Genomic DNA, 72,089 nt, shown 5'->3' with positions numbered 1-72,089 from the left:
TCATCCTCCCTTCTCATTGTGTGTCCACCTCTCTTCATTCTCCCTTCCTTCCCATCGTGTGTCCACCTCTCTTCACCCTTCCTTCCCATCGTGTGTCCACCTCTCTTCATCCACCCTTCTATCCGTGTGTCCACCTCTCTTCATCCCCCCTTCCTTCCCATCGTGTGTCCACCTCTCTTCATCCACCCTTCTCATTGTGTGTCCACCTCTCTTCACCCTTCCTTTTCATCGTGTGTCCACCTCTCTTCATCCTCCCTTCCTTCCCATCGTGTGTCCACCTCTCTTCATCCTCCCTTCCTTCCCATCGTGTGTCCACCTCTCTTCATCCACCCTTCTGTCCGTGTGTCCACTCTTCATCCTCCCTTCCTTCTCATCGTGTGTCCACCTCTCTTCATCCACCCTTCTCATCGTGTGTCAACCTCTCTTCATCAACCCTTCTATCCGTGTGTCCACCTCTCTTCATCCTCCCTTCCTTCCCATCGTGTGTCCACCTCTCTTCATCCTCCCTTCTCACAGTGTGTCCACCTTTCTTCACCCTTCCTTCTCATCGTGTGTCCACCTTTCTTCACCCTGCCTTTTCATCGTGTGTCCACCTTTCTTCACCCTTCCTTCTCATCGTGTGTCCACCTTTCTTCACCCTGCCTTTTCATCGTTTGTCCACCTCTCTTCATCCTCCCTTCCTTCTAACAGTGTGTCCACCTCTCTTCACCCTTCCTTCTCATCGTGTGTCCACCTGTCTTCATCCTTCCTTCTCATCGTGTGTCCACCTCTCTTCACCCTTTCTTCTCATCGTGTTTCCACCTCTCTTCATCCTTCCTTCTCATCGTGTGTCCACCTCTCTTCATTCAAGGGGCGGTCGGGTAGGCTAGTGGTTAAAGCGTTCGCTCGTCACGCCGAAGACCCGGGTTCGATTCCCGACATGGGTACAATATGTGAAGCCCATTTCTTGTGTCCCCCGCCGTTATATTGCTGGAATATGTGTAAAAGCGGCGTAAAACCATACTCACTCTCTCACTCACTCTCTTCATCCACCCTTCCTTCTCATCGTCTGTCCACCTTTTTTAATTCTTCCTTCTTATGGTGGGTCCACCTCACTTCATCCTTCCTTCTCACTGTGTGTCCACCTCTCTTCATCCTTCCTTCTCATTGTGTGTCCACCTCTCTTCATCCTTCCTTCTCATTGTGTGTCCACCACTCTTCATCCTTCCTTCTCATTGTGTGTCCACCTCTCTTCATCCTTCCTTCTCATAGTGTGTCCACCTCTCTTCATCCTTCCTTCCTCCTCATCGTGTCCCCTTTATCCATCCTTCCTTCTCATCGTGTCCCCACCTTCTTCATCCACCCTTCCTTCTCATCGTGTGACCACATCTCTCTTCATCCACCATTCCACTGATTACTTCATCTACCGACCCCACACCTATTATCCACCAACAAAGATGGAGAAGTGCGATAATTACAACATCCCTTTCATCCCAGGGAACGAAATCGACAACCCTAACTCATTATATGAACCCAAGCCACTATTCACCCTTTACATGTATACGTGAATCTACCTTGATGTCACCTCCTTGTATCAGTAAGTCATGTAGGCTCTACTTACTGAACAATTCGTTATCACGTACGCACATGTCCAATTGATTTATTATCAGACATACTTATTCTCCAAATCGATATAGAACTGTTACATTGTGACAACCATATTTGCAGCGCCCTCCATTTCCATCCTTCAGACACAGAAGCACATTTCAAAGATAAGAGCGTTCAAACACTCATTGTATTGGTCAATTCTCGTAAGCTTGTGGAAGAGCAATTACCGGTCAACCGGAATCAGCTGTTGCAGTCCCTCACATTGCAGTTGGATACTACGTTTCCGACACCTGTCCAATTATATCTCTGCTCATGTCTATTACCAAACAGTTGCAAATAATCAATACCTAGCACGTGATAGAACCGAGACAGAGGGACGCATTATTTGCAGAACAAAGGCCGAGATATTAATCTCTGTAAAGGTTTGTAGGTTGCGAACCGATTAGAAAAAAATGTCCATTTGTAAGAAACCATTATCTGGCAAATCATGCGGTTGTTGCATGTGATGAAACGATAATACCCTTCAATCAGGAATGTGGGTCACGCAGAAGGGTCAGCATTCCTCACGTCATTAACAGGGGAGATGCATTACAGACTGCTTGTATGTAATATGTCAGAAATGTTCATGTATACTCATTGCGTTGACATGTATTGTATAACTTTACCTATTTATCATTTTGTGTACACAATTAGCAGCTTGACAAGATGCAGATCGCTTCATACCGCTGATATGTATGTCGGGATTAAAGGAAAGTCGGGGCGGTGGGGTAGCCTAGTGGATTAAACGTTCGCCCTTCACGCCGAAGACCCGGGTTCGGTTCCCGCCGTGGGTACAACGTGTGAAGCCCATTTCTGGTGTCCCTCGTCGTTATATTGCTAACAGCAGCGTGAAACCATACTCACTCACTCACTCACTAAAAGGAAAGCCGCTCTCTAGCGACTGGTAGAATATATCAACAAGATATTTTCCCATGACGTGTGTTAAGAACAAAAGAACATGGCACGTCTGAATTCGCTCTCCTTACACCTCAACATTAGACTGGCTGTGCCAGGTGTTGATTTGTGTGCAGTTTCTGTTCAGGTGGGAAACGTGGGTGGCCTAGTCGTCTTCGGCGCCATTATCGTAGGTCAGAATCACAGGTTAAATTCACAGATTGGTGTTTGGATATGATCCTTGTTTTGTCTACACCATATTTGTATTCGTGACTTTCACATCACGTCTGAGACATGCATCACTTGGTGCTTTGCATCCGCATTAAACTGACATTCAATATTATTTTACACCGCAACCTGGGAACTCGCAACGACCTGTAAAACGATTGGTGTGGGCATGACAAACTAGTGGTTGAGAATATTAGCAACGATCTACACTGTCGGAGTCTGATGGCACACACACGGTCAGATCAGATACTGTGTCCGCCCCGCTAGCAAGGATGCGGGGGGACGTGGTCCGCACAGCATCCGCCAACTCAGGGCCAGACAGACCAACTCATCCACATTCCAGTTTTCTCACAAGCTGCATTGAACCACTCGGGAAGATCAATGGAATTTTGTTCAGTTAGATCATATTTAGTTTAATATATATTTTGGATATATTTTATAAGTTCTCAATTAATCATATTGCAATTATATGTAAGGCGTTAAACAGTTAAAAACTCAATTGACTTTCCTTGTCAGTTTCAGGTCTCTGCTCAACTGGAATCACAATGTCGTACGTAAATGACATTGAGAACCTCTCAGAATCGGATGGAACAGCAAGCCATGGCACCGCGAGCAATGATACAGAGAGATCAGGGGGGTCAATTAACTGTGCACTTCCGGATTTTGTTCCTAATCAGCCCCTAACAGGGGGAGACATTGTGAAAAGATCATACACTAAAACTCCGCATTATCTCCCTTTGGCTATTCTTGTTGCTTTCCTCAACCCGCCGTTAGGCGTTGTAGCTGTTCTGTTTTCTCTGCTTTCCAAAAGGAGCACCCAGAAGGATGACGTGGAGCGCGCGCGCAAGAGAGCGGCTGTGGCCATGTGGATGAGTATTATTGGACTTGCGTTGTCAATGGTTATAATTATTTTCATCTTGGTGTATATTTTTGTCATAACACCAAACATAATCGGGTCAATTGATGAGCTGAGAACATAGTATCGTCAGTTGCCATGGTTATTTACGCACAATTATTTTTATACTCTGTTACCTTCTGTATGACGTATGTCTTGAACTTTGAGATGTAACGTAGGTGTAGAAAGTCCTTCATGTGTATTGTTAAACTGTGTCGGGAAAGTGTAATGCAGGTGTTAAGGCAGGATGCTGTGTCCAATCTAAAGGGGACGCAGGTGGACTAATCGCCTAGGGAGCTAGATTTGCAGATTGCCTTCCTATAGGCGTGCAGAATCGTGTGATCGTCGAGTCACCCTGATGTTCCCTTGTAGTTTGTTAACACATTACCCGCGCTCGTGGGTGTACCCAAAGTGACTTGCATCACTCCAGATTCTCTCCCCACATTTAGCTGACACCCCATGATACAACCCAGCTACTGTTCCACAGACAGACTTTAGCCCCTCCCTGCAACTGCTAATTATTGGACATTTCTTGTGCTAACCTCGGAATAGGTTTCATTTCACAGGTAGACGATTAAAAGGAAAGGGGAGTAGATTGTTGAATTTGCAAAGAAAATAGTAGTAAATACTAGGATTGCTTAGTCGTCTCCGTGTCGTCGAGTTCGCCTCGACGAATACCAACATGAATGACAAACAAATGGTGATGATACGAGGTGTTCGTGTTCGTAAACCACTTTGTCACCATCTGAACGTTTCGTTCATGGCACGAAACAGAATGCTTGATCGCCATGATTAATTTGATATACTAAAGTGCCATATTATGTTGAATCCATTGATTATTGCCTATTGTGAACGAATGGAAACTGATTAAAGAAAAGAAAAGATAATTAAATCAAAACTACCCCCAGGAACAAAGTCGCTATTAACCCAAAGGAAGAGGTATTTCTGGAGCGCCAGTACAGTCCATGCGTTTCGTGATACTGAAATGATGAAGTCTAGCTATTCTACATCATTGACAATAAAAACTAGGAAGCGCTTCGGACACAAATCCATATGACGGTGAAACTGTATTGAGCAAGAAATAAATAATCTTAACACGGTTTTCAGCCTATCCTCACACATGACATGTTATTGCCTTGAGCTCGTGGTATATAACTCATAGATTATGAAGTTACATACCTGTTGATAGATTGTCCATAATAGACAGGCATATGTCCTCATCCTCAGCTGACACTGGCCGTTGTGGTTGCACGAATCACCAGTGTGCGGAGAGAGTTCATATGTACCGAGAGAACCTACTCATCTCTTTCGCGGATAATCGGATTTCGGGACTTGCAACATTGTCATAAATGGCCGAAGAACCCGAAAGAGCATAGTTGGCTACACCAGTTAGGCTTGGAGAGACACGACAGACTCACCATGACCGTTTAATGCAGCGATGTACTCGTATTTGACAGATGTACCTGGATAACTGTCATGAATATACTAATGCCTGAAAAGAACAAGAGGTAACTTTAAATTGACTATCCACGGTCGAATTATTAGTTTCTCAAGTATAGTATGTATCACACATACAACTATAGGAATGTCAGATACTGTTATCATACATTGATAGTAAATATGAACTATGAAATCTTTCCATCCGAGCTCATTGAAATCTAACATTGGTAAAACTATAAGAACGTGATGCCGAAGGAAAGAAATGGAATCAACTATTGTGAACCCCATGTGTATCACATTAACAGTGGAATTGATTGTGTATAGCTTATACCACTGTATACTCGCTCAATGATAGACATGGACACAGCTATGTGTCGGAATGGCAGCTGACAATCTCAAAGGAATACTATTGATTGAAGGCTCACTCTTTCCACGGACGTGATGGTTTTTTTACTCGCATTTCTTCGCTGTGTTCGGCTTTTCACAGCTAAATCCGACTAGAAAAACTTTGACTTAGGTTTCAGGAAGACGACAGCTATTGTTAACACACAAGCGGAAAGAACGAGATGCAGGTGTGCAAATGAGGGACTGTGTAAGAATGTTTCAAATACACTGGACGTTTTAGAATTATCGAGATTTTATTCGTAATAACGCTTTAATATACCGACATGTGTAGAATGGTTATAATTATAATCATATGATTATTAGAGCTTTCATTGTAAAAAAAATGTGTTCCCCAAAATTTTGGAAATTATGTGGTCTTTCAGTTTTTACAAAAAGATTCAATGGACATGCTGGACGCTCTATAAATAATGTGGGTCTCCCAGAATTAGCTCCTTGTCTCACATAAAAGGATCGTATGTTTGAAAGCTCATACTGAAGAAATAAATAGAAAAGTCCAGGATATTTAATGGACTGTTCCTAAATGCCCTGCGATAAGCTATCTTTGGTTTGAAACATATGTTTTTGTCATTAACCTCTGCCATATATATATACAAATATATAGGAATGTTCTGTACATTGTTTTTCATAGGGAGTCGAGAGGAATGTCTGCTTAAAGATATTCATTCCCAAGCCTTCCATGGAATTGGTATATTTTGGAATTGTGTATAGTAAACCCTTTAGTTCCGTGGCTGTACATTTAAATACATGTATATTTATACGTTGAAGGTGAACATTGTAATTTGTGTCAGTCAGATTGAGTTTTCATCGTGAAGCTTTTGTATCCAACACTTTTTGTAATAAATAATTTTGAGTAGCGAGTGTTCAACGTCTGTGTCTCAGTGAATTGAGGGCAACGGGATGGCCTAATGGTTAAAGCGTTCTCTCGACACAACCAGGGTTCGATTCCCCACATGCGTACATCACGTGAAGCCTAATCCTGGCGTCACTCGCCGTGACATGCTGATTGTTGCTAAGAGTGGCGTAAAATCCAACTGACTCATTCCAGTGATTTAAAGCGCAGTGTATGAAATTAGATCGCCTTAACGTTTATGGATATCAGCTAGGTTCATCGATTTGGCGTTCGGGCACAGTTAACTTAGGGCATTGGATAATAAGTGTCCAAATGATCAGAATATTTCACATTAGTGGCAGAAGATTGATTTTTACTTTGTCAAAATGCCACTTGAAACAAAGTAAAAGTTCAGAGGAGGTTCTACGCCTCCTTTAACGCTTCAAATAAAAGCGACAAATACCTTTTCCACAACCAAAAGAAATCTCTGCTTAAAGCAGAGACCAATGTCCGCCTCCGTCTGTTCCATAAAGATGTGAACATTTAAGTATTTAATGACGAACCAATACATCAATGGGAGCTATAATTCACCGAGGCAAAACGGTAGAGGTGGCCATGTCCCCATCACGTCACATCATTACTCCAGGTTGCACACTCACGGTACATTAACATATATTTAATTAGTGGGGATGGTTTAATTATCTCTTTAGTTCCGGTCCATTATGGTTTGAATCGACCATGGGGTTCGATAATGTGTATCGCTGACGGGCATATAAAGTCTGCGTGTATTCGTATTACTACACAAGAGGCTCCGGTGATCATGGACCCGAATCCAAGGTTCTCTCCGATTATGAATCTTGGTCTGTCAACACAAGAATCAGGCTCGTGAAGTCCACATACGTTTATGCCTGTTTTCACTGTATCGCCATCACAACCAGGGTGCTGTCAAAAACATATTTTATCTAAAACGTTATTTGGTATATTGAACCTACAGGTATGCTGTTCCGATATCAACGATAAATGGCTACAGTATAAATCATTGTGACGAAAATAACACATCAAGGAGTTTCACCTGCACCCTGAGGATCTAATGGCGCTGTCCAGAAGCAAAGGAGCAGATATTCCACCAACTTTTACAAAGGACAATCCAATACCCTTGATGTATGGCTGATATTGACATTCATGGCAGCACACTGTTGATATGTCAACACAGGCATAGATCGCTTCAGACGGTTGTTTTGTATGATGTTTCTGTTAATAGTTACGATGATTGTATAAGGTTGTACGCACTAGTGGCCTAAAATAAACTCTATCCCTCCCAGAGACCTACATGTCATAGTAATGGGGAGGATGGGAGATAAAGAGGGCCCGGGGTGTTTTCTATGAACCGAAGAGTCGTTTTCTAATCTCAGCACAGTAATGATTTAGGACATCCACACACCATACACTGGGGGCTACAACCAGAGGACAAAGTAGTCTTTTTTTCTGAAACAGATTACCGCAATATGTTCTGTTAGGTGGTGTGAGTGTTGTGATACCTTTGTTCCAAGGCCATAGTCAGCTATTCACATTTCAGCTATTTTCCCATGTGTCAGATACTACTATTTTCTCAAGAGAAAGAATTGTTGTTATAAGACCTGAATAGTATGAACTAGTATATTTTTCCTTTGACGAGTCCAAACTATTACGCATATTTAGATTAAAACGTCTTTTGACTACTAAGCAGTGTTCTGATTACAATACAGTGTTTAATGCCAAATGCTATGAATATGCCGCCATGCGCAAGCTCAGATCGGTGATGTGAACACGGCATCACACATCCATGGCAATATTCTTTCATCAAAATAGATTAAAGATTTTTAAACATGCCCTGAAAGGAAGACGTGCTCCCACTAATGTATAATATACCTTTTTCTAGCCGCACCACAATAAACAAATGACAATAACACTCATTGGATACTGATGCTGTGCACCATAATGTTTTGCAACAATAAAATATATTGCCAAACGTTTGGTACAAGCGACGACAAGCCATGAAACAAACACCGAAATATTTGATCAAGAAAGCTGTCTGCTCGGCTGTGTAGCCATCTGATTATAGTATAGCATACAATACGGGAGAATACCATTGTAGATTGTGCACGCTACTATCTTCGCTGTCTGGGATCCTTGTCTGGACATACTCTCTCGCGGATGTCGTGGCAGTGGCCTGGTGGTAAAAGCGTTAGCTCGTCACACAGAAGACCCGGGTTCGATTCCCCACATATGTGAAGCCCATTTCTGGTGTCCCCTGCCGTTATATTGCTGGGATATTGCTCACTCACTCACTCTACCGCAGATGTAGACGCGTACTTCCCTGGCACTTCATGTATGAGAGGAATGTGAGTGAGCAGTATTTCAGTTCTATCTGGGCGTGTCTGTGTAATGAGAGAAGAAGACGCGAACTGATGCAGGTGATAAGACGTTTCCTGATTTGGTGAAACCCAGGAACATTGGTATGGTATTGAACATGAGCACTGCTGCGATGAGACCTGCACTCATGGACAATATCTACACAACAGTTCGCAAAACAACGTTCTAACATTATACCTGCACGTTATCTTAGTTTGTTACATAACTTTACATAGCCTCCTTTGTCCCTTGATAACGAGAACAGCGTGGTAGAGAGCACCCATTTCCAAACTAAGAAAAAACAGTGTCAGGCAACGTGTCATGATGAAAGGGAGATAACTCGTGTGGATAATTTTGCGTGTATTCATAGAAACGTATGTAAAATCCAATTTTAGCGATTTACACACCTCGGTGCCTCATGAAGTATTTGTATCAGGGAGATAATGCATGGAGTCGTTCAACGATCCCCACTTCAAATGATGAGTAGCTTGGTTGAGTGACTTAACAGGGAGCGGTTGAACACACTATTGAATCTGAAACCTCACATTTAAGATATCGTTGAGGTGCTGTGAGGTGATATGGGGCTTAACGTCACGTTCAAGATTATTGCACCTATATGCTTATATAGAGACGTGCACAACTTCTCGTGTGTGTGTGTGACTGCTTGTACAAGACCGGCTGATTCCGGCTTAATAGTGATATCCACCGAGATACCATGACATGTAGCATGGATACTCCACTCAAACACAACACACTGACTCCGACCCGACCAGTTCTTGTTGTATCCCCCTAATACCGATTACAAGGCAAGGTAACAAGGGGTACCATCTTGTAACGTCTTTTGGGTCTCTTTTCTTGTATTTTAACACCTCACTCAGCGATATTCGGTCTTTCTGGCGGAGTTCTGTAAGTAATCGTGTGTGGAGCCGACAATTCAGTGACTGACATCATGACCATCGATCCACGCAATTGGGATACGATGACATGCTTCAACTATGTCAGCGAGCCTGACCACCCGATTCCGGTAGTCGCCTCTTACGACAAGCATAGTTGCCTTTTACGGCAAGCATTGGTTGCTGAAGATCTGTTCTACCTCGGATCTTCACGGGTAAGTAATGGCTGTGTCATTAGGGATACCTCGGTATCTGTGCATCAAGAAATTGTATTCAATCTTCCTAATAATCGTTTCCCTCAAGTATTTGGGACCTCTTGTTAATCGGTGTAAGGTGCAATGGCTGGAGCTGTCGTAGTCGGTGTGGCCACTTTTGGGGTGCGTAGAAAGCTGTGCTTTGGCAGATAACTTTAGACAAGAGTTAAGTTCAAGATATTCGTACTTCCACGTTGAAGATTGGAATCTTAGCTACGACCGATCTATATTCCAATCCGTCTTACAATCGCTGAGAACGATTTGTGTAAGTGGAATAAGACCTGAGTACGGCGATTGTAAAGTTGATTGTATGCGCTTTAGATCGATTGTAACTGAGGTTGTTTTGTGCAAGTTGCCCTGGTCGATTAAATGTGTGAAATGAGACCAGAGATCACCACGAAATGAATCCCAGACGGCGATGTAATACATGTGTCATCCCAGGCTAAGGCTAGTCCCGATGTATGGTCAGGATGCTATATAGTCTTCGTCCATTGTTCTTCAAAATCAAGTCAAAGCCCTCGGTGCGAGATCTACCTCAGACTTACACAGTGGCTATCTTTATGTCATACCTTTACTCGGCCGTTACTGACTCACAGTGACACACATTGAGTGTATGGCTAAGTGCCACTTTTAACGTGAGTTTAGGTGTATTACCGCGGGACAGACTAACATAGAATGAAAGCCATAACGACGCCCAAACAGGGTTGTGGAGGGTTATCACGCATGGTTATCACGTTTCGGCATTTCTGTCATCATAATGGAGTTAAACGAGGTCATCATCAGGTTAAGCATCCTTCTTGTTTTATATATTCTGAAATTCAGAAGAGAGTGGTGGAGTTTGCGTATTACAGTCATATGCTGTCAGCTGACTCCGTCATGGAATCATTGTCATGGTAACCTGGCACAATTAACGAATGCAGCACTACACCACAGAGGCGCCTTATCAGACGAATGGGCCACCCTTGTCAATTGGCATAACATGCCAAACACTTTAAAGTGTTATTCAAATGTCCAAAAAATTATTATTTCCTGCAAATTTGATTTCTGTCTTCAATGAAGAAGACAATATTGTGCAAAGTTAAGAGTTGCATGACAGCATGACAGTTGAAGTCTTTGATAGGCAGTCAGATGTTAAATACTATGAATACATGACACTTTTTATGGATAACAACTTCTTTTATTTTTTGTAACTACGTTCCAGAGCTATTTCTTGCTCCTTCATCAGGTGGATACCGAGTAAGCACAAAGATGTTATATGTAAATTCATAATGGTATGTTTTCATAAACAGACCAGTGAAGAATTGGTCTTCAGCAACACATAATTGTCGTCGAAACAGGTAGGCTAAGTGGACAAATATAAACGTAACAACATCAAAGTGTTTTCACTTATTCTATTACTATAAGGGACATCCTGAAAGATGTGTGAGTGAGTTGGGTGTAACGCCGCTTTGAACAGTATTTCAGTTATATCACGGCGTGTCAGTTTGATGTGGGAGTATTTCAGTTATATCACGGCGTGTCAGCTTGATGTGGGAGTATTTCAGTTATATCACGGCGTGTCAGCTTGATGTGGGAGTAACACCCGACGTTATGCAGGTCTCAGACGTTTACTACTTTGGTGACATTTACGAGACAATTGGGTCACGAACCAAACGGGTGATACGAGACGATTATGGTGTCCTTTGATTGACAAATATGTATGCCTCTTCTCCGTTTTTCGTTATGGCGGAAGATCTTTGTCGGTCATTGATCAACTTACAGTTACATTTCTTTATGAGTGAGTGAGTGAGTTAAAATTTTAAGTCACATCGGCAATATTTCAGCCACATCGTGACTATCAATGGTTAAATATAATACATATATTGAAGCTTATATAAAAAACCTGCCAACGAGGGACAGTAAAATAACTAGACTTATCAGAGAATTAAATTTAAAAATTAGTATGTAATCATAAAATCAATGGCACTGTACAAAACATGACATTATAAAAACGGGCTATAGATACATTTCTTTACGTTTCAAAACCCTTTGTTAAGTTTTAGATCTGGGCGATGGGTTAGCCGCATGGGTGAGCGTTCGCCAATTATTTATACAGGTGCAATAAGTGAAGCCCATTCCTTGTGTCCCCCGTTGTGATAGTGTGACACATTCTGTATTTACCCTAGTTTAACTAGTATTTGAAGCATGTCGTGACCGATCGTAGCCCTTGATCGTGTCGTTGGGTTGTAGTCAAAACGGTCAAAACAAAGAACGGCCATGGTCCAAATTGGTCCAAAGACCATATTAGTCAAATCGGCCAAAATGTGTACACGGCCAAAGAAAAAAGACAACGGCCAAATAAATCATGTTATATAACGAGTGACGATTATTATATGATATGAAGAGTGTACATTCATGATCGGAATGGTGTCTCTTCAATTTATTGTTTATTCCATATTGAATGATGCGATCTCAATGTCGCATGTCCCTTCACAAACCATGTTGTTTTTAACAACCCATCCAGAAGTGGCCAGAAGTAAATACATTTGTTGACAATGCGCTATTATCCTTAATCCATAAGTAAGTCAAGTCACTTTGGACTTTGAACCGATGTTGTTTTTGTTAACTCTTGATATAGATGTAACTTACATGTATTAAATATACCATTGCGTTAATTGATTGGACTCAGTGTCTCTTTTGAAGGTTTACAGACCACCATGGATGTGTGAGCAACAATGAAATGTTACCAGTCACAATTGAGTAGAGGATGGCGCGCAAGGCGTCAGTAATTGAGTGCAGAGAGACACCCACATGGTGCTGTTGTACAAAACGATGTTAGTGCTAAGGTGATCGTAACTCCCATACGTTAACATAGACTTACGACTGTCGTAGCACTAAGGTTGTTCTGTACAATGCACCCGGGTGAGTAACGTTTGCTGTCAAAACTAATTAACACTATTCGGCGATTACAAAAAGATGAATTGGTCATCAAGCAAGCCTGTGTGATATGTACACTACCGCAAGGCAGTAATCGACAACAGTTAATTGGCTAGTAGGAGTCTTTCAGAGGAAGACATTTGTGAAAGACGGCCAGAGTTTAGCCGAGGAAACGACTACCATCACCAGCATCTAAAATCCGAGACGACCTGATGAAGACGTCAACTGAGGATCAAAATTAAATCTTCGCCGCCTACAACGTATACAGAAACATCGGACGCTTTCAGTTGCCGAACATGGGCGCCAAAGTATACGAGCCATGGTTAGATGTATAGAACAGTGTGCTTGTCAATGTGCTGGACAAAATATTGTTGAATGTGCGTGTTCTAAACCAATATGAATAATTTTTATTGTTGGTTTGCCAAATCTGCCAATAAAGATGAGTGTGCTTCTTGTTATGTAGATAAACACAATATGATATACTCTATGATTGTATTTGACATTTCATTGACCGTTTTTAAATATTTTCCCCCGTTTGACTGTTACATCCATTTCCGTTCCTCCCTGTGCCCGTGTCTTTAGTATTTATTGGCATCATTCATCACGATGTATTGGGTAACCATTGGGTTCACTGATATCCTGTTGCACGATGGTACTTGAGTGGATATATAATAAATACAGTTTTAGTTCTATAGTGTGAAACAATAATTCGTGTGACCTTTTCACAAGGGCTTAGCCAGTTTCCAGACACTACCAGTTTAAGAAATAGATGGTGACAACAAGAAAGGTGAAGCCTGAAAGCTGACTTGTTTTCTCATTTCCCTCCGACTTTAAAGGTGACATTGGTGGGATGAATGTTGTGGATGTAGGCGATGAAACGTTTCCGTATGACGCATCTGCATCGTTTGTTGTCATGGAAACCGTGGGCGCGGACTGTGTTTTCGGTAAGTCAGTGCTGCTGACGGATGCATCACAGCAACTAGCTGCGAATGATATTGAAAAATAACAATTTAACTGTATGTCATTTAGATATGTTTAGATATAACACCCCACTCAGCAATATTCCAGCTATGTCACGACCTGTAAATCATCAAGTCTGGACAAGACAAACCAGTGAGTTGATATTATCAGACCAGCAGTTGCACGGAAAATTCAACACTAGTGGAACCAGTGTTAAACAGAGTATAAGCCTAAATATATATATCTTCCTGTTATTTTGACTTCTTTATCTTCATAAAAAGAATCGTAAGTTTTGCTCTTCATATCACTAATAAAATAATAATCACGTAGAAAACAACATACCAAACTTCCACTCCGCCTCACCCTCGGATGAAAACATTATTGTTTTAATGGTGAAAGTGCCGACTGGAGCTACACCTAAGGCAATCCGTTCACCAACGTTTGGTCCGGTACCGACTTCCAGTTTGCTTTCTTCCAATCGCACCCACAGCGACTGCAGGCAGTTGAGGCCGGAGGACGGGACACTGTCCCAGAAATCACAGGCACCAGCAATGCATACACCCAATATAATTGTATTGTTTGCCGGATCAGTATCGAGCTTATAACAGATGTTGTTATCACCCCACAAGGTTACCAGGGAGGGTTCGCAGCCTCTGACCTCAAAGACGATGATCCTAGACAACTTATAAGGGATACCAGTCAGTTCGACTTCCGTGTCTGGTCCACTGGACATGGCGGTTATTTCAGCAGCTCTACCTGGAAAATGTCAAATCGTCAAGTCATTTACTGCAAAATGTAAACGTTAAAAAACATAAATGAATAGCAGATGTTTGTTGTATGAAATGTAGGTGCTAACACATATATACACGGTGTGAGACTCATATCCTCACATGTGCGTTTCTTTACATTCTGTAAATGGCTCAACTGACCGATATGTATTTTCAACATTATCACTGAATAAACAATACAAGATGCCCGTGTCTTATATTATAAGTATTACCAATGCATACTGAATACTGAATACAAGGTGCCCGTGTCTTGCATAAGTAAGTATTATCAAAGAATACTGAATACAAGGTACCCGTGCCTCATATATCTAAGTATTACTACTGAATACTGAAAACAAGGTGCCCGTGACTTGCGTATGTAAGTATTACTACTAAATGCTAAAAAAAGTGTCCCTGTCTTATGTCTTGGTCAAATTGACAATCCGAGCAGAAATTCCAACTCATGTGCATAAGAAATGAAAATCAGCAAGTAGAAGAGTCCCTTTTGATGCCCACGAGGATGCCCACTTTTTGCCTCAATTTCTCATCCCCAAATTGCACATATATTGAAAAACTCAAGTCACACCTGCTTGGTAATTATTTTAACAGAAACGCCGAGGCTAAGAAGAAAACATTTTCTAAGCGAGGCCACGAACTCTTCAATTTACCTTCGTACATACAGAATACAATAGCTTTTAATTCATGATACAATTTAGCACCCGACTTAAACGTCAAACAAAAGAATTAACGAACGAATGAAATTATTCAAATGTTTACCATATGACTCTACAAAGTTGACTAAATATAGAGTACACTATGGGAAATAAGAAGACGATAAACCCATAGAGCTCAAGATTGCTGATATCGATGTACAAGGTGTGAGTATTGGATGCGGGCTGACAAAGAGTTTTCTAAAAAAAGTGGAGCCAGTGTCGCCTCCTTATATTTTATGTCCTTATGTCACACAATGTCTTAAAGTGACACAGGGCACTCGCTAAACTAATAGTCAATGGCTTACAATGACACCAATCATTCATCACTGCACGATACTGTTTCAATATCCAACTAGTCACTTACCATCATGGCTGAACAACGTATACACATGACACAAAGGATTCATAATCGCTAGACAATGGCTAATATCCAACAGGACACTCATAACGGCTTGATAATACCTCAATATCACACAGGGTTATGGCTAGACGATACCTCAGTATCACACTGGGGAAGCATCATAATGGCGAGACGATACCTTAATATAGCACCGGGAACTCGTCATAATGGCAAGACAATACCTCAATATCACACATGGGAAGCATCATAATGGCTAGAGGATACCTCAATATCACACATGGGAAGCATCATAATGGCTAGACGATACCTCAATATCACACATGGGAAGCATCATAATGTCGAGACGATACCTTAATATAGCACCAGGAACTCGTCATAATGGCTAGACAATACCTCAATATCACACTGGGGAAGCATCATAATGGCTTGACAATACCTCAATATCACACATGGGAAGCATCATAATGGCTAGACAATACCTCAATACCACACTTGGGAAGCATCATAATGGCGAGACAATACCTCCATATCACACATGGGAGGCATCATAATGGCTAGACAATACCTCAATATCACACATGGGAAGCATCATAATGGCTAGACAATACCTTGAAATCACACTGCGACTCAAAATAATGGATAGATAACATCTCAATATCATAGCGGAGACTCATCATAATGGCAAGATAATACCTCGATATCACACGGAGATCTCATGGTAATGAACAGACAATAACTCAGTATTACACGTACACCCATCACAGTAACTAGACCAATATGTCTGTTGTAATGGCTGCATGCAATGTGGTCTTCCCAATGTTAATACGACTACATGACTACAATATATTCGGTGAATTTCGTGACATGGAAGAAAATATTAATTGTTCATATGAAAGGAAAACTAAAACATGTTTTACCGGGAACGCAGTGGTATGTACACACGATCAGCAAAACGAAAGCCTTGTGTGACAGAGTGCAGCTCATCCTCATGTGTTGACAGGCCTCCCGAACAACGACTGATGTCACATACCTACTATATACATGCAGGACCTATGACGGCTGGAAGGCCAGAACAAAGTTATTATTTGTTCTTCAGAGCAATCTTTCTCAAATTACAAATGGGTTTTTAGAAGGAGCAAGCTCCTTTAGTACTAGTAGTACATACATGACATATAATAAAATGTAGTAGTAGTAGTAGTAGTAGTAGTAGTAGTAGTAGTAGAAGTAGTAGTAGCAGTATTAGTAGTACATACATGACCTAAAATTACAAACGGGTTTTTAAAAGGAGCAAGCCTCTTTCGTAGTACTAGTAGTAATAGTAGTGGTTGTAGTAGTGGTAGTGGAAGTGGTAATGGGTGTAGGGGTATTAGTAGTAGTGGTATTAGTAGTAGTAATAGTAGTAGTAATAGTAGTAGTAGTAGTAGTAGTAGTTGTAGTAGTGGAAATGGTAATAGTAGTAGTGGTATTAGTAGTAGTAATAGTAGTAGTAATAGTAGTAGTAGTAGTAGTAGTAGTAGTTGTAGTAGTGGAAATGGTAATAGTAGTAGTGGTAGTAGTAGTAGTAGTAGTAGTAGTGGTAGTAGTAGTAGTAATAGTAGTAGTAGTGGTAGTAGTAGTAGTAGTGGTAGTAGTATTAGTAGTAGTAGTAGTAGTAGTAGTAGTAGTAGTAGTAGCAGTACATACGTGACATATAATATAATGGCTGTGAGGCCAGAACAAAGTTATTATTTGTCCTTCAGAGCAATCTTTCTCAAATTATAAATTTTTTTTAGAAGGATCAAGCTCCTCTAGTAGTAGTGGTAGTGGCAGTGGCAGTGGTAGTAGTGGTAGTATAGGTTGCATCTGTAGTAGTTAGTAGTAGTAGTAACAGTGGTAGTAGTAGTAGTAGTAGTAGTATTGATAGTAGTGGTAGTGGTGGCAGTAGTAGTAGTAGTAGTAGTAGTAGTAGTAGTAGTAGTGGTAGTGGTAGTAGTGGTTGTAGTACTAGTAATCATCGGAGTGAGTTTTGTAAAAGTGATAAACAGAAATACATGAATTGGGTCTGGAATGTACTGCTCTTTTCTGTTTTCTGTAAATGTATGAAGAGAATGTCGATTTTCCAAACCTAAAAGCTATATTTTGTTACTGGGGCAAGACACCGAAACACACAAAGGGGTTCAAAATACAGTTGCGAATGACCTTCAAACATTGACACATTGTTGTTTTTTTTGTATTTGTACAGGTACAAGTCGAGGAAACAGACAGTTGGTTGGTGTAGACTTGTCACTAAATGTGAGCTCTTCTCAGTACGAAGAGGCGTGAGAAGGAGAAGTTTGTACTCTTTGATGGGCATACATATCAACACACAACCGAGGTGTATGACGACAACTGGAGACAACTGAAGGAGTTGTGCTTTCATGTCACAACAAAGGTCAGTCAAATGTGCAGCATAATGTAGATTGAATGATTAAGTGCATTCATCCTTGCACGAAGGTTATTTCCTTTGAAATGTGATATGATCTTGTAAAGCCCTCCACATAAGGAGTAAATTAATCTTAAATAGATGATATTCCAATATACATCATGTCGAAAATAGTCTGACCACAGTAGTTAATACACATGTACTGACTGGATCAACATTGTTTGGAATCAGTGAGTATGGATTTACGTCGCGTTTGATATTACAGGCATGCCGTGGAGGCTAACACCAGGCATTAGCTACACACGTACCCGTTGGGTGAAATGAGTGCAATAACGCATCACTTCCTTTTGTAAAGATAATCAGGAGTGATCTGAACTTGTGAAGGTGAGAACCAGGTAAAACCAGGTGGTCTGTTGTAAAATCGTTTATGGCTCATTATAAAAAAACAGTGCTTGTTACGTCAATAATCTTTATATTTCATGAAGTTCAAGATAGTCCTTAACTTTCATCCCTTATATTTCAGTGGTCAACCAAATGAAAATATGTTATCAAACATTGGCTTTGTAAGTACTTTTAATACACTGAATGTATGGACAATGAACAATTTTCAATATAAAGTATATATTACTATAATACATCAAATGCACCAATGATAGAATGAGTGAGTATGGTTTTACGCCGCTTTTAGCAATATTACTGCAAGATCCCGGCCGGAGACAGAAGAAATGGGCTTCACATATTGAACCTGTGGGGAATCAACTCGGAATGAAGAGCGAACGGTTTCACCACCGCCATTTGTGTTACAACGAGTCAGCAAATACTGTCCTTGTCAGTATGCAACTGCAAGTGCAGTGCATCATTTCCTCCTGGTCGGTTGTTGGGAAATGAAGGAACAGTGCTGATGATAAAGTCCTTGGTGTAACCGTTTTGTCGTTTATGTAACCGTTTTGTCGTTTATGTAACCATAATGTTAAGGAACGTGTTGCAGAACGTGTTGTTTGTTTGTTGTTGAACGCCGCACTCGGCATTATGCCATGGCGGCGGTCTGTAAATAATCGAGCCTAAACCAGATAATCCAGTGACTGACGTAATGAGTGAGTGGGTGAGTTGGGTTGAACACCGCTTTTAACAGTATTCCAGTTACATCACGGCGTGTCAGCTTAATGTAGGAGGAAAGCCCAAAGTGATGCAGGTCTCAGACGTTTACCACTTCGGTGAAACCCACGTGCACGGGTATGGTGCTGACAAACCTAGATACATAATCGGGGCGAACCGGGATTCGAACCCACAATCATAGGTTTCTGGCGTGCCCAAGGGACGCAACTCTGCACGGCGAATCGCGGCGCCTCGACGACTGGGCCACCCTTGCCCCCGACTGACGTCATGAGCATCGATCTGCACAATTGGGATACGATGACACGCATCAACTCAACGAGTCCGACCACCTGATACCGTTTGTCGTTTCTTTATGATTTATGAAGCAGGACTTCGGCTCGGATTGGCAAAATCAACACAAGCGAATTTGGCCAAGAGGTTTAACTTATGTTTCAGTTATCTCTGATCTTACGAGCAGACAAATAATGTCGTCCAATGGGTGGTCACTAGTTTGGTGAGGTAGAGCACGTTTACATGTAGATAAAGTACTGTAAAATATATAGTTGAAAGAGGCGTGAAACTCTCGAACTTCGCGAAACTTGTAAATATCAGGTCGACAAACAACAAACACTTGACTGTACGAACCGTACAGGGTGTATGACATCGTGCAATGTTGGAGTTTGTACGATCCGCAGGTTACAGTGCGTGTAACTCGAGCACATGTAAAGCGGGAGAACTTTTGCCAGCACTTTATCGGGATATATAAGATGGTTATCCGATAAATCGCAAAGAGCAATGAAGAACGAAGCGTGGTTTATTTCACAATGAAACATTGTTCGATCATGGCGTCATTTCTGGAGATCCGAACATGCGCTCGCAACTTGATGACGTCGAAATTGGAGCACGTTATTATTTAAAGGGCAGTGTCTGGTGATTTGTTCCTCATAGATGTAGCTGGGCAACGTAGATAAACGCAATGACCGAACGATCGCTTCCAAAAGTGGGAGAGATATGACAATCAGTATTAAGAGAAAAAGTACAGATAATCGACGTGAAAATAGTAAGAATATACGGGAAAGATCAAATTTAACCCCCCTCCACCACCACCTGTTCATAAAATGGACGTGTCCGATATTGCCGTGGTCGGATTCTATTCTGTACAAAAAAAACCATTGAGATATTTTGTAGTGAAACAATACAGAAGTCGCGGTAAAAAACGAATTCGAACACAAAGGGTGAGAGAAAGACCACGTGCAGCATGCAAACAATTGACCTCAGTAAGATTGACCATCCTTTCATGACCTGCCCCGGTGGCTCAGTGGGAAACATTGGCTTACAAGACTGAGACGATATGTGAGGTTGAAGGTCTGTTTCACGAAATGGAATTGCCATGTAAAAACATGTTCTGTAATCTTTGGTTATGTAACACTTTTCAGTTAAATTAGAACGTCGAGGGCGGTCTGACAGAATGCTTTGCTTGTGTTTTGTTTAACGCCGCACTCAGCAATATTCAAGCTATAACGTAACACGGGACACATACAACCCCATGTAACGGGAGTCGTTTGTTGAAGGAAACACAAACACAAGTTCTAGATAAAGATTGATAAAAGGAATAAATACTTGCAACATACCTATAAAACGTTACTATGATCAGTATTAATTACTAGTAACTAGTTAACTTTAATATCAATCATTTTAATTATGAAAAAAAACAATTGGATTGGATTAGATTGTTTGTTGTTTAACGCCGCACTCAGCAATATTCCAGCAATATGAAGTCTAAAACACCAATTGACATGATCCATTTACAAAGAGCCACACAACAAGAAATCACCCTCACCTTGTTCATGGCACTGAACCCGATAACGTCAGTTTGTTTGCTGTTAAACGCCGCACGCAGCAATATTCCAGCTATATGACGGCTGTCTGTAACTATTCGACAGTCCAGTGATTGACATCATGATCATCGATCTACACAGTTGGGATACGATGACATGCATCAGCCAAGTCACCGAATCTGACCACCCTCGTAGCAGCGTCTTTCGACAAGCATTATCGCCTTTTACATGGGTTGCTGAAGATCTATCCTAACCCGAATTTTCATGCTCTGGGTATGGACGCTAGCACCTGGGTTTGCGAGCTCACCACTATGTGAAGAAGCCTTGAGAACAATACTAGGATGACGTCCCGATAAAGTACTGGTATTGTTACTTTAAACAAGTACAATCACAATTTAGTGAGGTCCGTAAACGCAACATGTTTAATGTCCTGATGTGATGGGAAATCGGCTTTTGACAAATTGAAGACGGTAATCCTTTGTGACAATTTTGTGCAGAAATCTCAATAAAGTCTGTGAAAACGTCACATTCCAGCGGAGTGATGACTTGGCATTACAACACTGCAAATAACATGACCGGGCTATTCTCATGTTTGTAAACAAATGCCCTTATTCAGAAGTCTGATCAGAGTGGCCTAATGCAAGAGCTTTCCATATTGTTTTTCTTAATTGTTGAGATATACTACTACTTTATGGTATCACCCACTTGACTGTCAGGTCCAGACCCGATTAGTTACAGACGGCTGTCTTACCAATGTAGCTTGAACATTCCTAAGTGCGGCGTTAAACAACAAAGAAAACTTACTGTGAAACATTATTCATCAGCACTGTAAGAACTTGATTTTGAGATGTATGAATAACGTTGAGGTGAAATGTGAAGAGTTCGGCTTTGAACTTCATTTACTCACCTTTGTCCTTTCCCGTTAACGGGTAAACACGTGATTCATGTGCAGACCTTTGCAGTTCTTCCAATTTCCACCATTTGAAGATGTTAGAACGTTTTTCTAGACGTTGGAGTGTTTGTCAACCAAAACAGAGATTGCAGCCGGCGTAGGAACATTTCCCGATTTTTGTCTCGGCGAATCAAAAGACCTCTCATTTCTATAGGTTACCATTTATAATTCAACAAGAAGTAGAAACTAAAGGTTCATAAAGAAATGCATACCTTAATTTATCGTAGACAATGAATGTACGCCAAATGTTTTAATGAATAATAACGTTTCTTTTGCATCAACTTGCACCATCGACTGGAGAAACATGAGTGGCCCATTTCATCTATATTTGGTTGAAATCATCACATCCAGTACAGTGATAATAATCGATGTTAATTTTACGACAGTCGGATTGATCAAGCAGATGCACATCATCTTTGAATGGCCGTGGTGCACTTTAAATAATAAAGGAAATGAAATTATTCAGAAATTCTTTCGCAGTTGTAAGCCACAAAAAAACGTAATGGCTATACACAAATAAAGTATAGTGTACTTTTCAGAAAAAATGATGCGGGAGGAACACTCCTTTGTTTCCCACCACGAATACCAACATACACAACTGGACACACCATTAACTCAACCTGTGGTCACCGTTAGTGTGATACAATACCAATGCCACACATTTCATTGTTGTGTGCATTGCGTAAAGCCGGAATGTTGAGACACAGGAACTCGTAGGTGTACATAATAAGTAAACAATATTGCTTTATTAGGGCTCAGTCACGACAACAATCAGATATTGTCAGGAAGCGTCCGATTCAACCGTTTCCAGCCGAATTCGTCCAGATTCTCCGGTTCTCAATCCGAATCTGATCCGATTTGTATCTTCCGCATGGTTAAAAACGACCGAATCTCCCGAATGCGATCCGACAGAGATCAGACAGTGATCGGACAGTGAACCGACAAAAAACCGGTTCGCATTAAGCAAGATTGGGACGCAATCTGGACAACAATCGACAAGAAACGGCAATGAACAAATCAGGCCCGTTCATCACGACAAGGTCCCGATCCACAGGACACCGTCCAGACAACACAGGACGTTGTTACGATTTTGATCCGATACAGCAGAATCTGTCACGACATAGTCACGATCGTAATCCGACCAAACGAAATCGGCTGAGTTTCCCGAATGTTAAGGGACGCACCATACTGTCGGGAGTGATCAGCTGACCTCCATGGACCTTTCCCGATCCGTAGGACTCTGTTACGAACGTATACGACTGGGTTCAGACAATTTTAGAATATTCCAGATCATTGAGGATAGTAATTCGACTTTTTCACTTTTCGTGTCGTAGCGTTGTCTGATCTCAAAAGGGAGCCATAATGGGCACGGTGTGAACCTGGCTTAAGGCCGAAAAGGAATGAAACCGAAGGTCCCAGTCGTAAATTGTGGTTTGTGTTTTATTCACATCTCGACTAACCTTAACCTCAACATTAAGAAGCCTATATATACCAAACAATAGACAGCTTCTCTCCGAAGCTAGTTTTTCTGAGATGGCCGGAAAGTTGACCGGAAGAGATTGCGACCAATTATCAAATACGATAATTGACTCAACTCAGTATCATGTCATGTGTGGACAAAATTGCAAAGGACACTGACGCAATCAAGCGAGGTTGGAAGAAGGCAGGATTACTGTGAGGTAACAGTGACACTAACTGGTCTGTTTACACTGTCATTTGTGATGTATATATTGTGTGACCATTCTGCATTCATTTGTGTTTTTAACTTATTGAGTAACTTGTAGTTCTGGTTGATGATTTCAACATTTGATGACGTGTTGCAATGAATAAAGTATGTATGTATTATTTATACTTATTTTTGCGTTTTGAATTTTTGCGATTGAGTCTCGTTCGCAAAACTCGCAATAATAAAACGGTCGCAAACAAATCGCTGTTTACAGTATCTACTACAACCCAAAGGGTTGTTATCGTGTTCTGCAGTTAAATTGCGAATATTCCGCGCATCAGTAGCAAATAATTCGCGAAAAATCCGCTTCCTGCATGATTTCCGGCAGGATTTATGCCATCACTTTGGTCACCACTGGTTGTATGTAATGCTAAACAATATTAAACAAATAGAAGCACAATCAATACATTAAATCACTAGTTGACACTGTCAGGGGGACAATAATTTTACACTACTTTAACCCCCTGAGTGGCACAGCCTTCAATAATCTTAGTTTTAAATGACATCACACTAATTTAAAACAACTATTTCTTTTAAAACATCGAGAATTAAACGAGCATTGACACTTATAAAAAGACCCTTTAAAGACGTTGAATGAAAATTGGTATCCCTTGTGAGAAAAACGTCTCTGCAGTCACGCAAAATATGCTTGACTGTAATTCTCTCACTCCAAGGGACACAAAACGGAGGATCCTCACCTTTCAAAGCATATTCATGGGTTCACAGAACAACTTCGTCATGTCTGGACTGGCAACCCAAGTAGGTGTAACCAATTTGGATTTACATTCATGAAGTTCATTTCTACCAACCTGGATGTCCCATCTTTTCTGTATCAAACTACGAATTATTCCTTGATGCATTGAACCATACTTCTTGCTGTCCATGAACTGAACAATAACACTGTGAAGAAAACACCTTCATTCTGTCTTGACAATCCCAACAATGTGATGTTGAAAATTGTTCCTGTATCATTACATGGCATATGGGACATTGAAACTTCTGCCTAGCTGGATGATGGGTCCATGTGAATCATGATCTTGTCATCTGCGGTGAATGACCTTGACCTGTCAATGAAACCTGACTCCATTTTGTTGACAACGATGCAATCTGAACCTTTTCCTTGCGATGGTCATAGAGTGGACCTGTCTATTTCATCACCCTTTGATCCAGACACAAAGTATGAATAATGTGTTCACCTTTGAACAAATGAACCTACCCAACTATACATATCCTGTCAAAGACATTCAGGAAATGTATCCGCACCTACAGAACCTGCCTCTACTAGACATCAGTGATGCCAAGCCTCTTATCTTGATAGGATCAGATAATGCTTGCTTGATATTGCTCTTGCGACCAGTCACAGCTGGACCTCAAGGAACCTCAGTGGCCATATACACACGACTAGGGTGGCCACTGCAGAGACCATGTGCCTTTGAACCTAACAGAAAGCAACACTGGTTCCTGACTCGAACTTTAAACTAACCTCAACTCCAGATCACTGATGATGTTGAGAGGCTATGGAAGATCGATATCTTGCCATACACCACAAAACAGCTGGCTCGATCCAAGCTAGACAATTTTGCCTTCGAAACCCTTGAGGACAAAACCGTCAAAATGACAGTTGATAGTGAGATCCACTTTGCCACACCTCTTCTCAGAAAACCTGACAAGACTGTACTCAAAGCAGGTAAAGGGTATTTGTGAGAGAACATGAGAAGAACTGAGAGAAGACTCAGTAAGCATCCTGACACAGCTACCATACACAATGAGAACATTCAAGAACTCGTTGTCAAGGGATATGTCAAAGTGATAAATGAAGAAGAAGCATCTTCAACACCAGAGTCCTGTTATATCCCAAATCATGTTATCCCACAACATGGTAAACACAGACTGGAATTCAATTGCTCACACGAATATCAGAAACTTTCACTGAACAAGCAATTGCTTCCTGAACCGACACGAGGTGCATCCTTACTTGGGGTGTTTTGTTGAACCATGTCTCACTTCAAAGATGCATTGGTCCACCTGAACCAGTCAATCAGAGACAGTTACATATTTTCTGTGATGCATCAGAAAAGATAAATGGTTCTTTTGCATACCTCAAGTCGGAGACCAAAGATGGATCATCTCATGTCTCCTTTGTTGCAGCACGAAGCGGAGTAGCTCCTAAGGAAGCCCTCTCAATATTAGCTGCTCTAACAGGAGCACAGCTTGCCAACACGCGCACCAGTGAAATGACCACTGACATTCGCAAAGTGATCATGTGGAGTGACTCAACGACTGTCCTAGCATGGTTGACGTCCCAGTCATGTCGCTACAAAGTATTTGTGGGAACTCTAGTAGCTGAAATTCAAACACTTACTGAGTGCCATACAACTCTACATCAATCATAGGAAAAACTCCTTGATGCCACAATCAATAGTATCAATATACCGATTTTGAGAAAGCTGAACTATAACTGTATCGCCATGTTCAGGAAGACTGCTTTCCAGATAAAATGAAAGCATTATCCAAAGGTATGAGAATAACATCTAACAGCGGGCTCTCGCAACTGAGTCCACAGTATGATAAAGACCATCACGGCATACGTGTTGGTGGTAGACTGAGAAGATGTGATGAACTGTCAATCAATGTGAAACATCCCATCGTGCTAGATCCAAGTCATAATGTTACAAAGCTCCTCATAAAGAAAAATGTCCCGACCTCCATCAGTGCTGAAAGACTTGACGGTGAAATCAGAAGGAAATTCTGTATTCTTCGAGGCCGTGAAGCTGTTGATAAAACACCAGAGATAATTCAATGATTGTCAGAAATGGAGAGCAAATCAAGCGATCCCCTTGATTGCCGACCTGCCAGAGACACGACTAAGACCGTTCAAATCGCCCTTCTATTCGACTGGAATATATTGCTTTGGGCCTTTGTACATAACGATTGGCCGACGCAGAGAGAAAAGGTTTGGAATCATCTTCAAATGCATGACAACCCGAGGCGTCCACATTGACAGTCTGGACACGGACGCATTCCTAATGGCCCTTCGCAGATTCGTCTCCAGGAAGGATTGTCCCTATGAACTGTTGCCAGATTGTGGCACAAACTTCAAAGGTGGCTAAAATGAACTCTGAACTGAAAGAAAAACTCACAAAGAACCATATCCGATTCCAATTCCCTTCACTGGAAATTCAATCAATCAAGTATGGCCAACGCAGTACACCAGGAACTGAATCCATTTGTGAATCCATCCTGAGAACTGTCATGACTGAGGTAGAATCTATCCTGAACTCCAAACCTCTGGGATACACCTCATCTGACATCTCCGATACCGATCCTGTAACTCCATACAACTTGCTGATCGGGAGATCAGATCCAGCACTTCCTCGGGTTGTCTACCTGAAGGAAGACAGACTAACAAAGAAACGATTTCGTCAAAGTCAAGTACTAGCAGATCACTTCTGGAGGAAACTCTTCCAGGAGTACTTGCCAAATCTCCAGCCACGTGTGAAATGGACGGACGAACGACGTTATGTACAAACTGACGATGTTGTGCTAATTATTGACCCTCCTCACACTTGCAGTGACAAGTGATAGAGACCTATGCAGGTTCCAACGGTAGAGTTTGATCAGCAAAAGTGAAAACCAATGACGATAAGATTCTCCGACCTATGACAAAACTCATCAAGTTGCCAAAATATGAATATGATAATGTGCCTGAACCAATTGACAATTTTTGACATTATTGACATTTTGACTGATCTATTTTTTCCATGTCTTGTTTCAAATGTGTTTCTTTCAAGTTGAAGAAATCGTGAACTTTGATTTATTGTGAAACATTAACCTTATCCTTATTTAGTTTAAAATTTAGTTCCTAAATTTGGGGCGGCTGTCAAGTGATAGCTGTTTAAGTGGCCTCCGTGGGCAGTTTGGAGATAGTTTACCAGGGCTTCAATTACTAATTCATGCTATTCCTTGTTTTAGTATTAACCCATTCTAAATCCATTTTTTATTTAATTCCACTTTGTATAGATCCAATAAGTCAGCTCGTCTTGACATGCTTCACAAGAGGATCATCAGACAAATACCTGTGTACTAAAGTGCAAAATACAATTCTATCATGAAGAGCCTCCACGTTAATCAAACCACGCCCTCCCATTATAACTTGTGAATGTAAGCGATATGATTCTTTGTGCTGGGGTGTCAACACCCTGAATTTCTTGTTTCATCCAATTAGCAACATCAGATAAAGCTTCTGTTGCTTACAGTTGCTGGGTATAGACCACGTCTGTTTCCAAAACCTTTCTCTCTTTTTTTTCATTACTTCCATTGGTTGCATTTAATTGCATGTAAAACTGTTTTTATTAATTTTGAACACTTTTATTATTACAGTTTATTAAATGAAATTATTTTTCTTATCCCACTTAACAAAGTTTGAGTTTGAAATTTCTCTTTTGTTGCCTTATACTTTTACTGATACAATTTTTCCCAATAGATTTTGAACGTTTTGACAATGATTGCCCTGAGGAACGTAATTTCAAGCAAACCTCTATCCAGGATATATATTTCCTTGTTTCATTTAGCTTTACAGTAAACTACGGTTATAACGTACTCAAAGGGACCACTGATTTTAGTTCGTTATAAGCGTGTTCGTTATAAACGTAGTTTACTGTATTTTGAACCGGGTTTTCTCTTGGTGATTTTGTTTATATCCCCTTGTTTGGTTCATTGACTTTGGAAACTGTATGGAGTTCTTTCCTTCCGGTGTTCGAGCAGCAGCATACACGGTACGGTTATTGTTATGTAAAGAACAGTCCGCATTGAGAGCCTTATTATTATTGTTGGTATAATCTATATACAAAAGACCATCTGTTTTGAAGGGTTACCACCAAATTAAACAAATTATAATGTTACAGAACCTATGTTAAAAATGATGACCGCTTATGTCCTCATTGAGCTAAGGTTTAATCACAACTTCAGCAAAGATACTCCAAAAATGTGAAGACTTTTCACCAAAACGTTTTTCATACCCTTTTAATTAGGGCGAAAAAATTATTTCCATATTCGTTAGAAATCTGTCAATAGCAGAGTCGACTGTACGATTCCAACTATATCATGAGCATGTATTATGAACCACCATCAAATAGTAATGCTACCAGGTCCATGGTGAGATTCCGACTGTATGATAAGGCTTCCCTTTGAAGTTGTAGTTGTGTCCCATGTATAAAACGTTTTAAACTTTTTAAAACATGTTGCTTTCAGAAAGGTGTGATGACGCCCCGTTATCTAACAGATCAGTTATAGTTTACCTCCAACATAGAGGATTATTCAATGTTATTTCAGATACGTGACAGTCAGCTCCCAGCACACACCAAGAATATATTTCTATAAACTACTATGAAGTATTGTCAAATGTGGTGCGTATCGGTAAATCACATAACATGACTTTGACATGACTCTGTAGTTCACTCAGAGCTGTCCCTTCCTCATGGGGAAAAGGGCGGAGCTGTCACCACATATCAAACACAAAACAGTTTTCATATTGCTAACATACATAATATATGGAGTTAACAGGAAACATTGGGTTTTACTCACTTCCCTTTAAACCCGACATGGCGGCCTCCTGTGGGTTGTGTTGTGCAGCACTGGCATTAGCTTGCTGTGTTTGTCTTATACTGAGTGAGTATGTTTAACTATGAAGTACCCCTCGAGATCGGTTGACAACTGATAATGACACCATACGTACATTTATTACATAGACCCTTTGGGGATTCTTGGCACACCAGGTCCTCAATATTACACGACTCTCCGACTTGTACTGAGTGAGTATGTTTAACAATGAAACTGTATTTTCCTATCTAACAGATATTCTACCCAAAACCGTTGCTGCAAAAAACTCATAGTCTCAGAAACTCTGAAAACATCAGTGTTCCTCTCACAAGACTAAGACATTCGTGTGAATCCTATTACCCATCGTCTATCCGAATGTGGAACTCTATTCCGTTATCAGATCGAAATTCTACGATTTCTTGTTTTAAAACTTCGTTACAAAAGCACCACCCCACGTGCCCTGCATACGTCGCTTATGGAAAAAGAAAATATAATATCTTACACACAAAACTGAGATACATGTGCAGTCAGTTGAATTATGATTTATATAGAATTGGTATAAAAGATCACCCGAACTGTACATGTTCGAATACATGTGAAAATGCATATCATTATCTCATGGAATGTCCATTGTTTAGTCATCAGCGTGAAATTATGTTAACAGCCTTAAAAATATTGTTCATAACATACCTATTGATGTACACTTACTGTTATACGGCAATGCAGATCACGTTGTTACAGAAAATGAAGCTATATTTAAGGCAGTACAACATTATATATGCACAACTAAAAGATTTGTGTAAAGAACTGTTCATTCAACAATGCATATATATATATATATATATATATAAATATATATATATATATATCGCTCTCTTTCTCTCTCTCTCTCTCTCTCTCTCTCTCTCTCTCTCTCTCTCTCTCTCTCTCTCTCCCTCTCTCTCCATCTCTTTCTCATCTATAGTGTTGTATGCATTTATATTGAATTCAAAATTGACATTTTTTGTAAATACCAGGGAGAGGGCATTCTAAGTTGGAAGAACTTGTCCCCCAATCCCGTTCACTCCTTGTGAATAAATAATTATGATTAAATCAAACTGTTTTCTCAGTTGATCAATGTACCTCTATGCACATCAGAAAACTACCGCAACATCCCTGTGAGACTCTCTCACTTTGACAGAGAGCGGAAGGGGACCAGAATGGAATTGGAGTGTTATATATAAAGAATATCATCAGCTACCTTTGTACGAAACGATTGAATTTTCTATGGAATGAGACCCTGCGAAAGTTCAAGTTTATTTTTTTTAAACATGGTATCTTACAAGAATGAGGGTGGTGTTTCATTCATTACCCATATATGTATTCCGTGAAAAAAAAAACAGCAGTTTTCTTTCATTACGCTCAGGAATGGGTTAAGGACACCCTGGGACACCTCGGCACTAGCACATTTCGTAGCGGCGATGTCTCAAAAGCGATGCCTAACTTTTGACGGCGCTGGTAAAAGTAAACCATTTGTGTATTGGAACATGGTCGAGGTATGAAATGGATTTAGAACATGAACACCCTGGGACACTCCGGCACTCGCAAGTTTCGTATCGGCGATGTGCACCAAACGGTGCCTTTCTGTTGACGGCGTTGGTATAAGCAATGCATTTGAGGAGTCGAACATGGACGACGTCGAAAATGGTTTTCAAACAATGGGACACTCCGGCATACGCCAGTTTCGTTGCGGCGATGTCCCCCCGTCTCAACCAAAGCCGAGTCGGCGCGTCCGCCCTCAGCGGAGCTGGGATTATAGTCTTGCACCGTGCGCTACCCAAGCTGAGTCTGTGCGCCCGTCTCATGTCAGGTGTTCCTGACTCGGGCTCGCCTGTCCCGACCCAAGCTGAGTCTGTGCGCCCGTCTCATGAGTCTGTGCGTCCGTCTCATGTCAGGTGTTCCCAACCCAAGCTGAGTCTGTGCGTCCGTCTCATGCGTCTGTGCGCCCGTCTCGTGTCAGGAACACCTCGCCTGTCCCAACCCAAGCTGAGTCGGCGCCCCCGGATTCCTGTCTTTGGCTGCGTTTGAGGTTTCGGCAGGTACGACAGTAAAGTCTACTCATTCATTCATTCAAGTAATTGAAGCTCATTCGCTTAGCGCTAGTGGTATGTGAAACTGTCGGTTTTTTGTGTCTACGGCCACGCCATTGTGAAAGCACCGCTTCTCGTCCGCTCAGTAGTCCGATTATTATCAAACTTTGTATGCGTATGTGGATAGTTCCACAAAATTTCCAAGGCCGTCCGAGCGTTTGTTTCGTACGTTTGTGCGTTATTATTATTTATGTACAGATTACCTTTTGTTTAAAAGGATAACCACCAAACAACTCAATCTTAATGTTACAGAACCTATGTTAAATATGATAACAGCTTATGTCCTCACTGAGCTAAAGTTTAATCACAATTTCAGCAAACATTGTGCAAAGATGTGATGACTTTTCAGCAAACGTTTTTTTTACACCCATAAATTAGAGCGACAAAATGATTTCCATGATCGTAAGAAATCGTTTCTAAATAAAAGCGACAAAATCCGTTCTATATTCATAAGAAATCTAAAAAAGGCAGAGTCGATTGTCATGAGCATGTGTTTATGACATGACCATCAAATAGTGATGATACCAGGTATACTGTGCGATTCCGACTTACGATTAGGTTACTTTTCTAACTTGTAGTTGTGTCCCTGTGATAAAACATTTTAAACTTTTTCAACAATACGCAGCTTTCAGAAAGGTGTGATGACGCCCCTTTATCTAACGGGTCAGTTATTGTTTAGCACCGACATAGAGGATCATTCAATGTTATTTCCGATACAGTCAGCTTGACAGTACATCAGCTTGACAGTATATCGGCTTGACAGTACATCAGCTTGTCAGTACATCGGCTTGACAGTACATCAGCTTGACAGTACAACAGCTTGAGAGTACATCAGCTTGTCAGTACATCGGCTTGACAGTACATCAGCTTGACAGTACATCGGCTTGACAGTACATCGGCTTGACAGTACATCAGCTTGACAGTACATCAGCTTGACAGTACATCGGCTTGACAGTATATCAGCTTGACAGTACATCAGCTTGACAGTACATCGGCTTGACAGTACATCGGCTTGACAGTACATCAGCTTGACAGTACATCGGCTTGACAGTACATCGGCTTGACAGTACATCAGCTTGACAGTACATCAGCTTGACAGTACATCGGCTTGACAGTACATCGGCTTGACAGTACATCGGCTGATCTACGGATGATGTGTCCCTGGTGAATGTGTCCTGTAGGTCCCTCGTTCAAGGCTCAGGATTCACACCATTCGATATCTGAGTATGTAAACAAACAAATGGTGTCTTACCAAGATATGAATAAGTGATTAGTGTTATTGCGTAACAGTAATATTTTCAAACGAGACTGCCATCGCGTTGTCCGTCTTCCGGTCGGTACAGTACTTTGAGAATTTGTACTGGATTGGGTAGAAATATATCATTCCCATACAGACTTTCCCACTGTGATTCTGTTCAAATTTACTAGATCTGAGATTGTACTGGGACAGACACGGGCTGTTGTTGTGGTTTACTGAATACAGCGGTTTGAGGGATGATGAAGCTGCTGACCCCATCACCATCTTCCTCCTTGGTTGAAACATATTCATTTCCGTAAATTGTGCACGGACTAGATTGGTAAACAAGTAGTTCGACTTACATAAATACCGCTCCAATAACACATATAATCTAAAACTTAAATACGGTAAAGGTATAAAAAACTTGTATAGATAATACCTGTAGATATGATTGAGGTTGTCGGATGCGAGTAATAAGCTGTATAAACTGTAGAGTGATCAATTTTAGCCCTTGTTAAAAATATTCATGAACAGATGCCAAAACCGTTTGCGGTTTCTTAGAAATTGCCCCTAGAGTACGGAACTGAGGTTATATCCCATGGTACAGAAGCATTAGTTTTTTCTTATAGTACTATAATTTGGACATAAGAAGACACAATGAGCTGTGCCCTCGCATATCGAACCACAGGAACAAGAATGGTCTTCAGAGATGTGTCTTCACACTTTGGGCATTCATGTCTATACATCCAAATCTGAGTCACGGGTGATAGATTTGACATAGTCCAAGTCAAAATGCTGTGTGTAATCATCGAGTTTATTATTGATTGGTTTAAAAGATCCCATGAAACCTGCGTTGCTCACATATGACGATAAATCGTTCCATAAGTTCGCGTTAGAGGGAATAAATGAATTTGCACAGTTTTCAGTTCTGCATTTAATTACTTGTAAGTTGAAACTATTCCTTATCGAGTAATTACTCAAAGTGGAAAAGAAAGATTCTCGGGAGTTAATTCATGTACCATAGTTATAGTAGAGCATAATTTTAAAAATATTTCGCCTTTGTTTCGACATATATTTTTTCATGACTGGTGCCTCTTGGAACCCCGCAAATTGTTCTTAAAACATCCAGGTGAATTTTTTTCTAGTATTTGTCCCTGATCTATGGTATACTTATTCCATATATTACTACAACGATAAATGGTTTGTAAGATAATTGGGTTGTACATAGTCTCAAGAGTTTTTCGCCATAAACGGTATTTAAAACAATGTATCATAGGGCACACTTTCTTCACAATTTCCTCGATATGTTTATTCCAAAGACAGTCTTCTTGCAAGATGTAACTAAGATGTTAGTGGTATTGAACTACTGTTATATAAGTGCTTTTACATTTAGTAGTGTCCTCTTTGACCTTGAGGATCCTCATTTACTTAGGTATTGATCAGAATCTTGTAGCCTTGATACGGGTACGATTTTGAGTGAGTGAGTTTGAGTTTAATGCCGCTTTGAACATATTTTAAGTAATATCACGTCAGCTTAATGTGTGAGGGGAGCCTGAAGTGATGCAGGTCTGAGACGTAAACCACTTTAGTGAAATCCACAAGCACGGATATGGTCGGGGCGAACCGGGAATCGAACCCACGATCATATGTTTCTGGCGTGCCCAAGGGAGGCAACTCTTCAGGGATTTGCGGAGCCTCAGACGACTTGGCCACCCATGTCCAGCCGCCATCTCCCCTCATGATTTTGAAGTAGCAGACATTTGTCGTGTGAATGTAAGCTACATGTATCAATGTAGATAATATTCTATGTGTTATTCACAATTATGAAGCATGTATTGCTATTGTTGATCTGTGTACATATCTGTCATAACGTTTTCCTGTTCCACTTGATACAAAATGGCTATTGTGTCTGGTCACTGATATATGAGGCCGATTTTCTCCATTGCAACCTTTCAATGCATACTTTGCATTAGATGTATATGAGAGGTCACAATCATATCAGGCATTTTCAATGCAAAATACCCTTTGACACAATATCATCTGTTGTCACTTGTTGAATGTGCATCACGTGCATGATTCTCTCTTGTCAGTGGCGGTAGCTAGTTTCCTCTTTCGTATAACGGCTACACAGTCATTTCATGACTATTTTAGATACATTCGCACAGGGATTCTGCTCGGTTTCTATCTGTGATTCACCTGATTGTCTTATTGTTCTAATTGCAGCATCTTCCCTAGGCAAGGGAGTTAACTGGCTACAAAAGTCCCGTTTCCACCCTTGCCGAACTTTTTTCAGTTAAGTGGCTCGATCATAGCGCCACCAGTGTCTATTACAAGTAATGGCCAATATATGTCACTCCTATTGACCAATCAGATTCCACCTCACATATCGCTTGCATTTGCTTCCAGCAAAGAAGATCTAACTGTTTAAAAAAACGAGTCTTACCTCAAAAGGTGCATCAAATCACTTCAGCACCTTGATAAAAACATTAAAAAAATTTGGAAAATATCTGTTAACGCCAAGTTGACGGTGCACATACTTTGCAAATCCTGCAATCGACCGAAATCTGCACGGCAGTCGTGTTGTTTATGAACCGATTGATTTATTAATTAAACTGAAAACTGTCAATAGCGATGTTAACATTGTTCACTCAGTACAAAAGCTTGTTTTACAATGAGCTATACACAGCTATACATTGCGAGCTCCACACAGATGGATAAAATGGTATTGCGACTGTTAACCTTTACGGGCAGCTTCGATTGTATATTCCCCAGGGAGCTGAGAATGCACACTGGCCCATTGACTGGAGTGATAATAGTTTTTTTTGCGGCATGAGCATTCACTTGGTAAATGGAATCTGGAGCATCATAAACGCTGTAGAGATGTGATGTGATGCGATGACATTTCACCAACTCAACACCTACAAGGCTTCTTTGAAAATTTGGACGGTCTGGTAGCCTAGTGGTGAAAGCGTTCGCTCGCCACGCCGAAGACCTGGGTTCGATTTCCGACATGGGTACAATGTGTGGAGCCCATTTCTGGTGTCCCCTGTCCTAATATTGCTGGAATATTGCTAAAAGCGGCGTAAAACCATACTCACTCACTCACTTTGAAAAGTATCACGACATATAAAGTAGTTGATGTCGTAGTTGTGTCCCATGTATGGAACATTGTAAACATTTTCACCAAAATATAGATTTCAGAAAGGTGTGATTACGCACGAGGATCCATACCGCGTATCTGAAAATTGACCTGTTGTGTATCGAGCCGTGTTCTTTCAGATACTTCACAGACAGTTCTTAGTAAACATATAACAAATTTCTTTGAACTATTATGTGGTATTGATAAATGTGATGCGTATCAGCGACGTTACACAACATGACTCGTATACATATTGTAGTATCCTCAGTGTTGTCCCCGCCGGAAAGGGACAAAAGCCCAGCAATCATCAACATTTTCAGTTTGATATAAAAAAGTTTGGGGTGATTTACATCCTCTTTAACCCAACATGGCGGCCTCCCGTGGGTTGTGTTGTGCAGTACTGGGAGTAGCTTGCTGTGTGTGTCTTACACTGAGTGAGTATGTTCAACTATGAAGTTGGGTGTTTTTTTCATACGGTGAATATGAGCTCTTTATACATCAAAATGTTTTTATCAAAATGGCTGAATCAAACGTTTTGCTCTGAGAAACTTCGGCCACATACTACGGGTCTGTGAATGAATGTCTATGTGAATTATTCGTTGCCAACCGGGCATATGGTGTACTGTACCCAGTGTGGGAGCCTATGTACCCCTAACCTCACACCGAACACCCTCGAGATCGGTTGACAACTTATAATGATACCATACGTACATTTATTACATAGACCCTCTGGGGATTCTTGGCACACTGGGTCCTCCATATCACACGACTCTCCGACTATTGAGGTTTGGGTGGTTACAACTTTAAAAGGGGCGTGTGGAGACATTTGATCTCTAGGGTGTATGGGATGGGTGGATGTATTGCCCCCGATAAGCAAAATGTGCCTTTCCGTGAAATTTGAATGAAATATACATGCGCTGTAGTGCCTAAGCTAAGAAAAGTACCACATGATCACACCCAACAATCTAGCAAACCATGTTTGTCGTTAGAGGCGACTAACGGGATCGAGTGGTCTCGCTCGCTGACTTAGTTGATGCATGTCATGACATTCCAGTTTCATGGATCGATGTTCATGACGTCAGTCACTGGATTGTCTGGTCCAGACTCGATTATTTACAGTCCGCCGTCATATAGCTGGAATATTGCTGTGTGAGGCGTTAAACATTAATTAAACAAACAGACAAACCAACAAACAAACAATCAATCAAACAAACAAACCCTACTAAACAATCCAATGGATTTCTACACGAAACTCATGCATTGTGATTTGACAGTAACATGTGTACAATAACCTTTACACTCATCAGTGTCACAGTTCAACATTGCCTGACATAGTGTATGATAATATATATCACTTAAGAAAACAAGGGTGTAGCATCCCCAGCGCAAGTGTCATTCAAAATATGAATGGGTTGTTATTCTACTTGTATGACAACATTTCGTTTTTACTAGTACGCCTCAAAAGCAGTATTATATTTTCTCACCAGGTACCTCCACTCAAGGACAGTTCGGAGACTCCTGTAGCTATTCCTGTCACTGTGAAGGAGGGGCCGTGTGTAACTCCACCACAGGAGAATGTCCTGGGGCCTGTGCACTACAGTGGAGGTATGGGAGGAACGGCATTTGCCAAAGAGGCAAGTAATCGTATTTCGTTCCCTTTATGTCAAGCAATATTCCTGCAGCTCAAGCTTTTGGTGTTTACATTTAATTTATAAAATTTTGAGATACAATCGACATACTCTTTCTACCAAGATTTCAAGAGCGTCATACATGTACTAGTCTTCCCCAAATGTTGTTTGATCAAGGTTAAACATTCAAGGCCTCAGTAAAGCTTTCAAAACGTTTTATTGGAGACATGACATTTCCGAATTTGATGCATCAATGACAAAAATGATGTCCGATGCAATTTCCTATTTTGTTTAGGTGAACATTTGACTTGCCATGCATGTGTTTGTGACGGGTGTCACCGGTTGGATAGGATACGCTCACCTTTTCGCGAACACCTGTTGTACAATCGAGATTTCGTATGAATATGTGAAGGGTTATGTCGCTTTTATTTTCTTGACTTTGTTGATTTCTCCTTCGCAAGGGATGAATGACCTCTTTATCACAAGGGATCTCATTTATTATAATTACTTTTTAAAGTTAATGGCAATAACAGATACATGTTTATTAAATATAATATATATAATTAGTAGAATAGAGTTATTAACTGACATTTTCAGTCTCTGTTCCCTCAAAAAAATATGGTAGACGTAGCATAAACACTTTTATTACCCACGTGGTGAAGGTACAGGTGGTAAGATACTAAATCCGTACGTCGTACAAGTTTGACCTTGTTTTATTCGTTTTCAATGGATAAGAGGGACCTCTGTCACACCGGGACTACTATTTTCATTCATAAAATATCGCGAGACGTCATTCATTTTGCAACTACAAGGCAGAACTGAAACAATCTCATGTGAGCGAGAGATATTACGAACACTTTATTATACCAAACAAGAAAGTCAGACGCATCAAATTCGGTTTGCATCCTATATAAGTTATGCATTGAGCTTCCACAGACATTATAATTATAATCGAGTCATATATCCATTTACAATGTACGACTACCGTTCAATAGATCGAGGGTCCCAATGAGCGTGACGCACCCGACTACTTTCGCAACTTACAATTTGATTTAACGTAAAAGGATAAGCGTGGTGAAATGAAGCCAGTTTAAACTATCTTGACAGATATCAAGACTTACTTGGGATAATCCAGTTGTGCCATCAGTGTCCTCTTCAAAGCGTATTTTGTGGCACTGTTTCGGGAGTTGTTTGTTTACGACTGCACAACCAGATCACTCAAAGTGAACTTTTTCGATACAAATCATTCGAAAACTCCGTAGAAGTGTGTTTGATTTCTGATTATGTTGCCCAAAATATCCCAAAGGTGAACAATAACATTCCCTATCTCTAGCGTAAAACGCTGAGTAGATCACGGTTGTCTTTTCTTATTCCGGTGGTGACCTTGCCTTTCGTTCGAAGCTGTGACTGACTTGCAAGCATACTTGAGCGTGTTGATTTTCACGTCTTCACATAGGGTGGTACAGTAAACATAAATGTCTTTGGCGAACACTCTTATTTCCCTCTTCCCAAATGGTACGGACATGATATAAATTCAGCTGATAGATCAAGGAAACCGAACCATTTTGAATGCACAGACGGGACCCCGGCAGTGCGAGTGACCGACTGTTGGTCCGATATTCAAAGCGCGACGCGAATGTGAATTTTCAATTTGTCTTATTGGTGTCCTGCGTACTAACAACATGGCGCTGGAATTCTCATAAGTTGAAGAAATTCTTCCAATAGGATCTTCAGCGTAGGTGCTGTTATGTTTGCAAACACAGCTGCAGGCGCGTGTTGGTAATGCGCATGCATAGGAATGTCAACAATGCCCATATTTGGGCATATATCAATATTCATGAACAACCTGATTTTGCAACCGTTTTCATTTTGGTCTGTCAACGAACAAAAGTTGTTATGTATTTACACTTACATACATATTTATGGTGGGTAATAAAATAATACCACACTCATTCTCGTTAGATACCATTTTTACAAAACTCGTGAACTTTCTATGGTATCTGGCTTTCGCTCGGTCAGATAGCTTAGAAAGTCCACTCGTTTTGTAAAGATGGTATCAAACGAGAATGAGTGTGGTATTCTCTATGTCGCCCGGAGAGGATACGTAAGACCACACCATTCAAAGTATTTTCTGTTTGGCCATAGTTTAAATCGTTGTGTACTTGTTGATTATGAATTCATAAATGGTGGTGCAAAATTATATGGCAACTCAAAGTCTTCTCGAAAAGCTCATGAAACCACCAGGCTCTTTGCGGTCCATTCTCGGACCTAGTTTCCTGTAAAGATATGATCGAAACTGTAAATTGATAATTATTTTATTTATGACATGGACGAATATGGGATGTTCATTTCTTGAGTTGGTGGGTGTGTTGACTCAAATAATAGGTGGATAGGTGAGAGTGACGTAGTTACTTCTCGGCCAACGTAAAACACAGTATCAATATGTGTATTGCAGTAATGTGTATTGCTTCTTAAACTTGGAGATGATATAGTGAGAAGTAGAACAAATATTAAACTTTGTCATGTTTTACGTTCTTCTGCTACGCCACAATCCTTTTTTAGAATTTGGATACGAACACGATACAATGTTTCCAAACCATGTAATCCCAATCAAAGAAATGGTCCAGACACGAATGCATCTGAATTCCCTGCCTTTGTTCACTGTAAATTGACTGGTTGAGCTTAAATTGGAGGAAATGTACGTGCAGCATGATTACAGGACGCATATGAGTACAAAAAGGCGCCAAGGACTCCAATAATCGACAGTAACATGCCACGCTTACTGGCAGGACAGAGATAAGGGTTCCCTGGCATGTTGCAGTTGGGAGTCACACATGACACCGTCACACGACACTTTGGATACACTCATTCAACAATCGCCAGTAATGATAATATGTCGTCAGGAAAAGGTGCGATAAAATGGTGTTTGACGTCTCGTTTTATATGATTTCACCTGTATAGAGACATGTGTTTGTGTGCTTGTACTAATCCATGCTAATGCCGGTTTGATAGTGCTAGTCCATTGAGATACAAGTTAACACGAATACCCCGCTCAGACACAGAATACTGACTCCGAACCGACCAGTCCTGGTTTAATCGTTTCAATGTCGAGTTATACAACCAGTATAACACGGCCGGGTTTCAACTACCAACCTTCCATACTCGTTCTTCGTGCGTTGAACCCTAATCGCACGAGGTTTTACAACAACTTCTACCTACCTTCACCAATAGAATCCAACGCATGACCACATAAAGCGCGTATCATCCTCCAACGTCTAGCTTTGGCCGGCTTGCCTTATTGCCATCTCGCCAATTGAACACCTAAACCTCTGGCAAACATACGTGACATACAGGCGTTCAAGTTAGAGCAGCACCGAATACGAATGGCGTAATACGACGTCTAATGCTCTCTGCAAGACGTTGTGTTCTGGCGTTCTGTCTTTACATACGCAAAATAACTGATTATTAAAATTCATCCCGTTCCGAGTGACTGTAATTTGAACCGGATGGTGTTTACATTTACTGCAAACTGACAACATACCTCTATGTCCTTGTTGTCCCCTTGGGTCCAATATTTTCGCTACCATTACAACTATTAGCTATGTATCGCTGCTGTCTGTTTTAGCTATAACCTCATTTCAAACACTACATTTGGAAAAATAGTCTTGACTATTTTTTGTCAATACCTTTGTATATATCGTGGTATTGTTCTTTTGCTCCCCAGTGTACACATAACCAAATGTGTGGTAACTGACATAAACTCGATTGTTTACTGGGGAGTTTTTATCCTCATAAAAATCTCTTACGTATTAATTGAAAATGGTGAAATCACGTAGCCAGCGTTTGAACATTAATAATTTTTACATCAGGTCTTAGGACACTTCAGAATTATAGAATATCAATCCATGGTAGGTTAGACCGTACGATAACTGCTTAATTCGTTTAAGAGGACAATTTCAACAAAGATCATTTGGGACTCCCGACATTATTTCCTCACACTTGTACAAAGTGTTAATGACACGTTGGAGTCTATGTTAAGTAAATCAACCTTTATAATGGAATGATAACTATTCACAAGCAGTGAGTGAGCGTGTATGGCTTTACGCTTCTTTTAGAAATAATCGAGCAATATCATGGGGCTTCACACGTAGTAGACATCAGGGGAATCGAACACGGATCTTCGGCGTGACGAACAAACGCTTACCCACTAGGCAACCCCTGACCGCCCCTGTTCACAAGTAGGTTTGCTATCATATTAAGTTTCACCGAAACAGCGATAACACAATACTGGTGAGATAGCGAGGGGAGCGAGCCGGCCCGGGGATGACATTCACCTTGTTTTGTTGTAGAGAATCCTGAACAAGTCGAGCAATATGAGGCCGGGCGTTGTCATGTTGAAAGGCAATGCCTGGGCCATGACGACGCAAAAACAGTAGAACAACAGGGCCGATGATCTGTCCATTGAGATTTCCCTCTACCACTATCAAACGGGTCCTCTGTCTTGCTGTAATCCCACCCCATACCATACTCGTGACTCGTTAGTGAATAGAACTTGTCCCCACTGCATGATCGTCCAGCATAGACAGTGTCTGCACCACTGTAGACGTGCTTGACGGTGGTTTCCTGTAAAAATGGGACGTCTGGCGGGTCTTCTGGCGACAATCCATGCACATCTGAGGCGGCAACATACGGTTTGTGAAGATATTCGTCGAAGGCCAGGGATGCTTTTTGTAGTCACTGTTGCTGGCTGGAATCGATTTCGTAGGTGTGTTGTTCGAATCCAGTTGTCTTGTCGATTATTGGTTACTCGTGGCCTGCCACTCAGAAGATGGTCTCTGACTACATTCGTCTGTTGCCAACGTTGCCATAAACACCAAATGGTGTTTCTGTGGACGTTAAATTGTCTTGCAACATCACGTTGACTCGATCCTGCTTCAAGCATACCAATGGCTCGCAGACGCTCATTTTCGGACAGGCGTGGCATTTCGTAATGTTGAATAATTGCGTAGTTTTGTTGTTTTTCTGAGTGGTTGTCAGCACGATGCTAAACAATGCATATGGAATCCCGTTAACGAACATGTTTTTATAGCCATTCTTGGGTAGTGAAATGCATGAGGCTTGCATAAAAGTCAACTTTTGCATGGAATGCATGCTTTTCTGTAGCAGTTGCGTTTTTGTGATTTGATTCTATACATGTACTACAGTATTGAAAACCAAACTTTACTTGTTTAAAAAATACACTAAAATATTGGTGTCACAAGAACTTTTGTTGTTGAGTATAGTATTTAAAACAAGTATGACAAGTATTCGCTATTGCATTTTATATATGTTTCAGTTTCACAAATATTTTCTTGAAACATTCTATGAAAAAAGGGATACAATAAATGTTGATTGGACCTTACATAATCTACCAGCACTTCACGTGGGCGATTGAGTTTGAGTAATGATTATCGATATGTCCTACTTGCAGAGAACGTGGCCTTCAACAAGACAGCCACCTCTACATCTGGAGCACTTAATAACTGGACTTCAGACAAGGCTGTGGACGGCAACAGGAACCAGGACGTGAATGGCGGCTCCTGCTTCCACTCTGCTGCCAACTCCCCGAGTATGTGGAAGGTGGACCTGGGACGGCAGTACAGGATACATCATGTTACAGTCTACCACAGGGATCAACGTACGTTGCATGTTTATGTTAGATTTGTATCTGTGAAATACATAAAAAAGATCCGTGTCTATAGTCTTAGTCAAAGTGATATCTTTATAATATTCTTTTATTCATTGACGTCACATGTTTTTATTACTTCTTGGAACTGTTTAATTAACAAATTGTGCTCTAAAACGTTGATGCGTCAGACCAATACTAAAACATCCTCCACGAAGAGACATAGCTGGGTCAAAACTCCATCTCGTGCATGAATATTTATGAATTTTTAACAAAACCTCAAATGTACAATTTCGAGCTTCGTACTGGATGTTATCTGTCCCTCGTCATGACCTGTAATGAAACATATGCCGCAGTGGGGCTCGAACTTTTGGGTATGACATGACGGCGTGTGTCAGTTGGCCGGGCTACAGTCACACAACATTGTGCGAGTTCAACTATTTTATCTGTGTAACAAAGTGTATAATGATTAATGGTTAAGAATATGGCTGACACTTTACCTTGCAGTGTATTCACTATAATGAGTGAGTATGGTTTTAGCAATACTCCAGCAATATCACGGTGGGGGACACCAGAAAAGGGCTTAACACATTTTGCCAATGTGGGGGATCGAACCCGGGTCTTCGGCGTGAAGTGCGATCTATTTCACCACCGCCCCATATTCACTATAAACTGTATATGTTTTGTTTGGTGAGAATTTAAGTTCAGAAAATATGTTTGTTAATTCATTTAAAGTTAGCTTGTTTGTACAATTCTCAATAAGAAATGAGATAAACGTTATATTGGAATCGATGGAATCATACAGTCAGTAAATAAACGCTATGTTGTTCATGACAAATGTTAAACCCTCCTCGAATAAGGCGTAACATTTCAGTTGTAGTCAATTTCCATGAAATAAGCATAGCATTTTAGTCATAGTCATATCTACGTGTTCGTGTGAACGTCCCGAATATGATATTGCATAGATACTAGGGAATGAGCATTTATTTATTGTTAACTGATGACAAGCAAATAGTTGTTATCTTATGGTGTGTTTGTAATACTATCCGTGCTGTTCCTGAGCAGCTATTTGAAGCGTTATATACAGAGAACTGACGCGATACGATTACAGCCCTGATGTTTACGCAGAATCACACGCTGGAGTGATAACATTCACTTGCGTGCATTCTGTTCTGTTAACAAATATATCACATGTACAATAGCTACAACAGTTAGTTTAGATGCAGGACGTATGTACAGGGAACAACATCACATACACAAAATAATTAGTCATGCACTTCCTCCGAAGTCCGCGTCCGCGTTAACACCCATGTCAACAGGGAGGGTACGCATTTCATTACTCTCATGTTCTCTATCAAATTATAAATAGGCGTCTCCGCCTGACAGTTTATTGCCTTGCTGAGGCGTAATCCCGAGTTTCCCTTATCGCGGACACCTGGAGTCATCACTGATTTTCATATAATTTGCACCGCAACTTTTACGCTCAGTGGAATCTGTTTCGGCGGATAATGGAGACTGGTGTCGACGTTTTACACTTACCTGGCCACCTGGTCAGTTGTGGATATGGCGCATTTTGATTATTCATGTTTTTATGTTATACTATGACAGTACATTTATGAGGATAGGCTGCAATTCTGTTAGCTTTTTAGAGTATTAATTTGATGAACAAAACGATAAATGTATACAATCACTTCCTAAATGAATTCTAAAGTATTACCGGAAACGTAATAAAATCGTTTTCCCCCATGCCCCGTTCAGAAATTAAACGGTCAGGGCACTGCAACTACCTATCTCTAAAAAAAAGCTATCAGTTGTAAAACGTTGCAGTGCTTTCCGGTACACCTTGGTAAATACCTGCTTTGGTGATGATTTGTCGAATTCAGTGACCTTTTCAGTAACTGAAACCGACTATAGGGTATGGTCTGTAAACGTCTAGTGGTAGAGCGTCCACCCGGAGATCCCCGGCCGCATCATACCTAAAGACATGAAAAAGGTACTTGTTGTTACCCTGTCTGGCGCTGGGCATTGAGGGCCTAACATCTCAGTGGGTTAGCACTAAAAATCAGCATTTGTCCGGACTAGTACAAGCAGCCACACAAGCACACACAAATGTGCATGCACGTCGCTATATAAGGGCAATAATCTTGGACGCGACGTTAAATCTAATATCACCTCACCTCTAGTTTGTAAACATAATAAAAGCGGCATCTCTTTGATAAAGAATAATTAACATTACATACATTCTTTATCATCATGCTCTGTAAAACGTGTTTATATGTGTATCCTCTCAGCAGCGTATTTCAAACTTGATGACGTATACAACGTTCTGAAAAGGACAAGATGGGTATGGACAGACGTGTTCCATTCAGAACTGAACATCTTTTCAAACTCTTAAATAACTTGGATTTGGAATAGAGGCGCTGAAACCGCTTATCGGTTTTGATCTAGTATCTGAGAGAACAGCAAAGGCATTAGGAATGGATTAGGCTACTGCGTATAATATTGTCAACATACGGAACAGAGGTGCTGTTGTACATATTAGTGTTACGACTGTAGTAAGTCTATGTTCAGCTATTAGGCCAAAAGAATTAGACAACAACAAAAACAACTACCTGGATGAAAAATAATAAAAAGCTGATTTGGTTCTGGAGACCTACGGTAAAGTCATGCCCCGAGCACACTCCAGACTCCTTCCTGCGATCTACCCAAAGAGTCATGACAGCTGCTTCCTCGGGTCAATTTGCTAGAGATCCAGGAAAAACAACGCCACAGCAAGATTCAAGTCTATCAAGATTTGAACTGTCTTTGCCCAAACACTGTAATCCATATAAATGCTCGTGCACTCCGCGCTCATCTGCTATCAACAGCAGCCATCATGTCCAAATTGCTACAAACACCAATGTGTCTCAGTGGGGTGGATCCAACTCTAATGGATGTACACGAAACACTTTTGAATGCCACTTACGGACATGTGTGTGACCACTGTGTGTTTCAGGACCATAGTGTTGTTATACACTGTATAAAAATTGAATTTTGCTTTGTTTACATATCAAGTGTTCGATTCTATATCTAATCTAGATACTTTGCATTGGTGACAAAGATCATTTGTCATTTGATTCTAAAATGTATGAGGAATTTAGGGATGCATGTATTGCAGCTGAGTTTGAAATATACGTGATCTTATAGTCGTCTCATAACCGGCATATGTGAAACGTGATTTTGTAAACATTATCGTATATGGCGGAATGTACACTTCGGCGTTCGTCTTTGCGTATTTTTCAAAACATTCTAAACGACTTATCGGCGACGATTCAGAAATATGATTAGTGATTTGATTATAAGATACTCGTGATCTCTAATATGATTCTTTTGAAATTCAATTCTTGAAGTAAATATCTTATATTTAGAATTCAAAAATATGGTGATTTAGTAATGTGTCAAAAATGGCGAGATTTGTAATGTACCTAATTTTCAGAGGTAACTTTCAGTAATTTGGCTTTCAAGTATATTAGATCTAGTGTGCGTGGTGTATTTTTGGATTTTATTTGACTTCGAAGTGAGGCTTGAAGAGGACATATATGTCGATGTGGCATCAGGGAGTTTACACTCTGAAAAACCATAACGTTCAACACAGATGTACATGTAGGTGATCATTCGACTGAAGCACAAGCAACTTATCAATGACTTGCAACCAGGAAAGTAGGCCGTCACAATCTGACCTAAGGTCATCACCATGTTTGATACCATGGCTAGTTATATCAAATGGGTTCCCACCCACAGGTGTGTTATAAGAGCAAAGCACTGCAGATGTGGACTGGTTGACACCATCAACTGCAATGGATACAATGGACACATATCCCTACAAGATGGACTTCAAATCCATTCATCGAGCATCCTTATATTCATCTGGATTCAGGCTGGAATCCCTCTCTCAACATCAGTAGCTGCCAAATTCCATAGTCATAGCGCATACCATGCTGTACAACAATGGCACAGAAGTGAACTCTCACCAGCAGAGTGGGCGTGGCACCACAGAGAGGGACAGCTTGTTCCCAGCTTGTTCCCAATGGAACTAACTGATCTGTTGCTCCTCAGAAAGTCCTGAAGATGACCTTGTGTGCCTGCAAGAATGAGATGCTTAAGTGATGCATTGACAAAGCGACTGGAGTGCACTTTCCTATGCACAGGATTACAATTGTAAAAATGCCCCTGTCACAGAGATACAAAATGATGTTAATGGTTAAACTTCTGTTTCACTTCGATGACGTGCTGATTCTACTATTTCATAATAGTGTTTCACACTGTACACATGCTGTTCCAAGTGAACATAACTGTTACCTACTCTGCAGCAGCTCATGAACAATAAACTGACACTGGACATAATTCCCAGGGACCTAATATTCCTCCGGCTCTACAAGATGTATTGAAACAAGGGATCAGTTCTACTGTTTACCAGTTTGAATACAGTATTGCAAATTCTGAAATACCTTTGTTTCTTTCATAGATCGTTTTTAACATTACCCAACCTTATTATTACTGGATATTCCACAAAAAACCTTGTTAAATCATTCTTCAAATGCTTATAAAAAATTATAAATAAAGTTTTGTTGGGAAACTTATAAAAAGAGCTTTGATTTGATATATTGCATGCTATCATGAATGTAAAACTACAAAATTTCACACGCTTTTAACAAATAATGGTGGCCATCTTGGAAACCTTGTTCTAGGGGCATCAGTATGAATTTCTGTGGTTTCCAAAAAAATTCAGCTTTCTACTCTTTTTATCCAGGTAATACCTAATGCTTCTGGACTTTATGGGATTGATTAATCTTTGAAAGTTTTTTAGGTGTTCAGGCTTCGAGATTTACATTCTGAACTTCATGGCGAACTCTATTCCTACAGCATAACAGTCCTGCAAATATGGGGTCAATATTGAGAGCATTAAGAGCCTCCATAATTACCTTACGTTGATCTACATATAAATCAATAATTTGGAGTAAATAATTAACCATATTGTCAAGTAGATTATGAAGTGAACAATTTGCAGAAACGTTGTTAATAAAATTATTGACATACACACCAAGACCAATTGCCCGAGACAAAGTCTGATAAAGAGAAAGTCTTCACTCCAATTATTTAGAGATATATGTAATTTATTAATGAAAGGCTAGATGCCATAGATATGGCATCCTTTTAAGGACGATGCCCATCTCTGTTGCCATTTTGTTCGGCATGAATATTACTGACGGTGCCTAAGTCTGCAGGAGAAAACGAGATTAAGTCATTCTTTTCACATCAGCTTTTACCAATTTATCAGGTTTCTCATTTACATGCAGTCCAACGTGAGCAGGTATCCATGAAAATTGAACATCCGAAATATCATTACTTCATTCATTAAAAAGGACGAGTATATTGCTGATTAAATCCTGCGTCGCTGAGGAAGACCCTTACTGAATTGCTTGAAAGTGCTAACAGAATCACTGTATAGCGGTGATCTGAAATCATTCAATAACCATCAGATGGCCAATTCCCTTCCACTGATGTACCCGCTGAACTAGAAATGGAGACCAGTGAGACCGCCTCATCCGTTTTGTATTCAGATCTCTGCATAAAGATTCTGTGTGACAAAACACTCTCCACAAAACTGTTTGACAAGAGGGATGACTTCAACTTTCCAACAGTCAACTTCCCTTCATGTCGAGCAATATTGCAGCAGCTCCAGCCTTTGGAGTTTACATTTCACATCTTCTGAGATACAATCGGGCATACTCTTTCTACCAAGATTTCCAAGGGTCATACAACTCTTGCTCAGAACTTGTTTTATCAAGGTTACAACAATCAAAGTCTCAGTAAAGATTTCCAAAGGTTTTACGGTAGACATGTGGAGGACATTTCCAAATTCGATGCATCAGAAACAAAACTGATGTTCGATCCATATCTCTGTTTTGGCTTTTGCCGTGTGTTCCCATTTAATAAGGTGAATAATTGATTTTCCATTGTATGTGTTTGTAGTGAGTGCCACTGATGGGGCAGCATCCGCTTGCCTTTTCGCAAACACCTTGTATCATCACTATGTGAGAGTGACTCAAAGACACATCGACTTATGAATATGGAAAGGGTTTTGTCCTTTTTATTGTAAAGCAACAGATTAGTCCATGTGCGTATGACTCATGGACTAATCTGTTCTGCGCACATTTTCTGGTCAGTCTTTACCAGATAATGTTTTTATTATTTTCCAAAGATTTACAATCCGGATGTATATTTCTCCTGCTCTGTGCTGTTTCAAATGTCAGTCCTTCGGGCAGGTCTCTTATAAGTGGAGGAGCACTCATCATGTTTGTGCTGAGTGTTGGGGAAGCACAATTATGATGAGTGCAATGAAAATTTTCTTAAATGTAATATATGTGGTGAAGCTCAGTCTGCACAGTACAATCCAAGTCACGAACGAAGTTAGCATCCGGTTCTTAAACAACACGACGACTGCCCTGCAGATTTCAGTCGATTGCAGGATTTGCAAAACATGTGCACCGTCAACGTGGCGTCAACAGATATTTTCCAGATCTTTTCATTATTTTAATCGAGGTGCTCAAGCGATTTGATGCACTTAAGATTTGATTGTTTAGACTGGGGGCCGCCTTTTTGTTTGAAGCAAATGCAAGCAACATGAGAGGTGGAATTGGTCAGTGGGAGTGACATATAAGGGCCATAACTCATATTAGTCATAGGTCGTGCTACGATCGAGCCTCTAAATTCTAGTCTAGTTTGGCAAGGGTGGAAACTGGACTTTTACAATCAGTTAACACCCTTGCCTTGGGATGATGACATTGCTAGACATTATTTTTAGATGTAACATATGGAATACGACCGATTCGCATCATTCCTGAAGCCACCACTTTGAACCCATCCTCACAGCCCTATCTGTTGTCAGCCATTGCCGAGGAAAATGCCTCTTAAACTGACTGTATAAATCAACAAAAGCAAAATATATTTTTTAAGGTTTTGAATACACTGCAGCACAAAGGAAAAGAAATGCACAAAACAAAGAAGACCGTACTTCTAAGGTATGGAGTTACGATCAACGTACGATTGCTTTATATAACAGTACCCGTCGCTGTAGATTTAGGGCCTATCTCATCAGTACTAAAGACAGAGGAAGAGGAAGAAACGTAAGTTTATTGATAAGTCAGCTATTCGCAGAGCTGTACACAAACTATATGTAAGGACGGTTCCGCCAACAGTGGTAGAAATACGAAATGAAATACAGGGCACAATTAATGAAACAAAAACATCATTAACCATAGCAGTACTTGTTCTTACCTTGGGGAAAATGAGGACAATCGTCGATAGGAATGCGACAGTATTAAAAACTGAAATGCAAAACTTGCTTGACGTGACAAGCATACAAAACCAGTTTTATATGAAAAGATATAACGAAACGCCACCTGTTTTTCAAACAGACAAGATGGCGGCTGATCACGGGCACCCTGTACTTGAGTGGAATATTGCGAATCAGTATAATAGAGTATAAGAGAGCCGATCTGTGCGAATTGTTAAAAAAAGTGTTGCTGGAAAAAATGCCTCATTTAAAATATTAGAAGCTAAATTGTTGGTACAAGCTTAATTTGACAGTCGTGTATGGAAAATTGGTGAAAGACATGTATTTGCTATTTACGGAACAGTATCGCCAATCAGAGGAGTAATATCGATCAAGTAATTGTGAATCTATCAGACTGTTCACAGTCTGATTCAGAAAACGTGTCATTGTGTTTCATAGGAATGTTGAGACAATCCCTGCGTGACATGCTCTGGTCACCTGTGCTGTTCTTATGCACACGTCAAATCTATAATTGGATTCGTTATTGTCCCTCGTTACTTGTACTTGGTCAATAAACAAGACTGAACTTATCATTTTGCTCCTGTATATATTGATTTGGGTAAATGTTAAGAATTTTATGTAAGGTATGTTTGCTATAAATGGTTATTTATTTTTGTTTGACTTGATATACATGCTTTTTTTGTGTTATCCTAAGGAGGCAGCAATACTTTAGTAGTAACTGGAAAATCCGTGCAGATTAAGGTATAATTTCCACATTTGTTATCATAACTTTCTCTCCTGTAAATTTAATATGAGTGTATCATGACGATTTAACTTTCAGTTTTAGACAGGATAGCTAACTGCAGCATACACCTGAGTAATGACAACTCCACTGACGGGACACTGTGCTACACCTTCCCTGCCACTATCTACAACTCAGTGATCGACCTGGTGTGTGACGGCAGGGGCAGATACCTCACCATCAGGAACCCGGGGAGGGCGACTGGAGAGGGTAACACGCTCAACATCTGTGAAGTGGAAATATACGGTATGTTGACTACAGGGAATAGCCGGTCTGATTTTAATATAACATCACACATTATCTAATGTTAAGCCTCTCTGACGAACTAAATTTGGATTGTCAAGGCGATGTATGAGTACTATTATATTTTACTTATCTTCCCAACTGATAACCCGCCATCTTATTTGACAATGCATCTACAAATAATATATTCATGTGGTGTTTCATTCAATTCGTGCAAAAGTTAAGCTATAGTAACATGGTTTGTTAACTTCCTGCCATGATCTTTTCTGTGGAAAAGGTTGGATATTATTTGGAAGTTGTCCAGCCCAAACAAACTTATAAATAAAGTATTAAATTGAATAATCCAAAGAACCATTACAGCTTAATTCTATATTGAATATCATTGTATGTGTCCATAAAGATTACGACGCCTTATGTACCTCAATAAACCTTGATTAATTTGAGGACTTATATTTCAAGAAGAAATTCTCCAAATAAAAATATTTGTTGTAATTTTAGTTCGAAGAAATATGATGTCATAGAAGGGAAACAAAGTGTCATGACCCTACCACTGATCTGGTTTTGCAAATGCACAGAGAAGACCAGTGTATGAAATAGCCACTGTAAAATATTTACAAAATGCCTCAAAACTTTAGTTTAAGTACAATGAGTTAAGCAAATGCGCTTTCATGTCACTGGACTTTCTGATCTATCAATTCATTGTCTGATTTGTTTACAATTCGCCGTCCCAAGCAACAAACAGACACCTGATCCGTTCATATTATTTTCACCGCTCTTCTGCCTTTTATGCCTACTGCAATCAGTTTGGTTATTCTTTGGCGTTGACGTTTTACGTTATTAATGTTCAAGGCAGTATCATGACTGAGTAGTTTTTGTGTGATTCAGGAGTTTTGTCTTGTTATTGAATCGTACATACAGTTAGAATACATTAGAATAGTATTAATATACTCAAACACCGCACGTCTTCTGACCACCTCTGTGGTCTATTGACTGAGCGTCTGCCCGGAGAGCGGTAGGTCGGGGGTTGAATCCCCAGCCGCGTCATACCAAAAGACTTTTAAAGATGGTACTTGTTGTTACCCTGTCTTGCGCTCAAGAACAACACTTGAATTAACGATGTTTCGCTTGAATATGACATGTGTGATTCCTGACTTTTTGTATGCGCAGTGTGCAGCCATGGGACATATGGCAATTTCTGCGACGAATTATGCCACTGTCTGAACAGCTCCTGTGACCCAGTCAACGGCACGTGTCCTGGAGACTGTAGACCAGGGTGGCAGGGAGACAGGTGTGATACAGGTGAGGAGGTCTTACTGTCAGGTGTAGTGTGTTCCAGTCAGTGATGTGTGTCCTGGAGACTGTAGACCAGGGTGGCAGGGAGACAGGTGTGATGCAGGTGAGGAGGTCTTACTGCCAGGTGTAGTGTGTTCCAGTCAGTGGTGTGTGTCCTGGAGACTGTAGACCAGGGTGGCAGGGAGACAGGTGTGATACAGGTGAGGAGGTCTTACTGTCAGGTGTTGTGGGACCCTGTCAGTGGTGTGTCCTCGACACTGTAGACCAGGGTGGCAGGGAGACAGGTGTGATACAGGTGAGGAGGTCTTACTGTCAGGTGTTGTGGGACCCTGTCAGTGGTGTGTCCTCGACACTGTAGACCAGGGTGGCAGGGAGACAGGTGTGATACAGGTGAGGAGGTCTTACTGTCAGGTGTTGTGGGACCCTGTCAGTGGTGTGTGTCCTCGACACTCTAGACCAGGGTGGCAGGGACAGAAGTGTGATACAGGTGAGGTGGTCTTACTGTCAGGTGTACTGTGACCTAGTTATCTGTGTGTGTGTTGCCAATATTCTACACTTGTAAAGCATTTTGACAGGTGTATAGATAATAGCAAATTGGACATTGCATAACGAATCATGACATTTTCTTTATGACATATTTTGAATATTGGCGATATGGCCGGTCACATGTTATTCAATGTAAACTTTGAGGGGCAACAATGTTGAACGTTAAATAAATTTAATATCATGTAGATTTCATATATTCAAACAGGAAAATGCTCAGCAACCACCCTTTTATACATCATAAGTAATCAACAGACGGTAATCGATTGTACAAAATGTACACATCATTTTCAGTGACCTAGTGTAGCACAACAGACAAAACGGTCTCTGCTTTCAGCAGCTTTAATAATAAGGACTGTCTATACGCTGGTACTACTAACGGTTAGCAAGGGTGTGGCAGAGACAGTGAGAGAGGCTATGGGCAGTTTCAGGCGTGACCAAGTGTGACTAGAGTTTGTCCCAGTGTGCTGGCCTTCTGAGCGATGAGTCGACTGTTAGCTGTTGGCCATTGGCTTGTGTTCTTATGCCGTTTCTTCTGGAGTGCTATGTCGGTCTGGTCCTGTTCAGTGCCCTCCTCTGCCGACTTCACTGACGGTGCTGTTTATATAGGGGTTTTTTAGCCGATAAGCTCAATCAAATCTTTAGGGGGTCAAAACAAGTTCCCGTTACAATAAACTGGTAACTCTTGGTCAGCCACTGTCCGATCAATGACCATCACCTGGTCAGTAAATACAAGAAAGCATGGAGGGTGCCTCCTTTCCTTTTACCATAAGCCAGTAACGTTTCTTCTGATGATCACAATAAGCCCACCTGTCAACACAGCCTCTGGCCACAATAGTGTTACACTAGGGCACACATGTAACAGTAGACTTTCAAAGTGAAGGTCATCTGTTCTCAATACTTGTATGGACACCTTTAGGGTCCAAACTTGACTGACATCGTCGTCCAATGGAAGCGATCAAATCCCGAATTGTGGCCTTTGGAATGTTCACCCACTCTGCCTGCAGTGCTTGTGCCAAGTGTCGGAAGTTCTGTGATTGTTGCTGGTCAACTGGAATTGGAAGGTCCCGCGTGTCTGATAACGGTTCCACAGTCAGTTTTGTTATGGTGGTGCTTGGTGCTACGTTGTAAAACCAGGCTACAGCTGAAGATAATTCTCCTGTTTGCAATCTGCCGATGGCGTTGTTGCATTGGGATTCCGTCAGTCGTGTCATGTTTTCACTGTTCACTTTCTGTACGACTGTGATGGCATGCAAATGAATGCCAAACAAGATTTTGCTACTAACGTGGCTATATCCCCCGCCCTAGGCCTGTTGCAGACTTTATAACATAATTAAATCTAAACAAACCCTAACTTTTTTAAACCGACGTGGAAATTGTCATTGAAATTGTGAAAAAAGAAGAGTTTGGAAGTCCATCTTGCTGCCATGGAAACGTCAAAAATTTAGATTTCTAAAATTTCTAAATAGCAAAAGGCGACAGTTCAATTTGTACTTGACAGACCCGACGAGTTGCATGAAAAAATATTGAATGGTTATTGAGTTATGCACCGGAAACGAAACGTGACGGACGGATGTACGGGCGTACGCACGGACGGACGGACGGAGCCCGTTTCTATATCCCCCGCCAACTTCGTCACCTTATCACGTCACCTTTTCTTAAAATGTCATTATTTACTGTTCTGCACATCTGAAATATCCATCAGGAAACAAATCAGTTATTGCCTTACTTTTTAAGGCGATTATTTTGTGTCTTCTTTACTTAAAAACGGAACGTTTATCCACTTTATGTCAGAATGCAACGCCGGCCACTATGGTGTCGACTGTAACAAAACATGTGTGGAGAGGAAGTGCGCTGGCATCAACTCATCATGTGACTGCCACAGTGGGTCATGTGACACTGGATGTCTCGCTGGTTGGACGGGCGATGACTGTACACAAGGTATGTGTTCGTAATAACATTTAATGCATCTGCACGTCAAATACTTCATTGCATGCACAGATGTGCTTTTTTGGCACAAATGTACAACATTTCAAACTTGTTGGGTGTCATAGTTTCAAATTCAAATCTTACCCCGGTATACCTTCAACCATGAACAATCAGTATATTTCAGAGTTTATAGTATATTATCCTCGAACATTTCAGAATTTGAAAAACGAATCTTTCCATATTATCTCTACACAAATGAGTACAAAACTACACGTTAGATGCATAGCCTGGCCGGCATTCCTCTCCATTGTGTACCATAATCTAAAGCAGATTGGCTCGGGCATCGATGCATTGTGTCAGCTGAGATCAGTGCATGTATTTATACGCCAAAAACAGACGACGTGTTGATCGACTTGTCCGCTCTCATCCAATGTTGTCTGCCCAACACCTTGGTTTGGAATTGGGAGGAGAGGCATAAGAATAACACGACATTAGCTATTGGAAATAACGGCAAATCCCTCCAATAAATGATGCATATATGGTTGCCTGGCCGGATGCACTGGTAAAATCCTTGCAATTTTAGATAATGTGATTTGTGTAGATGAGTCAGTGTTCTAGATGTACAGACATCTTGGAAAAGATGGTCCAGAGGAGGGGAACCTGTGAAATGGTTCCGAAGCTTTCACCCCGTCTGGCAGTGTGTGGTGGTATCACTATGATAGGTATCCTTGTTGGGGATAACATTAACTCAGAAAAATATTGTCAAATTATTCAGACAGGTCTCTTAGAATCTGCCGTTGGACAACGTAACATTCCATTTGTGCCACAGCAGGGTCCACTTGCATAGAACAATAACAGCGCTATGTACAATCATTGTCAATCTTGTAATGCTGACACATCTTTTATGCTTTAACAAAAAATACAAATACATCTTAAATGATGAGCAGATGATAATGAATGGATATGTATCTACTTTGTGCTGCCAACAGATATGCCACGATTTCATTCGTTAATCAGGGAAATCAAGATAAGAGTCTCCGTTTTCATTTTTGTTTCGGATTTTTAGTTAATATCATCTGACAAGACACCACAGCTGAGACGAATGCGCCCGTTGTCGGGTAGAGTCAGTCACCATGAGCTGACTGGAATTTGACGCTTTATACTTGTAATATTGTAGACTTTGACTCGTTCATTAAAATAGCTACAATTCACATTTACTTTAATAAATGGAGAGGAAACTCTTTCTACAGTCACAAATCTCTGGTAAAATCAGTCTATTGTACGATTATATCAAGAACATGTGTTCATGAATCACTATCAAACAGTGATGATACCAGGTGATCGCGCAAAGGCTAGCGCATCCCGCCCCACCAACAGCATCCGTCACAAACGCATGCAAAGGCAAGTCAATTGTTGACCTAAAACAACAGGGAACATATGGCGTAAATTCAGACATTATACTTGTAACTGGTGCGTCAAATGTCAACCATACAACGTTTCGAAAGCTTTACTGAGGCCTTAAATCAATCATATCTACCCAATAATATGTTTTGTTATTCAGGTCAGGAATCCTTACCCGTGTCCTTACCCGTATCCATCCTTACCATTGTGGGATGTGCAACCGCTGCTGTGATAATTCTGTTCTTCGTCATCATCACGGTATTGCTAGTGTGAGTACAATGTTTTCAAAACTCTTAATGGTTGCCAGCAGTACTTTACCTGTTGCTTATGTTTGTAAATTCTCTTCATATTTCCAGACGAAGAGGGAGAAAACAGTCCACAGCATCGCTGCGAAAACGTGTTGTTGGACAAACGGAAATTTGGAATTCTACAAGATCGGAAAAACACGGTAAGCATTGTATATTAACGCAAACAATTTGTGTGTGATGTCACACACATCTAAACTTTAGTTCTGGTTATTTGTTGTATGTATCCTGTTGGATTGAATGATTAACAAAACATTGTCGCGATCGTTTTAGATTTGGTTCGAGAATTAACAGGCATTTGACATTGAGGAGGGTTGAATAATTTATTTGTTTGACATACACTACATAAAAGCATTTTCGAATTTAGGAAGTTATAGGAATGGAATTTAACAAGTAACACTGCCAAAAGATCAAGTCTCATTGGCACAAATTCGGCCATCATCACTCGTTATCATCTTGGCGTGTTAGGTAAGAAATTCGGAAGTGAAAAAGTGAATGAGTGAGTGACTTGGGTTTTAGTATTTCTTTGAACAATATCCCAGTTACATCACAGCGTGTCAGCTTCTAAGACGTTTACCACTTTGGTGAAACCCACGAGCACGGGTATGGTGCTGTCAAACCTCGAAACATAATCAGGAATTCGAACCCACGATCATAGGTTTCTGGCGTGCACATGGGACGGAACTCTTCAATGCAATATACGGCGGCTTAGACGACTGGCGCTCCGCGCCCCCGATCATTGCTTGGGATTAATATATTGATAATGTTAAAACATTGTCAAAATTTATACTCTTTAAAAAAAGGAAACACAAGACGAATATGTTTGGGCATAAAAGCAACATTAGCGGACCAAGAGGTGTCAAATGAAGAGGTTTAATATGTTATAGTGTCAATGACAAATTTCCCGGATCAACATGGTCACTACAAGAACATGCAAACCATTAGTCGGGAAACACGTACAATTTGGAAAAAAACGCACCCAGTGCATTGACAAGAGGGCCATGGAGCTGCACGTACTGCACGTGCAAGAGCACTATGAACGGTATTAAAGTGCCGGGTTTTTGATTGCCTGGCATCTGCGTCAATCGAACAGTGACAGTTCAACAACTGGCCAAGATTATCAGAAGTGCAAAGAAACAACGTCATAGGCCGCTTTCAGGCAGAGGTATCCCGGTCGGCTTAAGCCAGGATTTTAGCCAGGTGACAGACGACAACAGCAACCTCAACCGCATCCCAATACCCGGACTGCAAAGAATCTCCGACCAGACCGTGCGAATCGTTTAGGAGCGAGCGGGTCAACTTGCAATAGGTCCAATTTGACGCGTCACATTGAGTCGACACCATCGTTAACAACGGCTGCATTGGTGTCGCAAACACAGGGTATGGCCTCAACTGCGATGGAGAGATGTCTGGTTCAGCGACGAATCAAGATTTATGCCCCGTCGAGGGGATGGAAGATCACGGGTCTACATACGTCGGGGAGAACGTTACGCCGGAAACTGCATACAGGAAGTGGACAGGTTTGGTGAGGGTAGCGTTATGATGTAGGCGGATATCTCTCATCATGGCAGGACTGGCTTGGTCCATATCCAGGGCAGTCTTACGCTGCAACGATACATCAACGAAATTCTCCTACCACACGTCCTCCCAATTGCAGCCAACGGCAACGGTGTATGCCAGCAGGACAACACTCGGTCGCATACAGCACGGGCCACAAGAGTCTATCTACACAACAACAACGTTGATGTTCTCCCCTGGCCCTCGAGATCCCCGGATTTTAACCCGATAGAGCACCTGTGAGATAAATTGGATAGGCGGCTACGCCCACTTCAACCACAACCCCAGACGTTGCATTGCAGGCCGTGTGGGCTACCATTCCCAAGGACATGATTCGCATACTCGTCTCGTCCATGGGCAGGAGATGTCAGGCCGCTATCAATTCCAACGGGGGACATACGCATTATTGATAGTAGCTGACCTTCACCTTGGACTTTTCCTATTTACCGATACCTGAGATGACGACAATCACCAAGTGTTCTCTCCACAACATTTTGGCTCAATTTTTTGTACGGTTCCTCGCAAAAATGTATTTCCAAGTCACACAAATCTGGCTTTGCGTTCCTTTTTTTAAAGAGTATAATTCAAACGTTCCAGAAAAAATATAACTTTGGACAAGTATGCGTGGCATATATTGTCAGATGTGACTAGTGTGTGTGTCATTATATGACTGTTATGTGTGTCATATGTTCTCAGATGGTAAGGAAGTGGGAGATACAGTAGAAAGAGAAGTAGATGAGGAAGATGGTGACATAGAACCGCCACTGCAACAGGACATCATCCAGGTTGAGCAGGACCATGATCCGCCTGTCCTTGAACCAGATGCTGATGTGGGTCTCCATGACAGGAACTACTGCAACGTAGGGGAAGTGTTGATGGGTACTGCGATACCTGTGTCAGAGCTAGAGGTCAAGGTTCGGGGAATGGTGGAACGACCGGAGGAGGCTGAGGACGAGTTTCAGGTCTTTTTTTATAATGGCTTGAAAATGGATCAGTTCTGCTGTTTCGGTATATGTTTGAAGTAGACAAGAACGTCTGTCACTGATCGGCTACTAGTGTGTTTTGTTACTTTCAGGCCTTGTCTTGTGGTTTCATGCACACCCACCAAGAATCTCAGCTGTCGGAAAACAAAGGGAAGAACAGATTTAGAGGCTACTACCCGTGTAAGTTAGTGAAGTGGTACTGGTACATATTGCTATCCGAACCCATGATGATTGTCTTACAATGGTGGTGTAGTACATAGGACGTGCACACATAACAGTAAAAAATGTGAGTGAGTGCTTTTAGCAATATTCCAGTAATATCACGGCGGTAACACCGGAAATGGGCTTCACACATTGTACCAAATTCGGTTATCGAATCCGGGTTTTCGGCGTGACGAGTAAACGTTTTAACCACCAGGTTATCCGACCGCTCCTAAAAATGCCTTTGAGTTGTTGGTATATAAACATGACTAATTTCTGCGCATATTGCGAGTGGCGGGTGCTACAGGTAGGGTACACATTATCTTGCTTATTACTATAAAGTACAATTGCTGCACGTTTAAACTTGAATGTAATGTACGCGACAAGCAGCGAGTAAACATCGGGTTATAATTTATCACATTCTGTAACATTACGTCCCTGATCTGGTGGTGTGTCTTTGTATAGATGACTACAACCGTGTGGTGCTGCATGACGACAACAGCGGCGGTGGAGGAGACTACATCAACGCCAGCTATGTGGACGTGAGCGTTTAGTGTTATATTATGGCCAGAACCCACCGTATCGTATCAATATAAATTACGAGATATGTTCAGTGTGAGATATGACCGTTTAGTGTTTAATTAAGGCTAAAGCCACCCTTTATCGTTACATTGTCACAGTGATAAATTACAATATATGCTCAGTGTGAAATAGCATTGTTTAGTTGTAAAATTATGTCTATAGCCCATCGAATAGTCTTATTATATGTTATAAAGTGCGGTGTATGCGCAGTATGATATATGATCATATACTTGTTTCTGAATGGGTTTATGCAAACATAATCTGACGTTTGTAGTTTCTAGTGTAACCTGACCACTATATTGATTTTGTAGGGATACCACACCGAAAGGCGCTACATAGCAGCACAAGGTAGGATTGATTGATACATTAATGACCACCACTACAATGTCGTAAGAGTATTGTGGCTTGAAAACCTTGATATATATACACGAGTGTTTTGTTATTCTGTTTTGATGAAGCCATAAACAACGTGCTCTCTGTATAACAAAGTACTGAAATCGCTGATATCGTTCACAGGGCCCTACAGACTTGAGATTGTGGACAACTTCTGGGGGATGATCTGGCAGGAAGAATGCAGAATCGTTGTCATGGCAACTGGTCTCATCGAGGCAGGCAAGGTGATGATGCTACATTGGTGAAGCTGTCACATGAATTTTCTGTTACACCGACTTTCGAAGAATTCGATATATGGGCGATGGTTACAAAGTTGCCAACACGATGTGCAACAGACCCAATCTCGAGCGTTTCACCAAAATAATATACGTCTATACCTGCATCACGTCGGGCTTTCCTGAAAATAACTGAAATAGTGTCAAAAGCACACTCACTCACTCAAACACATTATATGACAATGAAATATCGGGGACTCGAGTGTAAGATTGCATCTGAGCAATGAATTTTAACTTTCCTAACATTTAATGATGATGCAATGCAACTGTAAAGGGGAAGTTGCTGTCTCCAAGACAAATGGAAACAATCAATACTACAAATTCTACATTAAATGTGGTTGCATGCAAACGTAACTGTTCGCTAACACATGGTATCGTCACTGATTTTCAAATCCAAATAAACTGAGGGGCAAACGAAACGCCACCAAATAAATAATGGTCGTCCGTTTTCAACAAATTTGCAAAACAGCACGAGGACAGCTGGGAACACATAGCTGGAATGCTACTTACCTTTTCCTTGTGAACATGTGCACGTGTTTCACGTGATTTGCGAAAAAAGTGAATTTAATCACTGAAAAATGCAAAATATGTACAAAGTTACCCGTATGAAATTCTAGTATGTAACATGAGCAGGATTGTACTCTCTCATCACATGAAACCGTTTAAAACAACGAACATGCCTCGACTAACCGCAGAGCAGAGGGAGAGAGACATCGGTATGTTGCAAATTGGAGCCACGCAGGAGCATCTTGCCAGGTTCATGGGCTACTTCAAGTGTACCATCGCCAGATTTGTCACACGTCACAGGCAAACCAGCAGTACTGCAGACAGGCCGAAGAAAGGAAGACTAAACGTCAAGAACTCACAGGGTCCAGATTCCCAACTGTGCCTTCATCATCCGCAAACAGCCTTGGACATCCAGTCAGCAGAAGGACCGTTGCTAGACGACTCCGCCTGTATGGTCTCCGTGCCTACGAGAACAGGCGCCAGCTTTTCAAGTCTGATTGGCGGGTTCGAATCTACTGACGACGTGGTGAATGGACGGCACGTTGTTGCGTCCAAGAAGTGGAGCCTTATGGAGGTGGTAGTATCATGGTCTGGGTGGCATCTGAGGGGACCAGAAGACAGATCTGGTCATCATCGACGCACGCTGTTACGTTGATGAGGTTTTGCAGCCTGTGATACTGCCTTTCCTGCAACGACACCCACGGACGCTGTTTCAGCAGGAAAACGCAACCCCTCACACAGCTCGAGTCACTTGCGTCTTTCTGAACGCTAACAACGTGACCGCATGGCAGTGGCCAGCCAGATCACCAGACCTGTCGTCCATAGAGCACCTCTGGTACCAAAGTGGACGCTGATTCGGAAACGTCAACAGGCACCATTGACGAGGGATGCCTTGGCAAGAACCCTGCAGGAAGAATGGCGTAGGATCCCAAATCAGGATGTCAGGAGACTCGTGTACCCTGTTCGATGTCGTGTTAGGACCTGCATCGTTGCTAAAGGCTTCGTTGTCACATCCGATACTGAGCCTTATGTGTAGCACTGGACTTTAAAATAGATCGACGTCGATTCTGCGGGTCTGATCGACTACTCGACAGTGCACAGCATGATAAACCTGTCTGCAGAACTTTAAGTACCTGGGTTTTTTTATCTTGTCATTTTCAAATGCCGTTTTTGAATAATTGTTTTTCATATTAAAACATCAACTGTTAAATTTTGCGCATGTTTTGTTTTAGACTAGAAAACTGTTTGGTGGCGGGTTTTTTGCTCGTTAGTTTGTATATGTTTCACAGCTGTTTTGCCCATTACGCCCAGTGGAATTTGTTTCGGTAGATATTGGAGACTGGTTATTCTTTGTCTTTGACGTTTTATATTTATAACGTTTGTGTTGGGGAATATTCGTAATCTGTTTGATCGAAGTAAATACATTTAAACACAGATGAAGTGCCTTCGTTATTGGCCGGAGAAAGGTACAGAGACGTACGGGGACATATCTGTAACCATGGATACACAGACACGCTTCGCAAACTACACGGTCACTAAGCTTTCCGTGCAACACAATCAGGTATAGTATAGATTTGTTTCATTAAACGTTTGAATTGCCAAATAACCATTAGTGAAATATGATAAACACTGACTAATACATTAGTAAACTTACAATTCCACTCTGTGTTTAGGCTGCCAAGAAGCTGTGTCTCCAGCACTTCCACTTCACCAGCTGGCCGGATCATGGCGTCCCAGACACTTCCGCTCTACTGGAGTTTATTAGCAAGGTGAAGGTCACATCCAGGGAGCAGACGCAGCCAATCATAGTTCACTGCAGGTAAGAATGGAGCATAATATTTGTTTGTCGTGAATGGCGTGTGCTGTTGTATTTTTGTGTTGACTGCACTCGCCAGCCTACAGTCGCTATGAACCTGATAACCATATATAGATAAAGAATCAAATCGCCAAATATACTGGGATACATTTACACAGAGAGTGAAAATATATGTGTCGCATATTGCTTGTGACAAAGGTTAATGGGATTAGCGCCACAGCCGGGTTTTTCTTAACTGGGAACGTTCATGCATAAACGTTATCAATGTAATCAATGGAATGTTGCTGCGTGTTAGAAATTAAGGGAAATACTCCTTTTATCTGTTTTCTAGAAAGTAAGACCACAGTTGTTATCTGGTTGAGGGATTTCCGGATATGCTTCTGAAGTAAAGTGTTATTTGATGCTGGACTTAACAAATGTTCCAAGCGCAAAAGGAATGCACAGCAAACCCCTTCTTTTATTTTGACAGATTGGTTAAATGATGTAGAGTTTAAATATTGCTATATTAAAAAAGTTGAATACCTCATAGGTACAAGGGAACATACTTCAATTAACTATATCGTGCATTACAATGTTACCAGAAGAGGTAATGGTTTCTATTCCACCAGATTCCAAGATGTCTTGTGTACGTGGAGGTATAGACATACATACTAGTTTGTTCTCTGTGTGTTCACGGGTCTTTTTTCATTGGAGGCTTCTAACCAAAGTAAACAATAATACATTCACATACTGCTTATTATTTATCTTTAACTGAAGAATCAATACGATATGAGTGACATCATTCAGTGCAATAATGCAACCTAAGCTCCGCCCATCTTAACAATTGCCGATCAAGACACCATGATTTATACCGCTTTGGTGTCACGATCAAGAGTAATGGTAATCAGCTCACCCATTCCATAAACAAAAGAATTTCTCATGTCATTCGGTGATTACCAACAGTTGAGTATAATTGTCCTTCAGTGTATCTGGGTGAACCTATCTCCACACGAGAACAGAGAGGTGTATGCACAACGGTCAGAAAGAACTGAAGTGAAAGATAATATATGTAATCTATGACAATGAGAACACGACAGGCCGTTGTGTTAAAGGAGTATCTTGTAATGAAGGTATTGAAGTACATGTGTTTTTCCAGCTGATAATTATTTCAATATCTTTCTGTTTTCAAAACAACTCCAGTGCCGGTATAGGCCGTACAGGGACCTACATCGCTGTCGAAGGTCTCATGGAGCAGGCCAAGACGGAGGGCGTGGTTGACGTTGTTAGCATCGCCTCCAACATGAGGAGACAGAGGACGAACATGATCCAGACAAAGGTAGGCGCATCTTCATCTGGAGTGAGTGAGTGAATGTCGTGTAACGCCGCAGCCATATTACAGCTTGTCATAGCAGTCTGGGCCGGGCAATCAGTCCAATTTAGTCGCGTCTCATACAGTAGAGTATTGTGCACCTGTTCTAACCCAGTTCTCCACAGGGGCAAATGTCATGGATAGAAGTCATTAAATTAAATCAAGATTGGGAAATCATTCGTTGCTGCTGCTGATTTTGTAAACCATTTCACTCTATCATACATACAGGAGCAGTATCTGTTCGTCTACCAAGCGATGGCGATGTGGTTATCGCAGGGGGACACGTCTTTGGATTCAAACTTCCTCAAAAGGTTGAACCTTGATGATTTGGCTGACGTGACCATGGGAAACAAGACCGTACAACAGCATCTTGAGGTAGGTACATATGAAACGTTGTGGTTCTGCAAAATAGATGAAAGTTCTTAAAATTGATAAATTTACCGACACTTGTGCGACGTTTCGTGAATACATCAACAAGTCGTGTAAGAGTGACTAGATTGCAATCCATTCTATTGTTTATTACCACACGTCATTTGAAATTTGTATTTGTTGTAGGCGCTCCAAGCTCGCCCACCCAGTAAGTAGAATAGAATATTACATGTATATACAGTATAAGGAATATCATTTGTGGATGTCAACTTCTTTATTATGAGGAACACAACGCAAATGGAAGGCATTTGGGTAATTAGCACTGATAGGTAATAGAATGGAAATGACAATGGACAAATTGAAGCCAGCTGGATAATGTGCCCCGACAATGGTCAAAGCAATAAATATAGGTTCCCTGGTCACGGTTCATGGCTGGCTGGTGTCTCCTGATGTCAATGGCTTCATGTAGTTTTCTTGTTGCCAGTTGTTGTTCATGGTAGACACTATGGTGGCTTCCCGCACGATGTTATGGCCTTGGCTCTTGAGGTTGTATTCGGAAAGAGCGGACTTCAGCTTTAGTTTGTTGGCAGAGGTCTGATGTTCTTTGGGTCTGGTGTTGAGGGGTCTGAGGGATTCTTCAATGTATTGGTCCCACAATTATGAAGATAATCGATGTGATGTTGATATGTCCTCAGTTAGTTGCATACTGTTATTTGACCTACTTACTATCCTATAATTTTCACACAAAGACATCTGCACAACTGTAACATTGTGATCAGTGTGTGTCATGACATCAATAAAAGAGAGAATGTTTCAGCATGTGTGCTTTAGTGAATGAGTGAGTGCTGACAAACCAAGAACATCACCAGGGTGAATCTGTACTGAACTTACGGTCATAGGTTTTTGGCACGCCTAAAGGGAAGCAACTCTGCACAGCGTATTGCCACGACTTAGACGAATGGGCCCTTCGTGCCCCCATTAATATTGAACTAGAAAAAAGGTGAGCATATATGGCAGCACCAGCATGAAATACTGCTGTCAGTAGGTGCTGCAAAGATCGACCTCACTCTGGGACGAAACAATGCATACGCATATCACATAACACAAGCCTTCATACAAACACTTTTTGTTTTGTAGTTGTCAGCGAAATAATCGAATGAATCATTGGAATAACCCTGCCAAATGAATAGAAACTGGTCAAAGTTCAAGGCAACTTGGACAAAGGTCAGGATCGCCAAGACTGGTTTAAAGAGACCATTTGACCTTATTAAAGACATCAAGTCTTGACATTGTGTTTTGGCAGTTATCTTACTTTCTGCTGTTCATCCAATGTTCTTGTCTGTTCAGTCCCTTCCTGTTGATGATACACTCTGAATAATCAGATCAGTTTGATCAATGGTTTGAAGATGACGGACATATTTTTTCTCTCAAAAAGTATTCCTACGCGCCGGCCTACATTGTTATGTTTTGCCCACGTGAAAGAAAGTCTCGTGAGTTTATGTCGTGGTCAGTGTCGTGGCCCGTCGTTTAACATCTCCTCAGAAACCACTGGGCCAACGAAGCTGAAACTTCATATCCTTGATTTCACCAATTTGTTCAAGAGGTACAAATCCGATGTTCAACATGGCCTCCACGACAGTCATATTGAAAAACCTATTGATTGTCATTACCCAGCACTCCTTGTCCAAATGGGATGAATTATGTACATGTGTAGGTTGTAGTTGGGATCACCATGTATGTTGCGTTTTTATATTATAGGTTTTGACCTTAATTTGACCTTTTCACTTTGACAACACTCAAAGCTGAAACTTGTTATGACCATGACACTGTTCTGTTCAAAATGTAATCAACATTCGTGTTATGTGTACCCAGTATTTGGGTCTTTCTTTTTGCGATATTTTAAATTTTGAACATAATTTAATATCCTCTTGATTTTGTTTATATCGAATGTTGACCTCACACAACGATCCCATTGAATATCGCAAAACATTGATCGGTGAATCGTTACATAGGCATGTGTCATATGAAATGCATTACAATGTAACTCGTGAATGGGACATGTCTGTCCTCTAAAATTTGTAATCAGTTCAATAACCACGTGTGGTCAAAAGATGCGAAACTAGTTTGTCACAAATATTACTTCCATATTCGAGTCTTCAATGTATCTGACGAATGTACTTTGACTTATATGTTATCTAGTGGACAGTGAGCGGAACTCCATCGCAACAGTGCCTGTAAGTACCAAAGCCCATGCATCCAATTTCATAGGGTGCATGCATACACATTTAACATCAATTTAACACAATATGACAAAACGAGCAAGAACTATGTCAAATAATAAACGACTCATGTTTTCTGCGTTCGTGTTCAGTTGAATCCCATGGAAGCTTGCAGCCTATATACTAATCTCCTATTTTTTCAGTCTTATAAATGGAACAATGGTTTCTACATCATGAGTTCATGTCCCAACAAAGAAGATATTTGGAACGCGGTGTATAACACTGATTCTCGCACACTCATCACGTGGGGTCAAGAGAACCAGGTTAGCGACGACAATTTACAAAACATTTGCTTTACAAACGTATGCATCTTCTTTCTGCATAAACCATTTAAGTTACAACAATACCAATATTGTCGGTGTATGTGTTTCTAAAACTTCCTTGCTTGAAACATGAGGTATTTATCCTTACAGGCGCACTTCCCGTCCTCAGACAAGGACGTTACAACATCCAGGTTCACAGCCAGCATGCGCAGTAAGACTGTGCTGTCAGATGGTATCTCAGTCACCACTATTGATCTTGGATTAAAGGTTAGTGGAATTATGTATAGAGTGGATAGGGCGTCTGCCTGGAGAGTAGAAGGGCGATGGTTCGATCCCGGGCCGCGTCATAATAATGATGTTGAAAGATGATAGTTGTTACCCTTTACGCTCAGCATTATGGACATACATAAAGCCTAGTCAACTCGAAGTCAGTAGACTGTGTCAGTGGGCTAGAACCATTAAACCGGTTCTAGTCCAGACAAGCAGACACTCACCCACTCAGATACATATGAATGCACACTGCTATATAAATACAATGAACCTAATTTCATCCCATCATTTATGCGGTAAACACATTTCAAGTCGATATATTCTTATTTGACCATGTTCCCACCCGGATACTGAATCTTGTCGATCCTGTCAGGATGGAACAGCCCTCCTCCAACTGAGAACGAGCCTAGTATATCAGGAATATATCAGTTCTAGATTGCCTAAATATACCACTACATTTAACAATAAACACAGGGGCCAGGGTAATATTGTGCAACCAGTTTATTCATAAAATCCATCTCGACGATTGTTGAATCAGTACCATACCATGTTTGTTGTTTATATGGCAAACATATATGACTTTGCCTCCAACAATATCTCAATAAACTGATTTATCCTTAACAGCCAGTAAACACACACCACTCACTCTGTCTCCTACCTATAGACCCTGTGGGAAGTTTGTAGTAAGAGGCGACTAAAATCGATCGGATGATAAGACTTGATTTATTGTGTATCATCATACCCGCCAGCAAGGGACGTGGCTCATTATATCAACCACTGGGTTGTCTGAGTCAGACTCGGCTAGCTACATGTTGCTGGGATACCACTGGAATATAGCATTCACTCACTATGTCCTGAAGGTTCTGTCGGTATAATTTCCAATCTAGTCAATTGACGGTTTACTTTCAATTGATTACGTTGAAATAACTTGAGGACTGATTCATGTGTGAAGTTTGGTTACACATTCACTGATCTACCCATGGCACAGGATGATGCCACCACCACCACCACGATCCACAACTACCACCTGACTGGGAGTGTGCGTGATCCAGGTGTCGCTGAGATGATAGACAACTTGCTCACATGGACACAGGATCCAGAACGAGGCTCAAGTATGATTGTGTCCAGGTATGTAGGTTTCGTTCTCCACACTTTTCCCGTGATCTCATCATGCACCTACTGTTGTCCTCCATGTCAGCTCTGATGTCGGTCCAAGCTAATGTCTCTGTGTTCTGGTACGAATTCTGCGTCCATCTAATCATTGTTGTAATATGCCTGTACTCCACCGATAATATTGGCTCCAGCTAATGCCATCATATCTCTGTGATGTCTCCAGGACTGCTACAGAATCCTTGCTCCTGGTGCTGCTTGTGAACATCGCCAGCAGACTGAAGGACGACGGAACTGTTGACCTCATCACTGATATGGGGAGACTGTGTGCTCGTCATGGAGGTGCACCCTTTACAATGGTAGGTCGCAATGGCTGTGGCATGAACTATAGAATGAAAAGCATTTTTTACAAAACTACACAAAAATGAGAACTGTGTCACAAGTTGATGTTATGAGAAAAGTAATTCTGTAAACGATCTCTCCTCATATACAGGCAGTTCATGAAACGAGAATTTTTAAAACAAAATTGCAATATGAATAATCTTGGTTGATAGAAATTAACTTTTTATTTTGATATCGAGGAACATTTATAAAAAGGTCAGGACAGGATGACATGAAAGCTGTGTAGAAATGCGATAGTCACGTAAACTGGTGAAACTAGTGAAACTAGTTCAACTTATCTCAATTCTGGCCGAGACTACCTCTGAGATGGATGTCAGTCGAATGGTGGAAAGGCTCTGACATCATCTGACTATTATTTGTGGCATAACATGCTTTCGACCTGATTTGTTTAGGGTAGCCTAGTGTTGTAATCCACAGTGGAACCAGCTCATGTCAGTGTTGTCTTTTCAGGATGACGTCCGTTTCTGTCTGGAGTTTTCTCGACAGTTCCTGGAGACTGTCGGAACTTACGCCAACATCTGATGAATGAATCCGCTGAACATATTCGATATTTTTTTCTTTAATTTCCTAGTTTTATGATACTGTTTCTAGAATTGTGTTTGTGTAATTGTGCAGTACATAAATCGGGCAGATGTCCCATTACTTGTTAGAATGACTTGTTCCCCACTTCCTGTCTCGTTGTCATGGTTTCTTATGTTCAAACCGTATGTGTATTGACCAATACAAATCTCCTCTATATCACCCCGAAGTGTAGAATGATCGTGTGTAGGTGTCATGATGATACACATGCACCTTTCTAACCATGTTAACATAAATACGGTTAATGATGTCATGCTGGTCCAGAAGGTCAGGAGTATGTGAAACAAGCAAAGTTTGACATTATCATTCTACTTCCGGCTGAAGTGGGTGGAAAATAATATTGACAATTTTTTTACTATCTTTTATGTCTGTTTCAGTTACTTTTGTCAGCTTTAGCTTCACGTTAAATTGACGGATAAGTGACGGACACACCGCACGCTGCGCATTTCTTAATTCTGTCACCATAATGTGAGGATTGCCGGTTTGACTCACACAAGTAGCCCCGACTGAATGACATAAAATTATACCCGTATATCATGCGTGTTAGGGAATAAGTTCTCGTGTAATGTCCCGTTGTCACTCGTAGGTTGATAATCACTCATTGTATGTCACTAACGTATCCATTTGTTAAATTAAACCTGGGTTTGCGACTTGACGAATCAATGGATTCAGTACAGGGCTGCCACAACACCCCTATACATATGCGAAAGGAGGCTTTTAAATACATGATCAGAAATAATTTGTGATTATCGTCTAAACACTGAGGGATCTTCATCTCGTACTATGGTATATACCGTTCTGGTATCGCCTTTATCTAGTACAGTCGCAGTTGAACAGAATCTTCATGAGATAATATAAAGTTACTGTGATTTAAACGCGTTGTCGTTCAAAATCCTCAACTACGCCGTTGGCATGGCATTTGTAAGTCCGAGTCTTTGTCTTGTTTCATTCACTTCTATTTATCAATTATGTATTACAACTGGATGCTGCTAATTTAAGCATGTTTCTGTATCCTCATCTCTGTTGTATTATTCCCTTACTGTCAGACTTCCTTAATAAACTGTGCAACTGTGTCATACTTCATGATTAGTATTGTGTATACATATAACTAAAATGAGTCAAATACTTAGTGGATAGCACGTGGATGTCAACAAGTTAATTTGAAGTCTATAACCATGTAAATGTAAGCGAGCACGTGATTACACATCAAGAACATAACGTGGAGCGTTGCAACCAGGAAACACACCACGTGCAGAAACTTGCTGTAACCCATCCAGGTAGACAACAGCTTTGTGTGTTTTGTACACGGAGGACGACATTGAAATAAGTCGACACATACTATTAGTTATGGTGTCTTTAGTTGCCGTATACGGTGTCATATTAGGTTAGCAGAAAAATATGTTTGCTGCTAACCTAATATGACACTGTCTGACGCCTCGCCCAATATTTTTCTGCTAACATAATATGACACTGGCTGACGCCTCGCCCAATATTTTTTTCTGCTAACCTAATATGACGCCTCGCCCAATATTTTTCTGCTAACCTAATATGACACCGGCTGACGGCTCGTCCAATATTTTTCTGCTAACCTAATATGACACCGTATACGGCAACTAAAGACACCATGACGAATTTATTATGCCGAAAAGTTTACACTATTTGGTATCTTTGTCGCACATTTCATGTCAAAACTTAAAACTCAAAACTTTACACTTACAACCTAAGACATTGAGGGTCAAAGGGAGACCACTCTTCAAACCTCAGAGGCGAAACCTTGTTGATAAATTTAACTTTATATAATCTTATTAAAGTCACGAAAGTGATCCAAAAAACATGAACGTCCTTGCACATCACAAGTAATGATATTAAAACACAAAACAGTGTCGAATAACGAATTTCTGTACTAGAATTGTCATGTGAGGTGGGTGTTGAAAAATCCAAGATGGCTGTTACTGACGGTATACGGTTTAGGTCAATATCAACCATCTTGGATTTTTACTGACGATATACGGTTGGTTGGTTGGTTTGTTGTTTAACGCCGCACTCAGCAATATTCCAGCTATATGACGGCGGTCTGTAAATAATCGAGTCTGGACCAGACAATCCAGTGATTAATGTCATGAGCATCGATCCACACAATTTTGATCGATGACATGCATCAACCTAATCAGCGAGCCTGACCACCCGATCCCGTTAGTCGCCTTTTACGACAAGCAAAGTCACCTTTTACGGCAAACATGGGTTGCTGAAGACCTATTCTACCCCGGAATCTTCACAGGTCGACGGTATACGGGCTCATATGGGGTCAGTAGTTCTGCTATCTGATTGGTCAATTTCACTTTGA

The 72,089-nt window shown here is 41.0% G+C and overlaps 1 protein-coding gene across 1 annotated transcript; it reads left to right on the top strand.

Moving 5' to 3' along the window:
• The first annotated feature begins 29,184 nt into the window (after positions 1-29,184).
• On the top strand, positions 29,185-70,785 carry LOC139463702 (receptor-type tyrosine-protein phosphatase epsilon-like). The gene is made up of 22 exons (XM_071244958.1): positions 29,185-29,251; positions 37,175-37,321; positions 42,786-42,992; positions 51,137-51,343; positions 52,508-52,639; positions 54,971-55,117; positions 56,667-56,775; positions 56,863-56,954; positions 59,065-59,330; positions 59,444-59,531; positions 60,018-60,094; positions 60,446-60,482; positions 60,651-60,751; positions 62,745-62,870; positions 62,983-63,128; positions 64,305-64,440; positions 64,702-64,848; positions 67,214-67,384; positions 67,535-67,651; positions 68,643-68,782; positions 68,991-69,123; positions 69,617-70,785. Exons 1-22 carry the CDS (start codon positions 29,185-29,187, stop codon positions 69,686-69,688), a joined length of 2,865 nt encoding a protein of 954 aa, XP_071101059.1. The 3' UTR covers positions 69,689-70,785.
• Positions 70,786-72,089: the final 1,304 nt, after the last annotated feature.

This window comes from Haliotis cracherodii, unplaced genomic scaffold (genome assembly GCF_022045235.1).
Source record: "Haliotis cracherodii isolate W230 unplaced genomic scaffold, xgHalCrac1.p SCAF_16, whole genome shotgun sequence".
NCBI lineage: Eukaryota > Metazoa > Mollusca > Gastropoda > Lepetellida > Haliotidae > Haliotis > Haliotis cracherodii.
The sequence above is the reverse complement of the archived record's forward strand: the minus strand, read 5'-3'. Positions and strand labels throughout refer to the sequence as shown.

What these genes read in the sequence shown, in the direction of transcription:
- LOC139463702 (XM_071244958.1), top strand. Translation starts at nt 29,185, where the DNA reads ATGGCGGCCTCCTGTGGGTTGTGTTGTGCAGCACTGGCATTAGCTTGC. An exon ending in GCGCTACATAGCAGCACAAG is followed by an intron (nt 60,483 to 60,650) that starts GTAGGATTGATT and finishes TATCGTTCACAG; the next exon opens with GGCCCTACAGACTTGAGATT. An exon ending in TTTCCGTGCAACACAATCAG is followed by an intron (nt 62,871 to 62,982) that starts GTATAGTATAGA and finishes CTCTGTGTTTAG; the next exon opens with GCTGCCAAGAAGCTGTGTCT.